Genomic DNA, 72,089 nt, shown 5'->3' on the forward strand with positions numbered 1-72,089 from the left:
CTTCTCTATGGTTCATACCCTCCGATACTACTCGTAGATTCATCAAAATAAGCAAACAACACAATGAAAACAGAATCTGTCAAAAACAGAACAGTCTGTTGTAATCTGTATCAAACGTATACTTCTGTAACCCCAAAAATTCTGAAATAAATTGCTGGGAGTGAGGAATTTGTCTATTAATCATCTGCAAAAGAATCAACCTAATCTCACTCTCCGGTAAAAAATGGCAGCAAAACTTGTGAGCGCTAAAGTTTCTGTTTTTTACAGCAAGATCGCAAAGACTTCACCCAAGTCTTCCCAAAGGTTCTACTTGGCACAAACACTAATTAAAACATAAAACCACATCTAAACAGAGGCTATATGAATTATTTATTAGTAAACATGAACAAAAATCAAGGAACAAAAATAAAAATTGGGTTGCCTCCCAACAAGCGCTATCGTTTAACGCCCCTAGCTAGGCATGATGATTTCAATGATGCTCACATAAAAGATAAGAATTGAAACATAATGGGAGCATCATAAAGCATATGCCAATCACATTTAAGTCTAACCCACTTCCTATTCATAGGGATTTTCCGAGAAAACAACGCATGGGAACAAGAATCAACTTGCATAGGAAGGTAAAGCAAGCATAACTTAAAGATTTTCAACACATAGAGAGGAAACTTGATATTATTGCAATATGTAAAAGCATATGTTCCTCTCTCATAGTAATTTTAAGTAGCATCATGAATGAATTAAACAATATAACCATCACATAAAGCATTCTTTTCATGATCTACAAGCATAGAAAATTTACTACTCACCACATAAGCAAAATTCTTCTCATTCATAATAGTGGGAGAAAACTCAATGAAATAACTATCATGTGAGGCATAATCTAATTGAAAACTAAAATCATGATGACAAGTTTCATGGTTATCATTATTATTTATAACATACATGTCATCACAATAATCATCATAGATAGCCACTTTATTTTCATAATCAATTGGAACCTCTTCCGAAATAGTGGATTCATCACTAAATAAAGTCATGACCTTTCCAAATCCAATTTCATCAATATAATCATCATAAATAGGAGGCATGCTTTCATCATAATAAATTTTCTCATCAAAACTTGGGGGACAAAAAATATCTTCTTCATCAAACATAGCTTCCCCAAGCTTGTGGCTTTGCATATCATTAGCATCATGGATATTCAAGGAATCCGTACTAACAACATTGCAATCATGCTCATCATTCAAATATTTAGTGCCAAACATTCTAATGCATTCTTCTTATAGTACTTGAGCACAATTATCGGAATCCTTATTTTCATGCAAGATATTGAAAATATGAAGCATATGAGGTATCCTTAATTCCATTTTTTTGTAGTTTTCTTTTATAGACTAAACTAGTGATAAAACAAGAAACTAAAAGATTTGATTGCAAGATCTAAAGATATACCTTCAAGTGTTAACCTCCCCGGCAACGGCGCCAGAAAAGTGCTTGATGTCTACTACACAACCTTCTTCTTGTAGACGTTGTTGGGCCTCCAAGTGCAGAGGTTTGTAGGACAGTAGCAAATTTCCCTCAAGTGGATGACCTAAGGTTTATCAATCTGTGGGAGGCGTAGGATGAAGATGGTCTCTATAAAGCAACCCTGCAACCAAATAACAAAGAGTCTCTTGTGTCCCCAACATACCCAATACAATGGTAAATTGTATAGGTGCACTAGTTCGGCGAAGAGATGGTGATACAAGTGCAATATGGATGGTAGATATAGGTTTTGTGTAATCTGAAAATATAAAAACAGCAAGGTAGCAAGTGGTAAAAGTGAGCACAAACGGTATTGCAATGCTAGGAAACAAGGCCTAGGGTTCATACTTTCACTAGTGCAAGTTCTCTCAACAATAATAACATAATTGGATCATATAACAATCCCTCAACATGCAACAAAGAGTCACTCCAAAGTCACTAATAGCGGAGAACAAACGAAGAGAATATGGTAGGGTACGAAACCACCTCAAAGTTATTCTTTCTGATTGATCTATTCAAGAGTTCGTACTAGAATAACACCTTAAGACACAAATCAACCAAAACCCTAATGTCACCTAGATACTCCAATGTCACCTCAAGTATCCGTGGGTATGATTATACGATATGCATCACACAATCTCAGATTCATCTATTCAACCAACACAAAGAACTTTAAAGAGTGCCCCAAAGTTTCTACCGGAGAGTGAAAGTGCAACTATCCCTGGGTGGTTTTGGTAATTCCTAACAACATATAATTCATTGAGCTAATGCTATTTCAAGATAAACATTTCAGGAAAGCTCAATGATTGGCATGGCATGGATGAGAAAAGGTGGATCCCTCAAAATGCTAATGACAAAGAATTGGCTCAAGCTCAAAGCTTAGGACTCTACATCTTTTCATTTTAAGTGATCCAAGATCACATTGAGTCCATAGGAAAAGCCAAGACTATTAAGAGGGGATGAGGTGTTGCCTAATGGCTTTATTGCTCAAAGTGCTTAGTGATATGCTCCAAAAGCCCTCTACTACTTTCTCACATCCACATATGTCCCAAACCAAAAGTCAAACTCGGCCCCACCGAAATTTTATATCTGGCGCCATCGAGTTCAGTTGACATAGCCACTGCCAGAAACCCTAGTCTTTTCGGTTTCATCGATAGGGATCTCGGTCTCACCGAGATGGGATTGTAATCTCTTTGTTTCCCTTCGTAATGTTTCGGTCAAACCGAGATTAGCGATCGCTCCCACCGAGATTGCAATGCAAACTCTCTGTTTCCCTTTCGTAATGTTTCGGTTCAACCGAGATGACCGAATCGGTCCCAGCAAGTTTGCCTGACCAACTCTTTGTTAGTCCATTACCAAAATCGGTCTCACCGAGTTTGTGTAATCGGTCTCACCGAGATTACGTTATGCCCTAACCCTAACAAAATCGGTCCCACCGAGTTGACATGTCGGTCCCACCGAGAATCCTAACATTCACATTTTAAACTAAATCGGTCTGACCGAGTTTCATGATTCGGTCCCACCGAGTTTAGTGATTTGTGTGTAACAGTTAGATTTTTTGTGGAGGCTATTTATACCCCTCCACCCACTCTTCATTCATGGAGAGAGCCATCAGAACATGCATACACTTCCAACATACATTTTCTGAGAGAGAACCACCTACACTTGTGTTGAGGTCATGATATTCCACTCCAACCACATAAATCTTGATCTCTAGCCTTCCCCAAGTTGCTTTCCACTCAAATCATCTTTCCACCAAATCCAAATCCTGTGAGAGAGATTTGAGTGTTTGGGAGACTATCATTTGAAGCACAAGAGCAAGGAGTTCATCATCAACACACCATTTGTTACCTCTTGGAGAGTGGCGTCTCCTAGATTGGTTAGGCGTCACTTGGGAGCCTCCGTCAAGATTGTGGAGTTGAACCAAGGAGTTTGTAAAGGCAAGGAGATCGCCTAATTCGTGAAGATCTACCCTAGTGAGGCAAGTCCTTCGTGGGCGACGGTCATGGTGGCATAGACAAGGTTGCTTCTTTGTGGACCCTTCGTGGGTGGATCCCTCCGTGGACTCACGCAACCGTTACCCTTTATGAGTTGAAGTCTCCATCAACGTGGATGTACGATAGCACCACCTATCGGAACCACGCCAAAAATCTCCGTGTCTCCAATTGCGTTTGCACCCTCCAAACTCCTCCATTTACCTTCATATGCAATTGCTTTACTTTCCGCTGCTATACTCTTAGAATTGCATGTGTAGGTTGATTGCTTGACTTGTGCTAAGTTGCTAAAATCTACGAAGAACTAAAATTGGGAAAAGGCTAGATTTTTATTTGGTCAAGTAGTCTAATCACCCCCCTCTAGACATACTTTCGATCCTACAAGTGGTATGAGAGCTTTGGTCTCCATTTGCTTTGATTTCCATAGCTTTTGGTGGTCATAGCCTTGGTTTCACAACCTAGGAGAGTATGGCATCTAGCAAGGGAAATTACCACCGTAGAGGTCCTTACTTTGATGGTACACATTTTGCTAGTTGGAAACATAAGATGAAAATGCATATTCTTGGACATAACCCCGCCGTTTGGGCTATTGTGTGTATTGGCTTGCAAGGTGAATTCTTCGATGGGAGAGAACCAAACCGTGGAGCTACCACAGAAGAGTTGAAGATGCTACAATACAATGCTCAAGCTTGTGATATTCTCTTCAATGGATTATGCCCCGAAGAATTCAACAAAATCAGACGTCTTGAGAATGCAAAGGAAATTTGGGATACTTTGATTGATATGCACGAAGTTACCGAATCTGTCAAGGAATCCAAATCGGATGTGCTTCAAAGTCAGCTTGAGAAGTTCAAAATGAAGTATGGTGAAGGCGTCGCTGAAATGTACTCTAGGCTTGCTCTCATCACAAATGAGATTGCTGGCTTAGGAAGTGAAGAGATGACTGATAGATTCATCATCAAGAAGATCCTAAGAGCCTTGGATGGAAAATATGATATCATGTGCACATTGATCCAATGATGCCCAACTACAAAGATCTCAAGCCAACAGAAGTTATTGGAAGAATTGTTGCTCATGAGATGTCACTCAAGGATAAGGAAGAGCTTCACAACAAGTCAAGTGGTGCTTACAAAGCCTCTTGTGATGCTCCCACATCATCAAGTGAGAAGCAAACCTTCAATGAAGAATCGAGTCTAATGGTGAAGAACTTCAACAAGTTCTACAAGAGTAGAAGCAAGGAAAGAAGTTCCAAGTCAAGGTCCTATAATGACAAAAGATCTTCTAGTCGTGAGCGCAATTGCTACAATTGTGGAAGACCCGGACACTATTCCAATGAGTGTACGGCTCCCTACAAAAGAAGAGAAGATTCTCCCTACAAAAGAAGAAGTAGAAGAGAAGAATCACCATCAAGAGAGAGAAGGAGTAGAGATTATCGTTATGAACGAAGACCCTCTCGGAGAAGCAAGGACTCAGAAAGGAAGGACAAGTCATCAAGGAGCTACACAAAAAGAAGACATCAAGCTCATGTTGGTGAATGGGTATCCGGTTCCGACTCCGACAATCACTCCAAAAGAAGTTATCACTCCGACTCCGAATATACTCAAGATGAAGGTGTTGTCGGACTAGCACTTGTGACAACCAACTCCTACGACATATTTGATTCACCAAATGAAGGAATTGGAAGATGCCTCATGGCTAAAGGTCCAAAGGTAACACACCCCGAGTATGTTGATTTCAATAGTGATGTAGATGATTTGCTAGGAGATGGTGATTTACTTGTTGACAACTCTAGTTATGAAAACTATGATGAGCTTGCTATTAATCATGATAATCAAGATAAAACGAATGACGATGATAAGAAGGAGATTGGGTGCCTAACTAAAGAACTAAACACTCTTAAGTTAGCTCATGAAACTACCTTGGAAGATCATCGAGAACTTTTAAAGACTCATAATAAGCTACGCTTTGAAAAGCTCAACCTTGAGCAAGAACATGAGTTTTTAAAGGCAATCAATGATGATCTTCGCAAGAAAAGTTCTTCTCATTGCCAAGCGTTTACTCTTGTCTACTTACATGCCACAAGTTAAATCTAGCAATAAGAATAAGAAAGATTCTTCATCTGGTAATAACAACAATCATGCTAAACCCAATGTTGTTGCTTCTAGTAGCTCTCTTGATTCCACTAATGATTCTCTTAGCCAAGTTACACTTGAGCAAGAAGATAGCTTATTGAAGGGAATTATAGAGAAGGGTGTTTACAAGAGCCTTGCCGGAAGTAAGCAATTTGAGGAAAATGTACGCAAGCAAGTAAGACACCAGAAGAATCAAGGTGTTGGTTTTGAATGAAAGTTCAATGCCAATGGAGTTGAGTGGGAAGAAGATCAATACCCCAAGACGAAGTTTGTTCCTCAACAAGAGAAGTATGATCCTACTTCTTTCAATGGAACACAATCTCAAGATGATCTTCCACCACAAGACCACAAGCTAAAAGGCAAGCACAAGCTTCAAGAGGAGATTGATGCATTCGAGGAAGCACCTAAGGCCTTGGTCAAGCGGGTTCCCAAGACTACATTACGTAAACGAGTAAAGAGACTTGCCGGTAACAAGATTGAACTAGGTATTGAGATACCGACGATCGAATCTCAGGCAAGTAACATACCGATGACAAAAGGAACACCGTATGTTGTTATGCGGTTTGACCGATAAAGATCTTCGTAGAATATGTAGGAGCCAATATGAACATCCAGGGCCGCTATTGGTTATTGACCAGAGACGTGTCTCAGTCATGTCTACATAGTTCTCGAACCCATAGGGTCCGCACGCTTAACGTTCGGTGACGATCGGTATTATGAGTTTATGTGATTTGATGTACTGAAGATAGTTCGGAGTCCCGGATGAGATTGGGAACATGACGAGGAGTCTCGAAATGGTCGAGACGTAAAGATCGATATATTGGACGATTGTATTCGGACATCGGAAAGGTTCCGAGTGATTCGGGTATTTTTCGAAGTACCCGGGAGTTACGGGAATATGGGGAAGAAGTATTGGGCCTCATGGGCCAAGTGGTGGAAGAGAGGAGGCCGGGTGTGCGCCCCCCTAGCCCAAACCGAATTGGACTAGGGGGGCGCCCCCCTTTCCTACTTTCCTCCCTCTCCTTCCTTCTCCCCTTCCCCCTTCCTTTCCTCCTCCTAGTAGGAGTAGGAAAGGGGAGTCCTACTCCTACTCGGAGGAGGACTCCTCCTCCTGGCACGCCCTAGGAGGGCCGGCCGTCCTCCCCCCTTGCTCCTTTATATACGAGGACAGGGGGCATCCTATAACACAACAATTGATCTGTTGATCTCTTAGCCGTGTGCGGTGCCCCCTCCACCATAATCCACCTCGGTTATATCGTAGCGGTGCTTAGGCGAAGCCCTGCGTCGGTAGCTTCATCAACATCGTCACCACGCCATCGTGCTGATGAAACTCTTCCCCGAGCTCTACTGGATCGTGAGTTCGCGGGACGTCACCAAGCTGAACGTGTGCTGAACGCGGTGGTGGCGTACGTTCGGTGTTGAGGATCAGTTGATCGTGAAGACGTACGACTACATCAACCGTGTTGTTATAACGTTTCCGCTTAATGGTCTACGAGGGTACGTGGACGACACTCTCCCCTCTCGTTGCTATGCATCACCATGATCTTGCGTGTGCGTAGGATTTTTTTGAAATTACTACGTTCCCCAACAGCTGTTGCCAAGTGTTGTCCTTCTGTCTTGGATTTCTTTAGCTACACTTCTATGATTGTCAATAGTGTTAATGATTCTTGCAAGCGACATGATCAATTAGCCCAAGCACACCATGATAATCTTGTGCAGAAATTGGAGAGTGGAGAAATTTTTACAGGGAGAGGGAAGAACCAACAAACTAACCTTACAAGACCCGGTGATACTAGGTGGGGCTCACATCATAAAACCTTGTGTCGTCTTCATCAGATGTGGTATGCAGTGCTAGAGGTATTGGAAAATATGTCTGATGATGCCACTAACACATCACAAAAAATCACATCACGAGGTTTGAGACGTCATATGGAGAGCTTTGAGTTTGTGTTTATACTGCATCTAATGATCAAATTGTTGGGAAAAACTAATGATCTATCACAATGCTTGCAAAAAAAGAACCAGAACGGTGTTCGTGCTATGGGCTTGATTCAGACCACATCATAGAAACTTAATGAGATGAGGCATCAGGATTGGGATGAGTTATTTGAAGAGGTAAAGGCATTTTGTCTCCAACATAACATCATTATTCCAAACATGATGGAAACATTAGCTATTGGGGGCCGTTCCAGAGGTCGCGGCGGCCAGCCAATTGGTAACTCACTTGCATTATTACAATCATGAAATATTTAATGTGGTGCTTGACCAGATTATTGTTGAGTTCAACAATCGCTTTGCTGAGAAATCTACTCAACTATTGAGATGCATTGCTTGTCTTGACCCAAGAAATTCTTTTGTCAACTTTGATATAAATAAGCTGGTTGAACTTGCTCAGATGTATGGTGCTGATTTCTCAGAATATGAGTGCAGAGTTCTTAGGGGCCAACTTGAGACATTTGTCACTGAAGCTAGAGCTGATACTGAATTTTTAAGATGCATTGATCTTGGCCAGCTTGCTATGAAGATGGTTCAAACAAATAGGCACACACATTTTCAATTAGTATATCGTCTCATTGAATTGGCCTTGATTCTGCCTGTCGCTACATCAACCGTAGAAAGAGCTTTCTCAGCTATGAGCATTGTCAAAACTGAGTTGCGGAACAAGATGAATGATGAATGGATGAATCATCATATGGTGTGCTGTATTGAGTGTGATGTATTTGCAAGCTTTGATGATATTGAGATTATACAATGCTATCAAGAAATGAGAAAACGCAAGGGGCTACTACCTCGTGCACTTCGTGACAATGGTATTTTTTTCTCAAAATATCATACGAACAATTGATTTTAGTATATGTCCACTGTCCTAATTTTAAATACTTGATTTTATATTTACAGCTCCAGGTCCTTCTACTATTGCTGGTGAAGAAACAATGGCCTAGAATTAAGCAAGTCTTCATTAATTTGGTACCACATAATGTTTGCAAAAATGCACTTTGTTAAATTATTTGTTTTATCGAATTTTCTCTTGTGGTAATAATGAATTTATATTTCATCTTTAATGTGAATTTGTGGCATACTTCTAGAACACGTTGGTGTGCATGCCATTTGACGTTATTTTTAGTGAGTTAGTTTTAGCCCTAGGCTTTGAGAAATCCTGGCTCCGCCTCTGGGTCGGGGTACGGACTTCAGGGTTTTAAAGGTTAGGGTTCCTTTTGCATCGGCCTCTACAACCTTAGCTTTGTTTTAGACTTCACTCGCGACTACTCCCTCCGTTCCAAAATAGATGACTCAACTTTGTACTAACTTTAGTACAAAGTTGGGTCATCTATTTTGGAACGGAGGGAGTAGATGGCATGGAGAAATGCGAGTGCGTCCAAGCTCCAGAGGCGACACGACAGGGGCGTCCATGCAAACAGAGAGACAGACTGATCTTGGGGCAACTGGGTGCACGTCAATAATGTGCCACCGTACCATGTTGTAGGCCGACCAGTTACGGCCAGGCCCAGCTACCGAGTCCAAGAGCCCAAGAGTGGCACTGCTACTATCATTGGAAGGAATTGAACCGATTCAAAAATACCGTATATTGAAGGCCATAAATGCTCCCCGATCATATCTCATCATCCCACGATCTTATCCCGATCCACCCAGATTTCCTTCCTACCATTCCCGGCCCGATTCGAACGTTGCGAAATTCAAACCTCCAACGAAAACCGAGAGGAAGCAGCAGACGGGCCAACAACAAACCCACCGTTAAAAAGGGAGATAATTGCATCTATAGTCCTCGTACTTGCTGGCTACGTCCACTTCAGTCCTGATACTTGCGTATTGCATCGATACGGTCCCGGTACATGAAAATACGTCGTCAATACGGTCCCTGAGCTTGAAACGCCAGTCCTGGCTCTACACGTGCACGACGTACACCGTACTCCGCTGTATGCCACGTCAGCCAGGGACCCACCAGTCAGCTCGGACCCACCAGTCAGCTCTAGCCCCACCTGTTATTTCGCAAATTGCCCCCTGTTCTCGTCCCGATCTCCCCTGTTCTCCCCCCCCCCCACGATAAACAGAGGAGTGCGAGCAGAGAGCAACCCTAGCGGCCATGGTGTGCGGCGGCGGATGATCGGCGTATCGTGCGCCCTCTGTTCGTATTGCGTGCGGCGGCTGAAGCAAGTTGGACGCACGGTGAAAGGAGTCGACGCAGTTTGGCGGCGATGCAGGTCCGGCGACGGCGGCCCGACGGCGAGGCGGCTCCGGCGTACGGTACGTCAGTACCCAGTGTTCTTGGGTCGATTTGATGTACAATTGGGGTGAAAAAATGTTTATTTGCTGTGATTAGGCCGTTTTGCCCATGCTAGTTCTATGAATATGTGGACTGTATGCAAATTTGCAGAAATTATTCTAGGGTTTGAGTTATTTATGTTCTTAATGTTCAGTTATCTGAAATAATTGATGTTCTTATTGTTTTTCAGATAGAGAAAGTGGATATTTCACTGTTGAGGTGATCCATGGAGGCTTTTTCTTTGGGAGTGGGCAGAATAGGTGCTATCTGGATGGCCATAAGGTTTGCTTTGATTACTGTCATAAGGACATCACCTATTTCAGCATGTTTGAAGAAATAGTCGAGGAATTGGGTTATGAAATGTCAGGTAGAATAGATATCTATTGGTTGCCCCCTGGTTGTCAGCTAAATGAAGGTGCTGCACGGCTTTTGGCTAATGATACTGATGTGGACTGTATGTATCTAAAGATAAATCTAGGGCACCACTTTCAAATGATATACCTGGATCATTTAGATAGCCACATTTCTGGAGGAGGAGCAGAATGGGATGATGTTGTGGCTAATCCAGCAGCACAAATCCCTCCTGTTTTCAGCCCAAGGAAGAAGGAAATGAATGCAACTGAGAACAAAGATCCCTGTGAGAGCAATGTTTCTTGTGGTGTTGTGGATGAAAGTGTTGAAATTGAGAGCACTCAACAGTTCTATGTGAAGTTGAGACCAAGGGGAAGAAAAACAGAAGAGGAGGAAGAACAATATGCAGACTCAGATTCCTCAGACAGTGATTATGTACCTGAGATTGTGGATAGTGACTATGACTTGGAGGATGGAGATGATGATCTGTTACAGGAGGAGTTGCAACCAATGCATGACAAGAAAGGGAAGAAGGTGGTTGAGGATTGCAACTCAGAAGATGAGGAATTAAATGCTCCAGATTCAGATGAGGATGAGATGAAATTCAATTTCAAGTCTTTCACAGCAGCAGACATGCAAGAACCTAAGTTCCATGCAGGGCAGTTGTTCTCTTCTGTGGAGCTGTTGAGGAAAGCTGTGAGAGAGTATAGTTGCAAAGAGAGAGTTAACATCACATTTCCAAAGAATGACAAAATCAGGCTTGCTGCAAAGTGTGAGAAGGGTTGCCCCTGGTATATGTATGCATCTTGGGATAATAGAACAAATTCTGTCATGGTGAAAACATTTAATGGGGAACATACTTGTGAGAAAAAGTGGCAAGTTACAGCCTTTACAGCTAGGTACATTGCTCACAAATATGTGGACAAAATCAGGGCATGTGAGAAATTATCATTGAAGGCTTTTGCAGCTTTTGTGCAAGATGATTGGAACATGACAATTAAAAGGGGCAAGCTGGGGAGAGCTAGGAAGATTGCATATGATATCATATATGGAGATGAGATTGCACAATACAACTTGCTATGGGACTATGCAAATGAGCTGAGGAGATCAAACCCTGGAAGTACTTTCCTTCTTGGACTGTCAGAAGAGGGACAATTTCAGAAGTGCTACTTCTCTTTTGATGCATGCAAGAGGGGGTTCTTATGTGCTTGTAGGCCAATCATTTTCCTAGATGGTTGCCACTTAAAGACACAGTATGGAGGTGTTCTGTTAAGTGCAGTAGGAATGGACCCCAATGATTGCATTATTCCTATTGCACATGCAGTGCTGCAGAGTGAGGACACCAAAGCTTGGAGGTGGTTTCTAACTGCATTGAAGCAAGATTTAGGAATTGTGAACACTGAGTTATGGACAATCATGTCAGACAAGCAAAAAGTATGTCTTTAATTCTGTCAAATACTTATTGTGTGCTATATTTCTGTCAAATAATTCTGTGCTATGCTTCTGTCAAATAAAGAGTTATGTTTATGTCAAATAATTCTGTGATATGTTTCATGCAGGGTTTAATAAAGGCAGTTAAAGAGTTGTTTCCTTTATCACCTCACAGATTTTGTGTGAGGCATTTGTGGCAGAATTTCAACAAGAACTTCAAAGGAGAAGCTTTGAAAAATCAACTATGGAAGTGTGCTAGGAGTACTACAGAGGGTAGATTTAGGGAAAATATGAACCAGATGTTAGTGCTCAGCCAAGAGGCTCATGATTGGCTTGCAGAGTTGGACCCAAAAACCTGGGTTAGGGCTTACCAGACTGATTTCCCCAAGTATGATGTGCTGTTAAATAACAACTGTGAGGTGTTCAACAGATATATTTTGGAGGCTAGGGAAATGCCTATCATAAGCATGATCCAAAGGATCAAAGGGCAGAATATGGAAAGGAATTTTGCAAAGCAGCAAGAGAGTTTGAACTGGCATGGTGCTATATGTCCAAAGATAAGAAAGAAACTGGAGAAGAGTGTGGAATTTTCTAGAACTTGTCAAGCTGCACCAGCTGGACAAGGACTGTTTGTAGTGAATGATAGAGGAGTTGATTTCAGTGTGGACACAAGAAGGGAAATGTGCAGTTGTAAAAGATGGGATTTGTCAGGTATACCTTGCTGTCATGGGGTTTCTGCTCTTAGGTATGACAAAATTCCACCCGAGTCTAGGGTTAACTCATGTTACTTTAGCTACACTGACACAAGAGGTATGTGAAACAGCAGGTGTGACAAACCAAACCAAACCAAGTACACATAATTTGCACACACTAACAACTACCTTAACACTAATGCAGAGAGAGTCTAGGCTGGTCCAAGAAGTTGTGCAAGGGCCACTGCCTCAGAGTGCTTTCATACAGGAGCAATTCCTCTCACAGCCTCCAGTTCAACACAGCACAACAACCAAAGGAGGAGATGTTCACGGGAAAAGAGAAGTGATAGCACTTGCCAAACTTAGGGCTGCAGCTGAGAGAAGGGAAATAGCATATCAGGCCAAGTATGATGCAGCAATGGCAAAATTAAAGGAGGAGGAAGAGAAAATTATTTTATCTGCTCAAAGGAGGAAAGATGAACTACTTGCCAAGAAAAATGCTGCTGAGGAGAGAAAGAAAGCTGTACTAGAACAGAAAAGACTTGCTGCTGAAATGAAGAAAAAAGCTAGTGAGGAGAAGAAAATGAAGGCCCTAGAGGAAAAACTAGCCATGGCAGACAAAAGAAGAGAAGTTATGGAGGAAAAGAAAAGAATAACAGAAGAGGCAAAAAGAAAAAGAGCAGAAGAGAAGAAAAGAATAGCTGAGGAGAAGAAGAGACTTTGTAGGACTACATATGATGCAGAGGAGGCAATGTTCCTTATAAATCAAGCTGAAGAGTTGGAAAGAAGGCAATTATTTCTCCAAACACAGGAGGCATCAAGGCAGGAAGCTTGGGAGCACAACAGAAACCAAGAGGAAGAAACAAGATTTGAGGCATGTGTGCAAGAGAGAAACAAGAAGGAAGCCCAACAAATCAGAGAAGCAATGGCAGAGGAACATAGGATGCTTGCATGTCAGTCCAAACCATCACAAATGAAGAGAAGTGGAACTTCAAGTGCACCAAGTTCAAGTAACAACATGAGAGGATTTAAAAAACCTAGAAAAGTTAGCATGTTCGATGAACTAAGGTAGGACAGGAGACATGCAGGTCAAGCTCGAGGAAAGTAGATGGTTTTTTTGTGTGTTCTGCTTATGATCATGCTCCAGATCATGTATTTTGTGTTGTTACCACCAGATCAGTAACTTTTAGTATGGAATGTACTCCACCTTATATATGCAGATTCTGTACTCCAGCTTATGTATGCAGATTGTGTTCATGATCATGCTCCAGATGAGTAACTTTTTGTATGTAATGTACTTGTAAGATACAACACATTTTGACAAAGCACATAATATTTCACACAGCACATAATGACACAACAGGTACAATATTAGAAGATCATCTCAACAATACATAGATAGTCTTACATAGTCTCACAATTACTGAATATTAGATACCAAGTTCACAAAAGACACACTTAAAATAGATAGTGGTTCACAGACTACATTCATACATAGTGGTTCAGACTCTTTTACACCTTAGAAATCACAGATACTGCCATCGATTTGTCCAAGCACAGTGCTGAATCGGTGCTTGCGAGTCAGGTCCTCCCCTTCATTCGGCAGCCATGCATCAGGCAGGCCTTCGACGAGCAGCGGACCACGATCAGTCACCTCCTTCATGTGACAGATCACAGGATACAACAGAGTCTTCTTCTTCCTCGCGACGAAGGACCGTAGGACGAGGCCATTTCACGGTCGACGAACTCTTCAAGCGACTGTGGAGGAGGATCTGTGCACAATGCCAGCATAGGCTCGGGTATCTCCACGTCCACCACTTTGCCAACTTTAGATGGGTCACGGAGCCACGCCATTACCTCCAGCTCGCGCCGATTCTTCGGCGGTATGATCTCTATCAGCTCTCCGCCCAAGTCCTTCAGCAGGCCTTTCACTGACTGCTTCGACCACGCCTGATCGGGAAGGCCTTCGAAACTAAGCTTGCACTTGTACTCCAGAGCAGCCGGAGTGCCGCGAATCTCTCTTACCCAGCGCTCAAACTTGATCCACCGACGGCAGCACCTCAACTTCATCGACGATTGGAGCACCACCGCGCACTTCTCCTCCGTTGAGAACAACAGCCACATGTCATGAGGGGGGCAGGCCACCTCGATGCTCAACTCCGACGGCAGCACGCCAAAGCGCTCCTGGATGGCGGCCAGCAGTGCGGCCGGCGTCAGAGCCTCCTCGCCGTCTCCTACACCAGTGGCCAGTAGGACGAGCCCGCGGTGGCGAGCCTCAAACGCATCCATGGATGGAGTGCGCGTTAGCATGACATGGCTCCTCTCCGGCCGGAGACAAGGCTCGCCCCGACGCCAAATCTCCTGCGGATAAGCCCGCGCCAGCAAGCTGCGACTCGATCCACCTCCGGGGACGAGCGCCGCAGAGAAGGTGTCGCCGTCTTCGCTCTCCGAACCGCCAGACAGGGTGGTGGAGGTGACGCTGCGCCGCCCATCGGAGGATTTGGGTGACGAGATGCTAGGGATTGCGGGAGCGGAATTGGGGATTTTTTGCCCCAGGACGAAACGGCTACAGCCTTATCCACTCCCACGGGTGGGTCCGAGCTGACTGGTGGGTCCCTGGCTGACGTGGCATACAGCGGAGTACGGTGTACGTCGTGCACGTGTAGAGCCAGGACTGGCGTTTCAAGCTCAGGGACCGTATTGACGACATATTTTCATGTACCGGGACCGTATCGATGCAATACGCAAGTACCAGGACTGAAGTGGACGTAGCCAGCGAGTACGAGGACTATAGATGCAATTATCTCTTAAAAAGGCCACCCACCGACGCCGCATCCTCCTCCACAAGAGAACAGCCTCCTTCCCCCCTTTCCGTGGCACGCGGCCGCGAGAGGACTGGCCTCCTCTCCCCTTTCTTGAAGCCACGGCAACCCCCCGAACAAACCCCCAATTACAACGACGCACCACCGCACCGCGCCCCATCCCCGTCCCCATCGCCACCGCTTTTAAATCCCCACCGCGAACGGACCGAACGGCCGGCCTACCCACCCCCTGCCGCTCCCTGCCTAGGGTTTTGAGTCCCGCCCCCCTCCGCCGCGCACCATGGGCCCCGACGAGCTCCCCAAGGCCGCCGCCGCCGGTGCCGAGGAGGCCGCCCCGTTCTCCTTCAGCATCTGGCCGCCGACGCAGCGGACGCGGGACGCCGTGGTGCGGCGCCTGGTGGACACGCTGGCCGGCGACACCCTCCTCTGCAAGCGCTACGGCGCCGTGCCGGCCGCCGACGCCGAGCCCGCCGCGCGGGCCATCGAGGCCGAGGCCTTCGACGCCGCCGCCGTCACCGGCGGGGCCGCCGCCTCCGTCGAGGAGGGCATCGAGGCGCTGCAGCTCTACTCCAAGGAGGTCAGCCGCCGCCTCCTCGACTTCGTCAAGTCCCGCTCCGCCGCCGCCAAGGCCGAGCCGCCGGCCGAGGAGGCGCTCGCCGTCAAGGAGGAGACCTCCCAGGCCTGAGCCCCGGACGAGAACCGTTCGTTTCGATTATGCTTCGAGATAAAATTCATTTGCATCTAGAGTTCGTGTGCGGCGTTGGCCTCTGCTTGGGATGAGTTGCCTGTAGGTTGTTCGCGTGCCTGTGCTGTTATTGTTCTTTCAGTAGCTGCTGGTTACCTTTTTTTTTAGTGTGTTCGTTTATTACTTCCGTTTGTATCTGTGAACAAGAATTATCTTCACCTTGTCGTGGCAATGATCCAAGATTTGACCGGAATATCTGTCACCAAGCTTCTCAGATCAATACATATTTTATAATTCTGTAGCATAATTTCAGACTGAAGGTGTGGAACAAGGCCCAAATTATGGGCAATCCACCCTTCGTTCTAATGGCAGTAGTGTGTTCTGAACCCCGATCATGCTTTTATTTGAATTTTCTGTGCTAGTAGGGACACATTTGATTAATGATGATTATGGTTTGAGCAATCATAGCATTGTGTCTCACTTTTAGTATGCTCTGTCTTTCGCCTTTTCTATCTCTTAAGCAAGGGATAATGATTCATATCTGACTGACCATCGAAATCTCAAGCATCTCAAGTAACCTACTGGTCGAATTCTGAGAGTCGAGAGTCAAGCCCTTCTGTTTCAAAACCTCTGAACTCTGATCAGTGATTTTAGTCCAGTCGGGTAATGTAATGCATATGAAGACATCTATCTAATTGCTGAATATGCAGTACGCCAATCAGAACATTGTGCCTCTCAGTCCTTCCATAAATTTATGGAAAGGAACATTGTGTCTCAGTCACTGCATTGAAGGAGTTTTACTAGTTGGTATTTTTGTACATTTTGAGTCAGTATTTGCTACTCTGGCGATTATCTTGTAGCAAGGAGTCTTCATATCTTGCCGTTGCTAGTGAAGGCCAAGTATTATTCTCCTTTCTGCTTTCAGTAAATCTCGAGTTCATCATCTTTTAAATGATGTGATATAGAATAGCAATATTTTGTAGCGAAAATAAACAGATTAAAGCATGCTTCTCTTTTCTTTTGCCCATCACTTGACTGAGAACGTTTCACTCGCGAGTTTGGTGATGCTATAGCTTTCTAATACCTGTCCTTAGGATCAGTTGGACCAAAATAATGGAGATCTTGTCATTCTTGGATGGCGATCGTCTTGTTCTCGACCAGTCTGGCTGACATGAAACGTTGTTGTTTAGCCAGTTTCTACATAATTAAATATGGTTTAACTAGTTTGAAGATGGAGACATAATGTCTTCCATGATTGGTATGCTCCATTCGCAAGAGGTCGCCCTGTGAACCAAAGTGGAACCTCTCTTGAAACTGCCGGTGCTTATATTCTTCCACGCTTAACCTGCATGAACTGATACAATTTTTTCTTTCTTCTTTTTGATAACTGTGTATTTTCTGGATCCATCCAGTTCAACAAACGTTTTGCAGAAATTGGTGCTTGCTGGTGAGCTGGTTGCTTGGTTACTTTGAGTTTGATCATTCATTCACAGAAGTGGGGTTTGTTGTACCATACCAAAGCTTTCTGGTGGCTGTAGTTTGCAGTTTGCTTGGACGCCTTCTCAACCGAAATGCAGCACGAGCACTAGCAGCAGTGCTGCACTCCACCACCCGAAGCTTGCAGTTTGTGTAGTCGTGTTGTCCAGCTGCCGAGCTTGGTAGGTACGTTCCCTGGAGCTTGGCTATATCCATATCTCGCTTGCTTTCAGTTCCAGACAATAAACATGGCATGCTTCGGGGACCTTCTGGGGTCCCGTCGCGTCGTTGTTTTTAACATTGTCATTAGCAAGCAGATAAGTTCCACGCCTCTGTGTGACGCTGATGTGATAATGCCACGACTGCCTAGTTCCATCTACTCGAATAGAAATGCAGTCCTGGTAAGCGTAAGGAGGATTGTGCAAGCAGACGCAGCTTATCAGACGTTAGCTCCAACTGGTTAACTCGTTCAGGTTTGTACCACTTGGGCTTTGCTTCTGAATCCCTTTTCACGTAAGTGTGTTTGGACAGGAGCTTAAGCATTGCGTTGCCAGGGGACTGGATCGTTCTAAAAATATACTCCCTTTGATCCATATTACTTGTCGTAGCTTTAGTATCGATTGACCAGCCTTAAGTCAAATATAAGTTTCTTTTTTGAAACAAAGCAAAAGACTTGCTATTGTTATTGATTAAGGAGTAAGAATTGCCCGGTTAGTTAACGGAAAACCGGGCTAAAACCGGTACATCCAGACCCACATGATATGGGCACCACTGGCCAACCTGGCCACCGACATGGAACACAGAGCTACAAGTAAGAAAGGCATCCACCGTGGAGTCTCAAGTGTCATCGTCATCACGTGTGGCCATCGGTTGCCCCCGAACGAGCGACTCCGACTTCACCATGGAGCTCATCATCGGAGCCAACCCGTAAAACAGCTGCATAAAAGCCATGACGGCACATGTTAACAGATGGCCACACGTGCAAGCAAACCGATAGCTCCGACTTTGATGATGAGCATCGCAAGGAAAATATGTAAGACTTGCACCCAAGTCCCGAGAGTCAAATATAAGATTAAGGTGCAACATTAACCGTTCTGGCACACAATCAACAATACCATCAGGAACACGCTTATGTTCATCAATCAATAGTTTAATGTCGAATCAATACCATGAGGTTCTAAAAAAACAGTAACGTGCACATGTTCTCAAGATTATAATACAAAATAGTTTAATGTTAAGTATTCTTTTTTTTTGCGGGGAAAAGAGAGCTTTATTAATCTGTCAAAGAGGCTGCGGCACAGTCAGCCATGAGGCTGGTTACCAGCAAACCGGGGGGGGGGGGGGGGGGGGGGGGGGGGGAGTTCATCCAAACCTCCGACACCTCTAGTGCACATGCATGCCTAGCACATAGATGGGTTGGGACATTGGCGTGTCTCTTTACATGACGAATAGAAAAACTAGAAAAATTTGAAGCTAAACCCTCAATATCAAGCAACACCGGCGCTAATAACGAGCGCGAAGTACGGCGCGAGTTTCAGAGCTGGACAACCTCCGAGCTGTCGGTTTCCAGCTCGACTCGCACATAACCTCGAAGTTGGGCAAAGATCACTCTCTCCCGGAGAGCTAGCGCCTCCGCCACCAATGGATCAGTAACACCCTGGAGTGGCTTGCACCAGGCACCGAGGAATGATTCAGATGTTCTGGCAACACCTCCCAGCCGGCATATATTGGCCTCCACAGACAGGCCCACATCTGTATTAATCTTGATACAATCATTCTCAGGTGGCCTCCATCCATGTCCTGGTAGGATCTTTGCATGCTGGTCCGGTAATTCTAGCAGTGTCAAAGCCTCCCTAGTCTTCTTCATTGAAATAATAGGATTCAAGCTCGCCCGATCATGAGTTATATTGTTTCTTGAGGTCCAGATCGCCCACATGACAGTGATGATTTTTGCTTGATCCCTCTCATCGAATCTGGGGTCACATAAAATGTCCCTAGACCATGTTGAGTATTCGAACGGGGCAACTTGCCGTATGCAAAGTCAAAACCCGAAAATGACACTGTGTATTTTGTGTTTATACCCCTCCCATCAAAATTGCTCTCAGATCACCTCACCCCCTCCCGGTTTCTTCTCTCTATATTGTTCTTCTATCCCAAGCCTTGCCTCCACCATGCACCCCCTCCCCCCTCCACCGTCCATCCAGTGGCGGATCTAGGATATTAGCATTGGGGGTGCCAGATAGTGTAATTTAATCTAAATATCATCATAATCCTAGCAAATACTCCTCAAAATAGCATTATATTGTCGGAAAAAATAGTGTCTAGGGTATAATATAAAGTAGACTGCAGATTTAGTGGGGGTGCCATGGCAGCCCCCAGATCCATCCAACTCTGAGCAGAAATGGAATGTGAATGATAAACAAGAATTGTAACTGATCGTAGAAGTCCATGTATGTCATCAAAGTTTAGGAATGTTCCTTTGTTTTTAATAGAATTCCATGTCCATTTCATGAGTTTGTCGTAGGCGGATTCATGATTGGCGCGGGAGAAAATTGTTTGGTGCTTTGTACCGATGGTGAAGTTTGGTCCATGAATTAGGGTTCGTGCTATTGATGCTTGGATTGCACGGACAACCAAATCACACGGGAGAACCCCTTTTTTGTGTCAATTTTAACATCTGCCTTTAATTGGTTGGTTTAAATATCCAAAAGAGGGTTCAATGTTGATGATGTTTTTGTAATTTCGAAAAGCACAACAAACATTCTTGTACAGAAGTATTATAATGTTGTTGATTGAAAATATTTTTATTATTAGAAAAGAAACAAAATGTAATGTTGTTGGTGCGTGTTCTATTTGGAAATTGCCACAACGAGCGCTTAAAGGATTTAAGGGCTTACAATGGTAGATAAGTCTGTATTTTCTTATTTACTCACATACTCCCTTCGTTTATAAATATAAGACCTTTTAGAGATCTCAATATGGGCGACATACTGATGTATATAAACATATTTTATAATATAGATTCACTCATTTTGCTTTATATGTAGTCAACATTGAAATCTCTAAAAAGCCTTATATCTAGAAACAAAGGGAGTAATTATTTTCTTATGCACCCCTCCGTTCCATGTTAGTTGTCACATCATTTTAAAAACCCAATAAAATACATTATTACATATCTAAAAATTAATCTTTTAGTGAACCAATTGGATGGTTAGGTGGATAGTGATATCTACGGCCCACCAAGGTTCAAATCCTGGTGCTCGTATTTATTTTAGAATTTCCGGCAATGCACGTTCAGTGGGAAGATGATACTCCCTTCATTTTTATATACAAGGCCACTATGAAATATACGTTTTGCATCTATACAAGGCCACCAACAGTAATCGTAACAAAATTAATGATATTTTCTTGTGGTAGCAACCTGTTTAATAGTTGCATGCATGTAGTCATAATGGCAGTCAACTATTTCCTCCACTCAGTTTTCTTGCATGCATGTGGGGTATTAATGATCCCAATAAACGAAAAGAAAAAACTGATTTTCAAAGCAGACATTAAATTTTACATGGATACCTGTAATTTGAGTTTGTGGCCTTGTATATAAAAATGGAGGGAGTATGCCGGCTTAGTCTCTCAGATGTGCTCATAGGGATGGGTGTATGTGTGTTTGCGTCCGTACTGTGTTTAACTTTTTTTACTCTTTGAGTGTTATCTCTACTCCTAATGTCTGAGTACGTACGTCGTTCGTTCGTTCGTTCGACCTCCCCTCCCTCTCATAAACTGCCCCTTCGATCCACCGGTTTTTCTGCTTAAACCGATGCCCCACCCCGCACGCGAATATAACAAAAAAGCCAGGGAAGAAAAACTGCTCATGGTCATGGAACACACGGGCCGCGCCCGTCCCCTCCTACCTCAAACCCTAGCCACCGCACGTCTCTCCTCTAGCCTCACGTTTGAGCCCCCGATCTAGATGGCGCACGATCGAGGGAGGAGGAGAGGAGGGACAAGAGGATGCACACTGCCGGCCTCTCTGCACTCCAAGTCTCTAACGCCGGCCTCACCAGTCACCACATGCCCACCGGCCATGGTGGGTCGCGTCCTTGGTGGCATACATCCAGGAAGTCCTAGCGCGGTGAAGGCCCACTCTCCAAAGTCTTGATCCGCTCCAAGCCGCGTAGCCCACCATGGCCGCAGTAGAGGAGGCATAGGACTTTCGCCCACTCGAGAAGGTGTCCCTGGTAGGCTACATCCATGCCATCTCCGCCCCGCATCGACGCACTCACCGTCAGCGAGGTCGGTGACGGCAATGACCTCCGATGTTGGGGCCGTCGTCGTCAAGATAGTTCATGCGCCAGTCCACCCATCGCTCTCACCACACGGAAGAAGAAATGCAAGCACATCTCCCGCCTACTCCCATCCTGACCTGGAACTAACGCGCTATGGTTAGTGTCGTCTCCATCCCCACCCTGCCCCTCGCTACATGGCCACCTTCACCCTCGCCCATGTCATTCATCGATCTCTCCAATCCCGTGGGTACGCTCGCCCCGCCCTAGCCAGCATGGTGGCAACCTACCTGTGAACCCTATCTCCGCCGCCAGTGGCGCTCAGCAAGTTTATGCCGGCTAACACTGCCTTGTAGAGATCCTATGTCACTGACGTGGAAAGAAGCATGGGAAATCAAGCTAATAAGCCAAGCCTATTAGTTAATTTGTAGCGCTACATACTACCAAGTTGTTACTTTGTTAACGTTTTCCTGCTGTTATTTGCATCTAGGTTTGTTCTATTATGTTCAATCGAATGTGTTTTCTCTGTACATCAATATAGGTTTCATAGATTGAAATTTCTCTCCTTTTCCTGCTATGTTATCTTGCTATGAGACGGACTTTGCCTTTCTTAATACTACAGCCACCAGATTTTGTTTCGAATGCCCTTGATGTCGTGGTGCAGGAATTGATTGCTACCGCAATGCATAGACAAGGCATGAGCCGTTCCAGCCTTTGAGAGTAATCACTGAAGCTGCATGTTCTAAAACATGATTTGGTTTCCATGTATTCAGTGACAGAGAATGAACTGACATGTGTGAAGAATCTTGAATCAAGGGTAATTCGAGCCCACGAACAAATATTCTTTCCTGTCAGTTATCACATATAGAACCCCATGTAAACTTTGCACTATAGGTAATTGTTGCAGAAGATATAGGGAAACATCTTTTGACTTACGGCTGCAGGTTACCCAATATCTTCAGTTTGAACCATATTTCACAAACCCGTCTTATACTAATTGATCCCCTCTCTTTATTGTTGGAATTACAACACCTATCTATTATTTCTTCTCGGTGTATGGATGAGTTGGCCCTAGATGATATTACAACATTTGCTAAGAAGTTGTTGTCTTCCCAACCCACAATGGTTAGCTGGGGAGATTGCATGCTCCTTGATTTCCCTTTAGGTTTCAACTGCTCTTGACGATATAATGTTCACTATTTCACCATTTTTCTTTGTATGGTGTATGGTTCAGATGTGCTAAGTCCTTGGTTTTACTATGTTAGGTTGAGATCTTGACACAGACGAGTCCAGTCGCCGCACAGGACGTTCGTCCTCATAGCGAACTTGACGAGTCCAGTCAAAGTAAGGAGCACCATGACAGGTTTCTCATGCCTGCCACTGCTTGTGTGAGCTAGAGCGCTTCGAGCCGATGAGAAAATTCACCACTTCCATATCCAGCCAGCGAAGGAACAATCACGGCAGGTAAGCCTTTAACTTAACATGCACGTCTTGCCGGATTATAACACTTAATTTGATTTGGTAACCCTTGCCGCTGTGATGGTCGGTGTGAGGTCCCTCTCCTTTTCTCCCGACCGAGGAAGAAGAGAAGAGAAACATAGGAGGAGGAATTCAGAACTGTATTTCATCAATTCAAAATTGCCTTTATTCACTTACAGGTTTCAGACCAAGTACCTCACCTAGCCGGCACACATGCCCCACTCACACATAATTAACTCACACACACCCTTGATGCACCACCGAACACCACATATGGAGGAGGTGGCACCAGCGTACAACTAAGGCACGGCGTCAGGCGTGACATGGTTTTGTATTCTGATCGTTTTTTGGATGCAACATTTCTTGGGTAAGTCTATACAGTGTGATACAAATAATTTAAACATGCTCTGAGTGTTGGAACGATTTATTTATTTTTGCGTTTTGTTTGTCCTCTATTTATTTTATTTTTATGCTGATATTGCAGGGTTTAAGGACTGCTTCAATATTGTAGGAAAAAGTGTGGAATTGGAAGCATCGGAAGAAACGGTAATGAAGGCAAGAACGACTTAAAAAATCTTTTGGTTGTTGTTTACTGTGGTCTTCTTACATAATTTAAGTTTTAGATCCAATGCATAAGCAAAAAATGCTAGCTTCTTAACACCTGTGAGATGATATGCAGGAGAGTATAATTATTTATTTACTGAGGGAAGGAGAGGATATAATTTAGGTATAAGATACGTGTTCATTTTACTTTTACTTCGGCATATGGTTATGCTCCTTTTTTGTAGCCAGATCAAACTCGGCACATATGCACATGCACCGTGCACCTCACTGATGTGAGGATCCATTCCCCTCAATCTCCTCTTAATCTCCAACATCCCCCCCCCCCCTTCTGATGTTCGTGTACTTGACCAAAAGTGAGTGCTCCGTGGAGCAAAGCTCAACCTAAGTCTTCATCAACGCAAGACGGGGCGGGAGGGAGCGGGGAGTTTTTCAGCCGCATGAATGTGGAAGGCGCTAGACAAATCAGAGATGTATTATGCTTCTGTCGAGGTAATTGATGGGAGAGGCTCTCATGTTTTGTTCTTGATCCTCAATCAAAGCGATTGGTCAGTGTGTTTCTGTACGATGCCCAAATGCCCTTACATGTTTCAACTTTCATTTTTTTTAGTCTTAATAGGTGGGTCTCATCTATTTTTGGTTGCAGGTGTTTGAGAGGGTCATCATACACATAAGAGGGGTTCAATATCTTTAACTCACAGACCAGGTTAGCACGCATGGCATGCAGATTCTACTACTTGATGTAGCCTTTCTTATAGATGTAGCCTTTCTTATAGATGGCATGAATTGAGCTGCGCAATGTCCTATTATTACTCTGTTACTCAAAGAGTTGGTATTCCCAAATAGTAAGAACATAGAAGATCTTTAGTGAGTTATTGCACATATTTTATTCTGAGCTCCTAGAAAATCTTTTGCGGTTTAAGCGCAATCCATATTATAGTTCTTTTATACCAATTAAGTTCACTATTCAACGGAATTCCTTTTCACTGAAATAAGAACCACGTAATGCTTACAATTGATCTAGTCAGCTGGATAACTAAATGAGTTAATACTATGCATAGTATCTTTTGACATATGTAATGTGGGGTAGAAGACCAGTGTCTCTTCCTAGGGATTTCTGGAGGCAACATGCCTCTGATTAACTATTTTGCTTTTGGCTTCCTGCTATTGTATTTTATGTTGTCTACTACTACTTTTAAGGCTTTTTCACACTGAATTTCAAATGCTAATACTTTTACAACAAGTTGTCTCGGATAATACAACAACCCAGACATCAATGAAGCAAATAACTTGATTAAAAGGTACATTCCTGATTACCCATGTCTAGCTATTTTTCGATCTTGACTAACACAAAGGGTGCAATATGTAGGTTCAAGGAGCTCCAACGCTTTCTATGGCCAAAGAAGTCATTCAAGCCAGATTTTCCTTCAAGATAACAATATTGCCTGTCCATTAAACAATACGAGAGAGATAGAGCGTTACTGTCTTACATTTTTCAATATCCCTAGCTTTATTTTCATTGTTATGATAATTGTGGTGTTTAAAAAACTAGAATGCCTTGTGCCATGATGTGTGGATTTTGCAACCCATATTATCTCCTATTAGACTGGATGTGATCATAATAATTATTTTTTATCATTGGTTGTCATGAAGTAGAGCTTATTTTGTGGATGGATTCATTTTTTAATGTTTCCAGGCTTTTAGTTTTCCTTTATAGTATTGAGTTGATTCCCGTGAAGGGCGGGGACCCATGTTGGACGTGTAAATGAGGGGAGTGTCATTGACGCGGTACCGGAGACGTCTCATGGAGAGAGGGGAGGGTGTAAAAGTGGTGGATTGCAAATGTTTGGATGTGCTTGATCTAGCGATTGGTATGCACAGTGGCGGAGCTTAGTGAGGGCCATCCTAGGCCATCGTCCCCCAGCCCATGAGATTTTCTTTGACTACCCAATAATAGATGACCCATATATTAGTGAAAATCGGCCCAAAATCTTGCTCTGGTCGCCCCCTCCCCCCCAGCCCATTGCCCCTCCTAGAATATGGCCCAAGCTCCGCCACTGGGCATGCATGCTTGAACAATAGTTCTTATGTTACCTGAGGACTAATGTAAGATGCAGTGAAACATGGTGGACCTGGCTTCGTGACAGAGCTGGCCGAGAGATATCCGGGGTGATGTTGGGGCCGCCGGCGGAACAAATGGCCAAATGGGGTTCCTAAGTACGAGTGAGAAGGCCGATCGGTTCCCATGGAGCAATGCAATGTTGCAGCAAAAACTGGATTGGGTTCCATTTTCAGGTGGAGAAGAAGTGATTAAGGCATGTGCACAGTTCATTTGTTCATTCATTTGATCCTTCCTTATTTCACTTAACTTAGATTCATTTACTTTTATACTTATCCATGGTTGATGGATCGGGAAATTTAGTGACACTAATTGCAATGAGGAATATCATATTACCTTAAAACTTAGATATTTTTTCAATAGAACATGATAATAATGAGCCAGTAAGATTTTTTTATTTTCTAAATGCCCGTGGCAACGCACAGGCATTTTACTAGTTTCTAATAATTAGCGAGTAAAATGCTCGGCTGCAGTGTTGGTTCATTTGGACTGGATAGCAAATTTTAATAGTTGCGAGGCGTTATCTACAAAATTTTCCGCACACGTTCCTATCCACCTGATGCACCGTAGATTCTCCATCGGACGGTTCAAACCACCGTAGTGCACGTGTACACAAGGGCCCGAGTCACACAAGTCATCCCCATCACAATTCGGTAATAAATCACATTCGTCCCGTTCTCTATCTCGGTATCTCCATTCCCGAACAGAAAAAAAAGGAACACACACACAGGCGGACGCGTAGAGCCCAATCCCCGCAGGGCCGAGATCCCCGCCCCACTCCTCCGGACAACCGCCGCCGACTCGCCGGCCCTCGCCGCCTTCCGCGTCGCCGGCACCGCCGCCGTAGTACGGTTCGTCCTCTGTTTCCCCCCTACCCGGTCGTCTCGGCGTCTGTGATGCGTCCCCTCGATTAGGTGCCATCTGTGGATGCGGGGCGGTGGCGATCTACGAGTCGGCACGCGGCGGGGTCATCTGGGGGGCTGTTCGTGTTTAGGTCTGGATTTGCCCGGCGAAATTTTGAGAGTTCGTCGGCTCGATTTGAATTGGGACGGGCGTTTCGCCTGAGACTAGTTCGTCTTAGTTTATTATCACATACTAGTACCTCTTAGAAGTGTTTTCTGGTGACATCCTCAGGCGCAAAATTCCGCGCTCCTCCGTGTATCGAGTTGGGCAATTCATGCTCCTCCTGTTGCTGATCTGCACTGAGCAACCGAGATGCCATGTCGTCTCTAGATTTGAAACTTATGGCGATCGCTGATCCTGTTGACTTAGGGTTCGGTGCTCTTCGGGAGCTCTGTTAAGTCTTATTACTGACGATCCTGTTTATTTTGCACAAAGTTTTGTCTAATATTTACATGTTTGCAGTTGCAGGGCTTCGTGTGCTGTTCCTCACCAGTGCCGTCTAAGATGGTGTCCTTTGAGATGAATGACCTTAAGAGTATGCACCTGGCACAATTCTTGTCAACTTGTCTTGTATGTTTCATTTATCTGGAACAATAATAACTTGCGCTAGGCACTAGAATTTGAACTGGTCTAGGTTTTCTTATCTGTTTTTACTCCATCTGTTACCATATTGCAGTTATGCCACCAAATGATACAAACACTGACAAATTACTTAGTCCCGGGCATTCTATTTCTTCTAAAGGCTAGCTTATTCGTCATGCTTGTGGTAGACAGTTATATTGCTTTTCTGATGATTTAATTTGTTTTATTATCAGACTGGAAGTGTCGAAACGTACCCTGTATGTCATATCTCCCAACAAATATTTATTAGTATCCCAATCGACTATGATACATCAGAGGTTTATTATGTTTGTTTCTACAACTGTGTAGATATGATATTAGATTGTGCATTACCCTGACCCTACGATATTAGATTGTGCATTACCCTGACCCTACCCTGGCAGTTTAGCACCATATAGCTAGTTGCTATTGAGCTGGACCATTATATGAAACTCTAGGACAAAATCATACCAGTTGGGTCTGCCTTGTAGGAAGAGTGAAATTATTAGATGCGGATTAGTGTAAATTTTGCCTTGGGGTATTCGTACTCGGATTATTTAGAAACGTTTTTTTACACCCAGCACTATACATGGTGCCAGCTCCATGGTCTGTTCCAGTCTCCAATTGGCTACTGGCTATGCCATTGTGCTTGTTCAGTACAGGCGAATGATCAGCTGTTAGATTTTTTAGCTGTGGGCAGCAAAACCCTTTAAATTCAGATGTTTCTGGTATTTTAGTCCACCGATGCTTTATGCTTGTTGCTTTAGTGACATTATGCAAGTAATGTTAGGTACAGTGTGGTATGTACTTTGGAGCTTAGACTACAATGTGTTCTTCTCACTCGATGATTAACAAGACATGCATTTTATCTTCATCAGAGATAGGGCTAGGCCTGACAGGCTTTGGAGTATTCTTCTCCTTCCTGGGAATCGTTTTCTTCTTTGACAAGGGGCTTATTGCTATGGGCAATGTAAATTTCCTTCTCTCAATCTTCGCCTCGACCTTTTCAATAGATGAATTGACTAGTATGCATATGGTTAACCTTTTCTCATGTATTCTTTCAGATACTCTTCCTGTCAGGTTTGGGTTTGACAATTGGTCTGAAATCAACTATGCAGTTCTTCACAAAGCCTAAGAATTACAAGGTTCGGCAACCACTAAATTGTTTTGGTTGTTCTCCATCAACATTTACATCATATAATTAACAGATGTAATGAACAGGGTACCATCTCATTTGGCGCAGGCTTTTTCCTGGTTCTCATTGGATGGCCTTTCTTTGGCATGCTCTTAGAGGCATATGGTTTTATCGTGCTCTTCAGGTTTGATTTTTTTTCATTGTTTCTCGCTTGATTAAAACCTGCCATTTCATGTTTGGACAAAACCTGAAAAGGTTATACAATGCTATGCTGATAGTTATCTGCAAAACCAATGCGTTCACTAGAAAATCCATTATTCTGATAACAAGTTTTGTTGTATGTTTAATGGACACTGATTTGCATTCCATTGCAGTGGATTCTGGCCAACACTCGCAGTTTTCCTGCAAAGGATTCCTATCCTTGGCTGGATTTTTCAACAACCATTTGTCACTTCGGTATGGATTTCACAGCACAGACATTTCCTTTTTGTTGCTGAGAGTTACGAAGCCTGATTTGTATTCTGACCAGTCTGATTTCCCTTGCTTTGCAGTTCCTTGACCGTTACAGAGGGAAACGAGTGCCGGTGTAGTATCACTTCGCGCTATGTTTCTTATGATGTAGCAGCTGAAGTTTTTTTCCTTCCCTGGGGATAACAGCAAGTAGTTGTGCCATCCTGGCCTTTCCCTTTGCCTGTTTACTTACTGGTGACTGTCCTTTGTAAATTACACCCCTGGATGGTTTTATCAAAGACCAAGATGCAAATTGTCCCATGGTATGGGCTGAAGAAACTTCATAAGCGAACCCGGACGATTCAAATATGTAGCTGTAGAGGGATGCTGTTGAAGTAGAAGCTACATCCTATCCGTCTCTTCTGTACTTATGTTCAGATATAGATATTCTGTTCTCTCCAGTCTTGAGCTTGTGTTTGCTTTATTTTTGTGCGCGCTTCATAGCTTGAAGAAAGTCAAATATGTGCTGGAACTGAAATTAATTCATGATTCATACAAACTTTGGAACTTTGTGGTTCTCTCTCCCTCTTTTTCCCCTCTTTTTGTGTTTGGCGCTTCCTACATGAGTTTAGGAATTTGTATTTGTGCTCTGATGAGAAGTCTTTGTTTGCTGGAATGTGGCTCTGTGCTCGTATGATTCAGCATTCAGTAGCGCCATTGTTTGCTTTGCAAGGTTGCCATTGGTAGATCACATCATAATTACCAGCAACCGATTGGCAGGCAAGGTAAAGACGAGCGGTAATAGAGGTAGATCATCAGACAATTTCTACTGAATTGAGCTTAACTGCAATCCGTCGAAACACACCACAATGCTACTGTTAGCAACACACTAGCAGTTTGCATGAGCTAACATCAAATGAGCATTGCTCTAACATCGTCACTAACAAAACCTAACCCTAGATTACAAATTAACCAATGTTTCCCCAGCTTTGCTCTGTCATATGCCAACGATTCACCAGATACCAACGCCACGCAGCTTCTTCCTACCATTTCTGTAGGTCAGATGAGCACATATAACTAGCTTCGCCTGCTGTTGTTAAGAAACCCTTCAGACGATGGCATGTGCTGGTCAGGCGCCTGTCCAGCCTGACCGGAATGCAGAAGCGAGTTAGCCCAGTTGGACGATCTGTGAACAATTCTCGACGGGATGCGGTCACTGTCTTCGCCTCCCGACGCTTCATACCCGTCGCTCGTCGATCTCGTGAACTCGATGTGGCTCTGAGCCGCATGCGGCGTAACTCCCAGCATTTCGTCGGCGGTGCATGAAGAAACTCGAAATGGGTGGAGATCAGGCGAATCGAAGCTGCTCTCAGGCGACGAGAGGGCGATTCTGGAGGATGCCGCGGTGCTTGGCTGGAAAGCGCTCCTCGCTTCGAGCTGCAATGGGGCTAGACTGGCAGAAGCTTCCATTGCCGCGTCACTGAAGTTGCTCTCGGTGCCGCTTGCAGATAGCCTTGTGAGGGGATCGAGAGAGAGTTCAGCGGGGAATCGCCCCCTCCTGTTGTCGTGGATGATCGGAGGATCTTGTCTTGCAATTGGCTTCAGAATCTTGGATTTCTTCTTTGCCTGTGCGGCTGCCTTTGACACTTCCTCGGCGTTGAGGCGTGCCAGTGTCCAGGGGCTGATTTTTACTGTTCCGTTTCTTCTTCTTGCTCCTTCCGGTACCTTCATCTTCTTGCTTCCAGGGTTCTGTGACATGCCAATCTCCGGAGGGATGACATCAAACTGTGCAAGAAAAAAGTGAATGATAAGCATTAGCACGTGTTTGAAAAAGTCTTCATATTTGTTAGCACTTCTTGTTCAATACTAGTTAAGCTTCCTGAGCTTTGGTGCAATACTAACTGTGGGTATTCAAAAAATTAATTTTGGTTCAGACCAATAAACTATTCTATTGTTACATTATTTCAAACCAAATTTAGTATAGTTGCTAATCTGACAACATGCTGGGGACTGAAAGGCTTTGTTTACTAATCTGACAACATGAGAGCAGGTGCAAATTCAAGTAGTTATTTCAAACTAAAAAGACAATCACATTATATATCTGGCAGTAGTTTGCTTCATACTGAGAGCAAATGACATAATTCATTTATGACGAAACAACAGCACATTATTCATAAGAAAATTGATGCGAACCAGACCCTGACAGATGGATGGAGTGCATCATATTTTGCTGCACTAACACATCCAGGATCTGTGTTCAAACTTGATTATCTATAGCTCTCGGTAGAAATGGATTATTGTGGTCCATACCTGATCTTCAAGGAATAACCGTGGTGGAGTGCACCATGAACCACGATGAAGAGGACCAAAAGAACTTGCTGTGCTAAATCCAGTAACAGAACTAATGATAGACATCTGCGGACTTTGGTGACCAGCAACCTCTTCTTGCTGATCTTCCTCTTGTTCTCTCAAAGCTATGATGTAATCATACGTACTAATTCCCTAAACCAATATGAGAAGGATAGTAATTAACCTCAAGTTATACAGGAAAAAGACATGTTAAAATGAACAAATGCAAACTTCTCTTGAATGGCATAACAGGTTTTGGAAATTGTGTGCATGCTATATTACTTTCTGGCAACATACAGATAATTTTCTGACTTCGTTGAATTCAGTTAAAGGAGATGGTCACCGTATGTTGTCTTATTAGCCACAAATATGCCGAAAAAATTGGCAATAAAAGAAAAATGGAATAAGAGTTGGCTCTGTCTCGGATTAGATGGAAGTAAGGACCAAGCAACAGCAAAATTATGGCCAAACATGTTTTGCACGGAACGCCGGAAGCTGTCTTTTGATTTCAAAAATTTAGGATGGGGACCCCTCCTCCCTCCCCCTCTCCATCTCAAAATGAAACAATGAAAAAAAATCCACAGCTTCAGTGACAGTCTCAAAGTGATTTACCTTCTTGATGAGAAGAATATGGAAGCACAGAAGTTGAGCAAGCGGTACAGTCGCGATCATTGCTAGTATGGTGCAAGTAGCCTGTAATAAGTCAAAGTATCACCATCAGAATAGTAATATGTAATTTAAACATTAAACGTTGTAAATAAATTTTCGCTTCATGCCTCAGTGCAGTAAACATGTACTTGATAGGAAAATTATATGAACTCACCACAACAATTACAAATGCTACAGTTGAGAAGCTGCTTCCTAACTTTGAGTCAATCTGTCTTGAGAACTCCCCTCGCTTCACAATGCAGAGAATTATCACAAGGGTTCCTGACAACCACTGCACCACAAGCTGCCCAAGGTGGACAAACCATGGAGACCTGTCAATGATCAACCAGAATAAAAGGGACACGGAAAAAAAATCTAACTACAAGCAATTGCTAGTTGGTTGCATAAGTTATGATGGCTATGAAGTTATGATTTCCCCATCTCAGTGCAACTGAAGGTGAATGCAGTTACAGGGTAGCTATCATTGTTCTTATTACACTCTTTTGACTTTTGAGATCCCATTGTGGTCAACTCATAGAGAGGCCCACACTTACCAGGAGAACAGCACAAGACATTAGAATGAAGAACCCTTTGTAGTTCCTTTTCCCGACGCAATTGTTGAGCCACTGTGAGAGAGCACGAACATCAGGGAAAATAGGAACGTTGCATTCTTGAAAGGAAGCAGGGATATGAATAACAGGGCAGAGAACATTGAAAATGTATCTTACTCTGCAATGGTGATCAAAGCCATCAACACACTTGTCGCACACCCTGCAATGCTTACTGTTCTTCAAAACCTACATAAACACATACGAAGGTTTGTAATGACATGTCGCAAAAAAGGTGAAGAAGTCATGCCATTCCCCGTAAGATAGAGCGACCTAGTGTAGCAATAACATTTGATTCAAACTAGTACTGCACACCATCTTGTATGTCCGACTACAACCTACTAAAATTACATCGAATATCCTGACATCTAGTCCAAATTCATTGGCACTTGGCACACTAAGCACAACTTGGTGGAAACATGTAAAGACAACATGTTGCGAAATTGCCCAATAATGTTGGATATGCCGGAGACATCGATTAGCCATACCTCGGCTTCACATAAGCTGCAGAAGAACATGCCCTCCTCGCTCATGTTCTCTTCAGAATGCTGGTCATCAGGATGGAGGCATCTCTTGAACAAGCATGAAAAGGGCAAACAGACTAAGCAGAGCAGTTGAGAGCATCTGGGCCAAGAAGGCGAGTCCTTCCTCTCGAGCATGCTGCTCAGCTTCTCGCTGTTGTCAGCAGCATGAAGGCCGTGGTCCGAGTCCATGTGGGAGTGGGAGTGGGACTGCCGCCCGTCCTTGTCCAGCCTCGAGTGCAGCCTGGTCGGCTTGCAGATGCCGGGGTCGCCGGGGTTGGTGGCGGCGCACCAAATGTAGAGCGTGACGACGCACGTAATCTGCAGGTGATTTGGTGCAGCAGTCAGTGAGTGAGTCCGTCAGTTAGGAGGCACCGGACCGGATCTGTTGAAAGCTGGGGAGGGGCGGGGGTTGGGGAAGGTGGGTCGGCTCACCAGCGGGGTGTAGAGGCCCATGGCGACGTACTGGGAGGTCTGGCTCCCGACGAAGGGCAGGAAGAAGACGTAGAAGGCGAAGCCCAGCGCGGCGAAGACGGCTATCGCCACCACCTGCAGCGGGTGGTACGGCAGCTGCCACCCGTGCTTCCTCATTGCCCCCAGCGGCTTCTGCTTCTTGTCCGGGGAGGAGGAAGAGGGAGGCGGCAATGTCCGCCCGGGGCTACCGAGGGGCGGCGAGCAGGTCCATCTGGTACGGTGTGCTCTCTCTCAGTCCCACTTTCCCCCTTCCGGAAGGCAGGCGAGCGCTCCGCTCCAGCGCGCAGGACCAGAGCGGCGGGGGAGCGACGAAAAAGGCTTGGTTTTTGTTACTTGTCTGGTTGTTTTTGGCCGGCGAAGGGGATGGAAATGGGGGTTTCGCCGACCTCCGATAATGGAGAGGCGGGGAGGGGAGGAGCGGGGGAGAGATTAGAATGGCATCCAATGCGTGCGCCGTCTCGTCTCGGGGAGAATGACGACGGAGGCGGACTGCGCAGTCGTCCGTCCGGAGCTTGTAATTAATTGTGGGGGAGGGTGTCAGTGTTTGCCTGGCTTTGCGCCTTCGGTTCCTGTGCTCGCTTCACTGCGCCCATGCTTTTATTACTCGCCCTCCTGACCTTTGTCTGCACCGTGGTCCGTGGACGGTGTTTTTCGCCACGCCACGGCCATGCTCGGAGCAATTGCTTCCCGCAGAGAAGATGGCCAGAAAGCTCTCGCCGGAGAGGAACCTTGAGTCGTGATCCATGATCAAATTGTACTACGTAAAATGTGCTCCGTCGGAGTGGACAGAGAAACAAAGCATGGCAGACAAAAATAGGGTGCGCCGATCGATCGAATGAGGAGGAAAATCGCAGCGATCTCACATGACCTGCTACTACGAGCCTATTCCTCGCGCGCAATGCGCTAGACCCAAGTAAACAAACATGCAGGCTTGGGTGGGTGCGAGTGTGTCCAAAAAAAAACGTCGCGGGAGCACGCACGGAATCTCTTTTCGCACGCTGAGCCGAGCGAGCAGACAGTCAGACACCACCAGCTTTTGGCTGCCTCAAAAGGAGAAACGAATTCCTTATTTAACATTATCTTAAATTTCGTTTTCTTATTTAACATTGAAAAACTTTTTCTTCCTTATCTAGCAATGAGTCTAAATTTTATGCCTATTATGACACTTTTGTGCATTTTAAGCCTAAATAACACCGGAAAAGACTCTTTTAGCCTTCATGTGTTATGTGTGTGCATAGGGCAATAACACACACGTAGCATCAGCGCGAGGACAGTAGCACACACGTAGCAACAAGCTAGTGATTTATTCCCTGCTTACTCACGGCCCCGCGGTCTCCTTAACTATCTATTTTCTCCCGCGGAACTCCCAACTGCGTGCATAATTTATTTTCGGATCTGCCCGGTGATTGCATGCGTGAAAATTGGAGAAGAGATGAAATCACCATGCTGCATTGGTAGGGCCTTTTGTTAGGCAATCCATTCATGGGCCTTTTTTATCTTTACCGTAGACCGACCAGGGCAAAAATTAAGGAGTCAGATAGGTAGAACAAATACACCTAATACCTTTTGGTAATGCATAAACACACATGCACGCAATAGCACGCGTGCCCACACACACATGCACCTACACACCCACTAGCAAACACACACGTACACATGAAGTAGCAGACACACACCTACACACCCACTAGCAAACACATACGTACACATGAAGTAGCAGACACACACGCACACACCGACACGCACAGACACTCAGCAGTAGCACACACATACACGTACACGCACACGCACGTAACAACACACACGCACACAAACATATCATTTGAGGGCAAAAGAGTCTTTTCAGGTGTCATTTTGATTTAAAATAAACAAAAATATTATAAAAGGTATAAAATTTAGACTCGTTGTTAGATAAGGAAGAAATTATTTATGAATGTCAAGTAGGGCATAAAATTTAGACACGATGTTAAATAAGGAATTCTATCCAAAAGGAGCTATGTGTGTGTGTCCTCGTCGCTTTTCCCTTCCCGTGGGGATGGTGGTCAAACGGAATGGAATGCCAAACTGGCGCGCCGCTGCTTCGTTTCGTCTCGTCTCGTCTCGTCTCGCTCTCGCATGTGACCCCGTCCGGGCGGGGCGGCCATGGGCGTTCCTGCCTGGTCCATCACGTGCACATGCTACGTTGGCTGCTAGCACCGGTGATACTGTGTCTGGATGGACATGGTCACGCACGTGCTGTGTCAAAAATGGTGGCGGCCCGTTTTGGGTTACATGCCGACGCCGTCACGAGTGGCTGGCTGCAACACGCACCACGTACTACTTGTGTCGCATTCGCGCACGCGCCTCATTATTATTAGAAGGCCAAAACCAGCATGTATACATACTTATATAAAAAGAAGCCAAAAGTTAGGACTGGAATTCGAGCCGAGTCGAGCCAGCTCGGCTCGACTCGCTAGAGCTCGTTTAGTTACCGAGCTAGCTTGACTCGACTCGTTACTATAACGAGCTTAAACCCAAGATTGGCTCGACTCGTATAACTCGCGAGCTGGCTCGTTTAGCTTGTTAAGCTTGTTAAAGATATGAACATAAAACCCTCAAAATAGTAAAATTGATTATGTATATATTAAACATATATATCACTAAACAATTGTAATTTCCTTGTAACGCATGAGTCTTCTAGGTGGATGGGCCTCCAACGGTTGGGCCTTGTGTTGTGCGCCTGGAACGTAGGGTGCTGAGTGGCTTATCTTTTTTTGTATTGGGAGTGGCTGATTTTTTATACCGAGCCTAACGAGTTACACGAGTACTCGTGAGATTGGCTCGTTTAACTTGGTCTATAAACGATCTTAAACTAAAGCTTGGCTCGACTCGTTATTCTTCGAGTTCGAGTTGATTCAAGCCGAGTCACGAACTACTCGTTTAGCTCGCGAGCTTCGAGCTTTTTTTCCAGCCTACCAAAAGTCTAGAATACAAAAGGCCAAAGATCACCATTAATATAACTCTAACACCTTCCTCAAACTCATGGTGGATCCACAACTCGAAGTTTAAAAGGATGAAATTCATGTTGCGCTCTAGTCTGGACCTTCGTGAAGAAGTCTGCTAACTGTAACTCGGAAGGCACGTAGTGAAGAGTAATAATATGATCTTGCACAACAGCGCGCACAAAAAAGGCATCAACACTAATATGCTTGGTAAGTTCATGCTTCATGGGGTCCCGCGCAGCAGCTGTACTGTCTAACAAGAGGATGGTAGATGCAGTAACAGAAACACCAAAATCCTCCAGCAACCATTGTAATCAAGTCACCTTTGCCGTCATAAGAATCATAGCTCGCAACTCGGTCTGTACACTCGAACGAGAAACTGCAGTATGTTTCTTCGTCTTCCAGACAATGAGAGAACCATCAAGAAAAATACAGTAAGCAGAAAGTGAGCGGCGATATGAAGGATCACTAGCCCACGTATCATCCGAATAGGCCTGGAGTTGTAACGAGTGAAAAAAAGACGATGAAAGATCGTGACATGAATATATTGTGAAACACGAAGAAGGTGACTATAGCAAACTGAAGTGGGAGCAGAAACAGACTGACTAAGAATGTGGACATGATAGAGGATATTCGGACGAGTGACAGCAAGATACACAAGTCTCCCAACAAGATGACGATAACGCGTCGAATCAGACAAGGGCTCACCATCAAAAGCGTGAAAGTGAACATTGAGCTCCATAGGAGTCTCAACAATGTGCTCATCACTAAGAGACGCACGAGCAAGTAGTTCCTGGATATACTTTTCTTGGAAAATAAAAAAGCCATCAGAGGTGGACGAAACCTCGATCCCAAGAAAGTAACGAAGAGGACCAAGATCAGACATAAGAAACTGCTCACTGAAACGGGCCTTGACAAATGCAATGCACTTAGAATCATCGCTAGTGATGATCATGACATCAACATACAGAAAAAGAAGAGTGCGACCACGAGCAGAAAGATGTACAAACAATGTTGGATCCTAAGCACGGGGCGAAAAACTAGCTGAAGTGACCACATAGGAAAAATGCTCAAACCAAGCGTGGGGGGCTTGCTTAAGGCCATAGAGAGAGCGACAAAGACGACAAACCATGCCATCAGGAACTGAATACCCAGGTGACGGTTGCATATAAACCTCCTCACACATCTCGTCATCAAGAAAGACATTCTTATCATCAAGCTGAGACACAGACCAGTGGCGAACAGAGGCCACAGCGAGAAGTGTGCGGATAGTGGTCATATGGGCCACAAGAGCAAAAGTCTCATCATAATCTTGACCATGCTCCTGCTGAAAACCACGAGCCACAAGATGAGCTTTATAACGCTCAAGAGAACCATCAGAGCGAGTCTTAATCTTATAGACCCACTTGCAAGTGATAGGACGAACACAGGGAGGAAGAGAAACTAGATCCCACGTGCCGGTGCACTCAAGGGCAGCAATCTCCTCTGCCATCGCAAAATGCCATTCATGCTGAACAACAACATCTCAATAAGAAGTCGGCTCAAGCACAATCGAAAGACCATAGCGAGAAGGAGAATATCGGTGGGGCGGACAAGGCTAAGAACAAAAAAGATTGCATGGAAAACAAACAAAAATCTACCCGTGCATATCATCTACGCATAGACCTGGCTCTGATACCACTGTTGGGAAGCGTTGCATGGAAAAACAAATCTATGCACACGCAAGATCTATCCATGGAGATGCATAGCTACGAGAGGGGGAGATCATCTTCATACCCTTGAAGATCGCTAAGCAGAAGCGTTTATGAACGCGGTTGATGTAGTCATACACCTTCACGATCCGTCTCAATCAAGTACCGAACGTACGACACCTCCGCCTTCAGCACATGTTTAGCTCGATGGCATCCTCGCCTTCTTGATCCAGCAAGAGGGGCAAAGTAGTAGATGAGTTCCGACAGCACGACGGCGTGATGATGGTGTCGGTGAAGAACAATCTTCGCAGGGCTTCGCTAAGCACAACGAAAACTATGACAGAGGATAAACTAGAGGGACGGGGTTGTCGACACACGGCTTAGTGTATCTTCATGTGTCTTGGGTGCTAGCCCTGCCCCTCTATTTATATGTTGAGCCCTGGAGTCGAAACTTGGAGTAAAAGCCTCCTCAAAGTCGGTTTTGCCCGCTAGGAAGAGTCCTTCTCAGACTTCCAGGACCACACGCCATAGTCCTTGGCATCTGGCCCAAACGCCATGGGCCTTAGCGTCTGGCCCAGGGGTAGACGCCAAGGTCTCTGGCGTTTAGCCCCTGGCCTCCGCAAAACTCCTTTTGCACTGACCTAAAGCCCCGTGGGCTTTACCCCTTGGCCTAACCATATCATCCTATATATCAATCTTTACCTCCGGACCATTCCGGAGCTCCTCATCATGTCCGTGATCTCATCCGGGACTCCAAACAACATTCATTCACCAACATACATAACTCATATAAAACTATATCATCAACGAGTTAAGCGTGCGGACCCTACGGGTTCATGAACTATGTAGACATGACCGAGGCACCTCTCTGGTTAATAACCAATAGCGGAACCTGGATGCCCATATTGGCTCCTACATATACGAAGAAGATCTTTATCGGTCGAACCTTTATGGCAACATACGTAATTCCCTTTGTCCATCGGTATGTTACTTGCCCAAGATTCGATCGTCGGTATCTTCATACCTAGTTCAATCTCATTACCGGCAAGTCTCTTTACTCATTCCATAATACATCACCTCGTGACTAACTCCTTAGTCATTTGCTTGCAAGCTTATGATGTGTATTACTGAGAGGGCCTAGAGATACCTTTCCGATACTCGGAGTGACAAATCCTAATCTCGATCTATGCCAACTCAACAAACACCTTCGGAGATACCTGTAGAGCATCTTTATAATCACCTAATTATGTTGTGACGTTTGATAGCACACAAGGCATTTCCCTGGCATCTGGGAGTTGCATAATCTCATAGTCGAAGGAATATGTATTTTACATGAAGAAAGCAATAGCAATAAAACTAAACGATCATTATGCTAAGCTAACGGATGGGTCTTGTCCATCACATCATTCTCCTAATGATGTGATCCCGTTATCAAATGACAGCTCATGTCCATGGTTAGGAAACCTTAACCATCTTTGATCAACGAGCTAGTCTAGTAGAGGCTCACTAGGGACAGGCGTTTGTTTATGTATTCACACATGTATTAAGGTTTTCGATCAATACAATTCTAGCATGAATAATAAACCTTTATCATGAATAAGGAAATATAAAATAACAACTTTATTATTGCCTCTAGGGCATATTTCCTTCAGTCTCCTACTTGCACTAGAGTCAATAATCTAGTTCACATCGCCATGTGATTAACACCCATAGTTCACAGCGCCATGTGACCAACACCCAAAGAGTTTACTAGGGTCAATAATCTAGTTCACATCACCATGTGATTAACAACCAAAGAGTACTAAGGTGTGATCATGTTTTGCTTGTGAGAGAGGTTTAGTCAACGGGTCTATCATATTCAGATCCGTATGCACTTTGCAAATTTCTATGTCTACAATGCTTTGCATGGTGCTACTCTAGCTAATTGCTCCGACTTTCAATATGTATCCAAATTGAGACTTAGAGTCATCTGGATCGGTGTAAAAGCTTGCATCGACTTAACCCTTTACGATGAACTCTTTGTTACCTCCATAACCGAGAAACATTTCCTTAGTCCTCTTTAAGGTACCTAAGGATAATTTTGATCGTTGTCTAGTGATCTACTCCCGGATCACCATTGTACCCCCTTTCCAAACTCATGACTAGGCACACAGTAGGTCTGGTACACAGCATGGCATACTTTATGGAACCTATGGCTGAGGCATAGGGAATGACTTTCATTATCTCTCTATCTTCTGTCGTGGTCGGGCTTTGAGTCTTACTCAACTTCAGACCTTGCAACACATGCAAGAACCCTTTCTTTGACTGATCCATTTTGAACTTCTTCAAAATCTTGTCAAGGTATGTGCTTTGTGAAAGTCATCAAGTGTCTCGATCTATCCCTATAGATCTTGATGCCCAATATATAAGTAGCTTCACCGAGGTCTTTCATTGAAAAACTCTTATTCAAGTATCCTTTTATGCTATCCAGAAATTTTGTATCATTTCCAATCAATAATATGTCATCCACTTATAATATCTGAAATGTTACATAGCTCCCACTCACTTTCTTGTAAATACAGGCTTCACCGAAAGTCTGTATAAAATCATATGCTTTGATCACCTCATCAAAGCGTAAATTACAACTCTGAGATGCTTGCACCAGTCCATAGATGGATCGTTGGAGCTTGCACACTTTGTTAGCAACTTTAGGATCGACAAAACCTTCTGGTTGCACCATATACAACTCTTCTTTAAGAAATCCATTAAGGAATGCAGTTTTGACGTCCATTTGGGAGATTTCATAATCATAAAACGTGGCAATTGCTAACATGATTCAGACGGACTTAAGCATCGCTACGGGTGAGAAAGTTTCATTGTAGTCAACCCCTTGAACTTCTCAAAAACCTTTTGCGACAAGTCAAGCTATGTAGACAATAATATTACCATCAGTGTCAGTCTTCTTCTTGAAGATCCATTTATTCTCTATGGCTTGCCGATCATCGGGTAAGTCCACCAAAGTCCGCACTTTGTTCTCATACATGGATCCTATCTCAGATTTCATGGCCTCAAGCTTCCTGTCAGAATCTGGGCTCATCATAGCTTCTTCATAGTTTGTAGATTCGCCTTGGTCTAATAACATGACTTCCAGAACAGGATTACCATACCACTCTGGTGCAGATCGTGCTCTACTTGACCTACGAGGTTCAGTAGCAACTTGATCTGAAGTTTCATGATCATTATCATTTGCTTCCTCTCTAGTTGGTGTTAGACATCATGGTAACAAATTTCTCTAATGTGCTACTTTCCAATTCGAGAGAAGGTATGATTACCTAATCAAGTTCTACTTTCCTCCCACTCACTTCTTTCGAGAGAAACTCCTTCTCTAGAAATGTTCCATTCTTGGCAACAAAAATCTTGCCTTCGGATCTTTGGTAGAAGGTGTGCCCAATTGTTTCCTTAGGGTATCCTATGAAGACGCACTTCTCCGATTTGGGTTCAAGCTTATCAGGTTGAAGCCTTTTGACATAAGTATCGCTACCCCAAACTTTAAGAAACGATGGCTTATGTTTCTTGCCAAACCATAGTTCATACGATGTCATCTCAACAGATTTAGATGGTGCCCTATTTAACGTGAATGCGGTTGTCTCTAATGCATAACCCCAAAATGATAGTGGTAAATCGGTAAGAGACATCATAGAGCGCACCATATCCAATAAATTACGGTTACAACGTTCAGACACACCATTACGCTATGGTGTTCTAGGTGGCGTGAGTTGTGAAACAATTCCACACTGTTTAAAATGAAGGCCAAACTCGTAAATATTCACCTCCGCGATCAGATCATAGAAACTTTATTTTCTTGTTACGATGATTCTCCACTTCACTCTGAAATTCTTTGAACTTTTCAAATGTTTTCGGACTTGTGTTCCATTAAGTAAATATGTGTTGGAAATATGAGCAATTTACCAAATGATTTTATTAATAGAAATATTAGATAAAGCATGACTAATATAACATGGATAAAAGTAATCATGCGATCTGACAGAGAGAAGGTAAATAACATCTTCATATATGAACTGCAACCAAACATGTCTAAAGCAGATAGTAGGATAGGTTGCATAGATAGCGTAGAACCTAACATATGTAGGACAAAACTAGAGCAAAGAATTGCGAGAGAACTTCTAACAAAAAGAGCAAGAACACGTACGGGACAACAACAATAGTAGCACTGGACTTGGGGTCGGTGTCGTCGCCAGCCATGTCATCGAGAAGGTCGTCAACGTCGGGGAAGAAGTCGTCGGAGTCCGGGGTGTCCGTGATGAAGAAGTCAGTAGTCGCGCTGAGCGCTCCCCAAAAACCTTATCACCCTTCTCCCGTACATGACTCAAAAGGTGCGGTTTCGGAGGCCTACTGTCCCGACCCGCGGTGCATGCCGCAAGCAGGGATGGGGAAGAACGTAGCAGCAGCGCAGTGCTTAGGAACTTGTGGCGAGAGGAAGAAGAGGTTTTGGTGCATCTCTCTGGGAGGAGCGACCTCCCTTTTATAGGCGCAAGAGAAGGAGATGAGAGGGCAGCTACGGGAGGTGAAACGAAGAGACAGAGATGAAGCGAACAGCCAGCAGCCGAAGGGCTGCACCATTCGCATTTGAACTCCACTTTCGCAAAAATCTTTTCAGCTTCCGTGTGACCTTTTGTATACCCGTAGTGCGTGGCAAAAATTTAGACATCGGCTCGGCTCATTCCCGCAACCCGCGGTGCGTCGTGACGAGGTGAGGCGTGGTGTGGCGAGGCGGGCAGCGGAGGAGGAGCGCGCGTGGATGTCCCTCTTGTTCTCATGCTCATACTAGTGGGAAAGAACCTTCCTTATAAAGAGGTCCAACTCTCTCTAAACTAGCAATGTGGGACTAAACTTTAGTTCCACCTCTTGCCTTGCACGAATGGGCTGCGTGGGCCTCTAGGATTTATTAAGAATTTCTGAAACTGCTATTGGGCTAGGCCCAAAGTAGACAAAATTCCAGCAATCCCCCACCGGATCCTAGAGGCACACAAAAATTGCCTTTGGTTCCAAAACACTGTTTTATATAACGGTACTGCAGTGGAGACTATTAAGTTGAACTTCCACCTAGAACTCTATGCTACACTAGTAAGCAACTTGAACAGTGGACTGGGCCTTGAACTGCAAGTTTTCTGCGAATCTAGCTTCACATAAAGCCTTGATCGATACGTGGCTACCGTGGGTCTTCCCCGCGGGTGGATCTTATGCGTCATACTCCGTGACCTTTCATGAGTTTACTAGAGAGAACCATACTCTCATAGATTGCGACGTTTGACAATCAGACTCATATAGGTGTGTTCTTCAAAAGATGTTCTGGAGGACAACATCTCTGCTTAAATGAGCCACTTAGAACACATTAAGATATACATCAACCTGCCATGCAGATTAGGAGAGTATTGTGGAGTGGTATTGTGAATAGTAAGGATACTCTCCTCTCAGTTGACCAACAGCTTGTCTTCCACATCTAATTCACGGGATCTCCGATCACAAAGAATAGGTTACCACTGTGAACAACTCATATTGTGGGTCTCATACCCATCTCCCTCGATGCATTATCACATTGTGTAAAAGACCCTTAGTAAAAGGATCTGCCAGATTTTTAGACGTTTGGACATAATCCAATGCAATAACTCCGGAGTTTTTCATTTTTCTGACAGACTTTAACCTTCTCTGAACGTGTCTTGATGACTTCATGTTATCCTTTGAGCTGCTCACATTCGTGATCACAGTTTGATTGTCGCGGTTCATAAGGATACCCGGTACAGGTTTCTCAACAACCGGCAAGTCATTCAAGAGCCGACGAAGCCAATCTGCTTCGACCGTAGCTGTATCTAGTGCTGTGAGTTCTGCTTCCATTGTTGACCTCGTTAAGATGGTCTGCTTGCAAGACTTCCAAGAAACAGCGCCACCTCCATGAGTGAATACATATCCGCTCGTGGCCTTTATCTCATCAGCATCTGAGATCCAGTTTGAGTCACTATACCCTTCAAGCACCTTTGGGTGCCCAGTGTAGTGAATTCCATAATTTGCAGTGCCTTTCAAATAACGCAAAACTCTCTCTAGAGCTTTCCAATGCACATCTCCTGGTTTTGAGACAAACCGACTCAGTTTGCTAACAGCAAAAGAGATGTCAGGTCTTGTAGCACTGGCTAAGTACATAAGCGAGCCAATAATCTGAGAATATTTCAATTGATCTCTAGCAATTCTTCGATTCTTTCGAAGTAACACACTTGCATCATAAGGTGTTGGAGAGGGCTTGCAGTCACTATAGCCAAAGCGACTCAAGATCTTTTCCACATAGTGAGATTGAAGCAATGTAATCCCACCATCATCGTCTCTCAACAACTTGATGTTCAGAATGACATCAGCCACTCCTAAATCCTTCATCTCAAAACAGCGAGATAGGAAATTCTTGACCTCCTTAATAACATTCAGATTTGTTCCGAAAATCAGTATGTCATCAACATACAAGCAAAGGATAACTCCCTCGCCCCCACCATGGCGATAGTACACACATTTGTCAGCTTCGTTCACAACAAAGCCTGCAGCTGTTAAAGTTCTTTCAAACTTCTCATGCCACTGTTTGGGTGCTTGCTTGAGTCCATACAAAGACTTCAGCAACTTGCACACTTTTCCTTCCTGACCATCTAGTACAAACCCATCTGGTTGTTCCATATAAATTTCCTCGTCCAACTCTCCATTTAGGAAAGCAGTCTTAACATCCATTTGATGAACGAGAAGACCATGCGAGGCAGCTAGTGAAAGTAGAACTCGAATAGTGGTCAGTCGAGCCACAGGTGAGTAAGTATCAAAGAAGTCTTCACCTTCCTTTTGGGTATAACCCTTAGCCACGAGCCGAGCCTTGTACTTTTCAATAGTACCATCAGGCCTAAGCTTCTTCTTGAATACCCATTTGCATCCTATAGGTTTGCACCCATAAGGACGATCAGTTATCTCCCAAGTTTCATTCGCCAAGATGGAATCCATCTCGCTACGAACTGCTTCCTTCCAATAGTCAGCATCTTCAGATGCATAGGCCTCTGAAATAGAACTGGGAGTGTCATCTATGAGATACACAAGAAAATCATCACCAAAGGACTTTGCAGTCCTCTGTCTCTTGCTCCTAGTAGGAACTTCATTGTTCTCCTCCACAGGACTTTCAAAGTGTTCCATCGAAATGGCAGGTTTGGTAATTGTAACTGGTTCCTGATTCGATGAACTAGGCATCTCCTGATTAGATGAGGTAGCCATATCCTTCATGGGAAAGATATCTTCAAAGAAAGTCGCATCATTCGACTCCATGATCGTACCGACATGCATGTCAGGTACCTCAGATTTTACAACCAAGAATCTATACCAATGCTATGAAAAGCATATCCCAGGAAAACACAATCCACAGTCTTTGGTCCAAGCTTCCGCTTCTTTGGAATTGGAACATTGACTTTCGCCAAACAACCCCATGTTCGCAGATAAGAGAGTTTTAACCTTTTCTTCTCCCATTCCTCGAATGGAGTTATCTCTTTGTTCTTTGTGGGAACTCGGTTTAGGACATGACATGCCGTCAATATCGCCTCCCCCCACCATGCCTTGGAGAGACCCGATGTGTCTAACATGGCGTTAACCAAATCAGTTAGAGTACGGTTCTTTCTTTCGGCCACCCCATTTGACTGAGGTGAGTAGGGAGGCGTCCTCTCATGGATTATACCATGTTCCGCACAAAAAGCATCAAATTCATTGGAAAAATACTCTCCACCACGGTCGGACCTAAGCCTCTTGATTTTCGATCAAGTTGGTTTTCCACTTCAGCTTTATAGATCTTGAAAAAGTTCAAAGCCTCATCCTTAGATTTCAGAAGATACACACGGCAGTATCTAGTGGAGTCGTCAATTAACGTCATGAAATATTTCTTTCCACCTTTTGTCAAAACACCATTTGTTTCACATAGATCTGAATGTATGAGCTCTAGTGGTGCAAGATTTCTCGTTTCCGCAGTCGTGTGTGACTTACGAGGTTGCTTAGCTTGCACACAAACTTGACACTTAGATCCCTTGACAGTGGTGAAACTAGGGATTAAGTTCAACTTCGCTAGTCGCGACATGCAACCAAAGTTAACATGACAAGACGTGAATGCCATACATTTGATTCACTATTGTTGCAAACATGATTAACAACTTTATTGCAAACGTCTGATAAGGATAAACGAAACATGCCTCCTGACTCATAGCCTTTACCAACAAAGGTTCCAAACTTGGATATTACAAATTTATTCGACTCAAAGACAAGCTTGTAGCCATCTCTACACAGAAGAGATCCGCTAACAAGATTTTTATTGACGGAGGGGACATAATGCACGTTCTTCAGCCGCACGATCTTCCCCGAAGTAAACTTCAGATCGACCGTGCAACACCACAAACAGAAGCACTTGAACCATTGCCCATCAGCACGGTTGAAGTCCCTGCGGTCTGATAAGACGAAAACATGGAAATATCACCGCATACATGCACATTAGCACCCGTGTCAATCAACCAATCAGGAGAATGACAACTGAAAGAATAGTGGGAAATATACCATACCCAACATCCTTCATGTCAATGTCTCCAATGACAACATTAGCGGTCTTGCCGCCTTTCCCAGGATGACGCTTGTCATAGCGATTAGGGCAACTAGGAGCCCAATGATCAGGATCTCCACACACATGACAAACACCTTTCTTCTTGAAGTTCTTGTGCTGGACAGCCTTGTTCTTCCCATCAAACTTTGCTTTACCATCAAACTTGCCCTTGTTCTTGAACTTGTGGGGCTGGAAGTTCTGCTTCTGTACCACATTGGCACTAGATCCTCCCTCAATACCTCGAGCATGTGTGTCCTTTGCTCTCGCCTTTTCTTCCACATCAAGAGTGCCAATGAGACCCGGAACGAAAAAGTCCTGCCTCTTATACTTCAGTAAGGTAGCAAAGTTCCTCCACGAAGGAGGAAGCTTAGTGATGATACCTCCGGCAACAAACTTGTCCGGTAGCATACAATTGAAGTGCTCAAGTTCTCTAGCAAATGACTGTATCTCATGAGCTTGCTCAACCACGGAGCGCTCTTCAGTCATCCTATAATCATAGAATTGCTCCATGATGTACAGCTCAGTGCCTACATCTGAGACCCCAAACTTGGCCTCGAGTGCGTCCCACATACCTTTTCCATTATCAATTGACGCATAAGCATCAACTATGTTCTCACCAAGAACACCCAAGAGAGCAGCCTTAAACAGAGTATCCATTTTCTAAAACGCTTGTTCCTATTGGGCATCAAGCTCCCCTTCAGGCTTGCCAAGCATGGCATCATAGCAACTCATGGTTTGAAACCACAAGACTGCTCTCACGCACCACCTCTTATAGCGGATATCCTCAAACATAGGAGGTCTCATGGAAGCAGCAAAACCACTTGGGGTAAATTGCCTATAATAAGGTTTTTGGATTGTTGGAAATATGAGCAATTTACCAAATGATTTTATTAATAGAAATATTAGATAAAGCATGACTAATATAACATGGATAAAAGTAGTCATGCGATCTGATAGAGAGAAGGTAAATAACATCTTCATATATGAACTGCAACCAAACATGTATAAAGCAGATAGTAGGACATGTTGCATAGATAGCGTCGAGCCTAACATATGTAGGACAGACACTAGAGCAAAGAACTGCGAGAGAACTTCTAACAGAAAGAGCAATAACACGTATGGGACAATAGCAGCAGTAGCACTGGACTTGGGGTCGGTGTCGTCGCCAGCCATGTTGTCGAGAAGGTCGTCAATGTCGGGGAAGAAGTCGTCGTCGGGGAAGTAGTCGTCGGAGTCTGGGGCGTCCGTGACGAAGAAGTCAGTAGTCACGCTGAGCACTCCCCAAAAACCTTATCACCCTTCTCCCATACATGACTCAAAAGGTGCGGTTTCGGAGGCCTACTGTCCCGACCCACGGTGCATGCCGCAAGCAGGGATGGGGAAGAACGTAGCAGCAGCGCAGTGCTCAGGAACTTGTGGCGAGAGGAAGAAGAGGTTCTGGTGCATCTCTCTGGGAGGAGTGACCTCCCTTTTTAGGCGCAAGAGAAGGAGGCGAGAGGGCAGCGATGGGAGGTGAAATGAAGAGACGAAGATGAAGCGAACAGCCAGCAGCCGAAGGGCCGCACAGTTCACATTCGAACTCCACTTTCGCAAAAATCTTTTCAGCTTTCGTGTGACCTTTCGTATACCCGTAGTGCGTGGCAAAAATTTAGACATCGGCTCGGCTCATTCCCGCAACCCGCGGCGCATCATGACGAGGCGTGGCATGGCGAGGCGGGCGGCGGAGGAGGAGCGCGCATGGATGTCCCTCTTGTTCTCATGCTCATACCAGTGGGAAAGAACCTCCCTTATAAAGAGGTCCAACTCCCTCTAAACTAGCAATGTGGGACTAAACTTTAGTTCCACCTCTTGCCTTGCACGAATGGGCTGCGTGGGCCTCTAGGATTTATTAAGAATTTCTGAAACTGCTATCGGTCTAGGCCCAAAGTAGACAAAATTCCAGCAATATACCCATATCTACTTAAATCATCTGTGAAGGTCAGAAAATAACAATACCCGCCACGTGCTTCAACACTCATCGGACCGCATACACCGGTATGTATTATTTCCAATAACTCATTAGCTCTCTCCATTGTTCCGGAGAACGGAGTTTTAGTCATCTTGCCCATGAGGCATGGTTCACAAGTATCAAATGATTCATAATCAAGTGATTCCAAAAGTCCATCCAAGTTTCTTCATGTGCTTTACACCAATATGACCTAAACAGCAGTGCCACAAGTATGTTGCACTATCATTATCAACTTTGCATCTTTTGGCATCAATATTATGAATATGTGTATCACTATGATCGAGATTCAATAAACCATTCACATTGGGTGTATGACCATAGAAGGTTTTATTCATATAAACAGAACAACAATTATTCTCTGACTTAAATGAATAACCGTATTGCATTAAACACGATCTAGTCATATTCATGCTCAATGCAAACACTAAATAACATTTATTTAGGTTCATCACTAATATTGAAGGTAGAGGGAGTGTGCGATGCTGATCGTATCAACCTTGGAATTACTTCCAACACACATCGTCAACTCGTCCTTAACTAGTCTGTGTTTATTTTGCAACTCCTGTTTTGATTTACTAGTCTTAGCAACTGAACCAATATCAAATATCGAGGGGTCAACTGAACCAATATCAAATATCGAGGGGTTGCTATAAACACTAGTAAAGTACACATCAATAACATGTATATCAAATATACCTTTGTTCACTTTGCCATCCTTCTTATCCGCCAACTATCTGGGGTAGTTCTGCTTCAAGTGACCATTCCCTTTGTAGTAAAATCACTCAGTTTCAGGCTTGGGTCCATCTTTGGGCTTCTTCCTGGGAGTAACAACTTGCCTGCCATTCTTCTTGAAGTTCCATTTCTTTTCTTTGCCCTTTTTCTTGAAACTTAGTGGTCTTTTTAACCATCAACACTTGATGCTTTTTCTTGATCTCTACCTTCACCGATTTCAGCATCGGAAGAGCTCGGGAATCGTTCTCGTCATCCCTTGCATATTATAGTTATCACGAAGTACTAGTAGCTTGGTGATAGTGACTAGAGAACTCTGGCAATCACTATATTATCTGGAAGACTAACTCCCACTTGATTCAAGTGATTGTAGTACCGAGACATTCTAAGCACATGCTCACTAGCTGAGCTATTCTCCTCCATCTTGTAGGAAAAGTACTTGTCAGAGGTCTCATACCTCTCGACATGGGCATGAGTCTGAAATACCAATTTCAACTCTTGGAACATATCATATGTTCCATGGCATTCAAAATGTCTTTGGAGCCTCGATTCTAAGCCGTAAAGCATGGCGCACTAAACTATCAAGTAGTCATCATATCGAGCTTGTCAAACGTTTATAACGTCTGCATTAGCTCCTGCAACAGGTCGGTCACCTAGCGGTGCATCAAGGAAAATAATTCTTCTGTGCAACAATGAGGATAATCCTCAGATCACGGACCTAGTCCGCATCATTGCTACTATCATCTTTCAACTTATTTTTCTCTAGAACATATCAAAAAAATAAGGGAGCTATATCGCGAGCTATTGATCTACAACATAGATTTGCAAATACTATCAGGACTACGTTCATGATAAATTAAGTTTAATTAATCAAATTACTAATGAACTCCCACTTAAATCAACATCCCTCAAGTTGTCTAAGTGATACATGATCCATATCAACTAACCCATGTCCGATCATCACGTGAGATGGGGTAGTCATCGATGGTGAACATCTCTATGTTGATCATATCTACTATATGACTCATGTTCGACCTTTCGGTCTCCAGTGTTCCGAGGCCATGTCTGTACATGCTAGGCTCGTCAAGTTTAACCCAAGTATTCTACGTGTGTAAATCTATCTTACACCCGTTGTATGTGAACGTAGAGTCTATCACACCCGATCATCACGTGGTGTCTTCAAACGACGAACTTTCGCAACGTTGCATACTCGGGGAGAACACTTTTACCTTGAAATTAAGTGAAGTGATCATCTTATAATGCTACTGTCCTTCTAATCTAAATAAGATGCATAAAAGATAAACATCACATGCAATCAAAATATGTGACATGATATGGCCATCATCATCTTGTGCTTTTGATCTCCATTTCCAAAGCATCGTCATGATCTCCATCGTCACTGGCTCGACACCTTGATCTCCATTGTAGCGTCGTGGTCGTCTCGCCAACTATTGCTTCTACAACTATTGCTAACTCATAGCGATAAAGTAAAGCAATTACATGGCATTTGCATTTCATACAATAAAAAGACAACCATAAGGCTCTTGCTGGTTGCCTGATATCTTACAAAACATGATCATCTCATACAATAACGTATATCACATCATGTCTTGACCATATCACATCACAACATACCCGGCAAAAACAAGTTAGACGTCCTCTACTTTGTTGTTGCAAGTTTTACATGGCTGCTACGGGCTTCTAGCAAGAACCGTTCTTACCTACACATAAAACCACAACGGTGTTTCATCAAGTTTGTTGTTTTAACCTTCTTCAAGGACCGGCCGCAGTCAAATTCGATTCAACTAAACTAGGAGAAACAGACCCCCGCTAGCCACCTTTATACAAAACTAGTTGCATGTCAGTCGGTGGAACCGGTCTCATGTACGTTGACATGTAAGGTTGGTCCGGGCCGCTTCATCCCACAATACAGCCGAATCAAAATAAGACGTTGGTGGTAAGCAGTATGACTATCACCGCCCATAACTCTTTGTGTTCTACTCGTGCATATCATCTACGCATAGACCTGGCTCTGTTACCACTGTTGGGAAACATTGCAGGGAAAACCAAAAAAATTCTACGCATAACTACAAGAGGGGGATAGCATCTTCATACCCTTGAAGATCGCTAAGCGGAAATGTTTATCAACGCGGTTGATGTAGTCGTACACCTTCACGATCCGTCCCGATCAAGTACCGAACATACGGAACCTCCGCGTTCAGCACACGTTCAGCTCGATGACGTCCTCGCCTTCTTGATCCAGCAAGAGGGGCGAAGTAGTAGATGAGTTCCGGCAGCACAACGGTGTGGTGACGATGTTGGTGAAGAACCATCTCCGCAGGGCTTCGCTAAGCACAACGGAAACTATGACAGATGATAAACTAGAGGGACGTGGTTACCGGCACACGGCTTGGTGTATCTTCATGTGTCTTGGGTGCTAGCACTGCCCCTCTATTTATATGTTGAGCCCTGGGGTTGAAACTTGGAGTAAAAGCCAGTTTTGCCTGCTAGGAAGAGTCCTTCTCAGACTTCCAGGACCAGATGCCATAGTCCTTGGCGTATGGCCCAAACGCCATGGGCCTCGGCGTCTGGCCCAGGGCTAGACACCAAGGTCTCCGGCGTTTAGCCCCTGGCCTCCGCACAACTCCTTTTGCACCGACCTAAAGCCCCATGGGCTTTACCCCTTGGCCTAACCATATCATCCTATATATCAATGTTTACCTCTGGACCATTCCGGAGCTCCTTGTCATGTCTGTGATCTCATCTGGGACTTCGAACAACATTCGGTCACCAACATACATAACTCATATAAAACTATATCGTCAATGAACGTTAAGCGTGCGGACCCTATGGGTTCGAGAACTATGTAGACATGACCAAGATACCTCTCTAGTCAATAACCAATAGTGGAACCTGGATGCCCATATTGGTCCCTACATATTCTACGAAGATTTTTATCAGTCGAACCTTTATGACAACATACGTAATTCCCTTTATCCATCGGTATGTTCCTTGCCCAAGATTCGATCGTCGGTATCTTCATACCTAGTTCAATCTCGTTACCGTCAAGTCTCTTTACTCGTTCCGTAATGCATCACCTTGTGACTAACTCCTTAGTCGTTTGCTTGCAAACTTATGATGTGTATTACCGAGAGGGCCCAGAGATACATCTACGATACTTGGAGTGACAAATCCTAATCTCGATCTATGCCAACTCAACAAACACCTTCAGAGACACCTGTATAGCATCTTTTATAATCACCAGTTACGTTGTGATGTTTGATAGCACACTAGGTATTCCTCCGGTATCTGGTAGTTGCATAATCTCATTGTTGAAGGAATATGTATTTGACATAAGAAAGCAATAGCAATAAAACTGAGCGAACATTATGCTAAGCTAACAGATGGGTCTTGTCCATCACATCATTCTCCTAATGATGTTATCCCTTTATCAAATGACAACTAGCATGTCCATGTTTAGGAAACCTTAACCATCTTTGATCAATGAGCTAGTCTAGTAGAGGCTCGGTAGGGACACGGTGTTTTTTTATGTATTCGCACATGTTTTAAGGTTTCCGATCAATACAATTATAGCATGAATAATAAACCTTTATCATGAATAAGGAAATATAAAATAACAACTTTATTATTGCCTCTAGGGAATATTTCCTTCAGAGGGCACATCAGTAGACTCATCCACAACATGTGGACCACGAGTGTAATGGAAAGAAAAGGAGGGAAGAGGTGAAATCACTGGATGTGGAGACAGGGAATGTATCGGTGATGAAGGTGGATAAGGGGAAGGTATTAATGATGAAGGTGGAGAAGGGGAAGGTATCGATGATGAAGGTGGAGAGTCATGCGATGAGGGACGAGAAGAAACCGTAGGAGAGGATGGCGTCGGATCTACAATAGTGGGACGAGGCATAGGAATACCCGGCACAAAGGGAGGTGTATCCAGAAAGGTAAGAAAAGAGATGTCCTCCGTGAAAAGGGCCGAGGAGGATGGACGTGGGTAGAAGGGATGAGACTCATCAAAGGACACATCATGAGAAATACGCATCCGGCGACCGACATGATCCCAACACCGATAGCCCTTATGCTCATCACTATATCTGAGAAAGACACACTCACATACTGAGTGGTCAGTTTGGTGCGTTTGTGAGGGGAAAGCAAAACATAGCAAACACAACCAAACAATTGAACCACCGAATAATCAGGAGAATGACCAAAAAGACGCTCGGGAGGAATACCACCCTTTAGAGCAGCAGATGGTTGAATGTTGAGGAGATAGGTGGAGGTGGTAACAACCTCAACCTAGAAGTGAGGTGGAAGAGAGGCGGCGATCATCATCGCACGCATTGTCTCGAGAAGGTGATGATTCTTGCGCTCAGCCACCCCATTTTGAGCATGAGCACCATAATGCATGGGTGAAAGAACATGGGGTGCCCCCATGTGTGGTTTTGGTAATTGATGATATTCTCTATGGACTAATAGTTGCATTGAGTTATATTTGAAGGATTTGTCCATAGGCATTTCTTCAAGTCCATGTGTTTCAGTGAGTTTATTAGTTGACCAAGGTGCTATTCAAGGAATTATCCAAAGATTGGTCATGTCAGAGTTGAGCTTATTGCAAGCATGTCTTGAAGAAGAAGATTGTGTGATCATTCATGGTTACCTTCAAGACATCATCCAAATGAAGAGGTTGGAAAGATTCAAGGTTGATCAAGACTAAGAACAGAGAGTGATTCAAGTTGATCAACACACAAAGCATATAAGATGTGCCGAGTGGGATCATGTGATCCAATGGTATGGTAAGTATTGTCCATTACGCTTTGTGACTAACCCATGGTCTACATGTGAGTTCTATGTGGGGTTAGGTTTTTTTCCATGGGTTTTCATCAAGAGGAATATATATCTCATACAACCTGTGGAGGATGACATCAAGTGGTGATCGTCATCAAGATTGCGGTGTGAAAGTTCAAGTGGATCCTCACGAAGAGATCATCCTTGAAGCTTGCCATCCATTTGGTGTCAATGGACTTGTGAAGATGTGCCAAAGAGTGGCTCGCCCATAGTGGAGTATGGGGGAGCACTCAACTAGTCTTCATCGAGCCAACCCAATCAAGAAAGGTGGTCCAACTTGAGAGAGTCAAGATCGTCATCATCTAGCTCAAGTGGACTATGTGCAAGACAAAGGTTTTCCCTTGATAGCTTTTCTATTTTACAGGTCTCATGGTGGTATTTTGGAGACCGGGTTATAGGATCGATTGTCGTACTATCAAGGGGGCTCTCGATGAGTAGCTTGATCATATCGTTCGTAGAGAGCTCAAACCATTGCATCCTTGCATCATCTTTATTAGTTCTTGTTTGGTTCTTCTCCTTGTGAGATTTGGAGATCATGGTCATCTTCATGACAAGCTCGAGTTCATCGAAAATGGAGTTAACATGCATCTTCTATGATGCTTTCGATGTTGGGGTTTTTGTCGGTTCTTCGTTCTTAGAGGTTTCACATCTCTATACCTTTGGAATTTTTTCTACTACCTCTTCTTACTATAACCAACAAGCTTGAGTTTGCTCATTTTGGAGCTCATTTGCAGAAGTTGTGGCAGTTCTGGTTTTCCTGGAGCATCAGTTTTGCTTGGATGTGGCATTGGATGGAGCCACTAGTAGTACCATGGCTTGGAGCGACAGTACAACCAAGGGCCACAGACGGTAGTATCGTTGTAGTAGAGGTAGTACCGTCGAGAGCCTCAAGCGGCAGTGCCGCTCCTGTGCTTCTCTAGTACCGCCACGACTCAGAACATGCAGCTCTCATGCCGGGTTCAGCGGCAGTAGGAGCGGTAGTACCGCGCCTACCTCCGCTACTAGTGCAGCTCGAGGGTTCTCTCCAATATCTCTCCCAGTGCTCGTGTTAGTTGCTGAGCGCGGTCCCAGCGGTAGTACAGCTGGGTGATACGTCTCCAACATATCTATAATATTTGATTGTTCCATGCTATTATATTATCCATCTAGGATGTTTTATATGCATTTATATGCTATTTTATATGATTTTTGGGACTAACCTATTAACCTAGAGCCCAGTGCCAGTTTCTGTTTTTCCTTGTTTTTGAGTTTTACAGAAAAGGAATACCAAACGGAGTCCAATTGATGTGCCAATTTTTGATATTTTTTTGGACCAAAAGAAGACCCCGGAGTAAAAGAGTTGGGCTAGAAGAGTCCCGGGCCGTCCACGAGCGTGGGGGGGCCCCCTACCCCCCCGGGCATGCCGCCCTATCTCGTGGACGACTTGGGGACCCCCTGACTTGTTCCTGACGCCAAAAATTCCTATAAATAAAGAAACCTCTAGAAAATAACCTAGATGGGGAGTTACGTCGCCGCAAACCTCCGTAGCCACCGAAAACAAATCTAGACCCATTCCGGCACCCTGCTGGAAGGGGAATCCCTCACCGGTGGCCATCTTCATCATCCCGACGCTCTCCATGATGAGGAGGGAGTAGTTCACCCTCGAGGCTGAGGGTATGTACCAGTAGCTACGTGTTTGATCTCTCTCTCACGCGCGTTCTTGATTTGGCACGATCTTGATGTATCGTGAGCTTTGCTATTATAGTTGGATCTTATGATGTTTCTCCCCCTCTATCTCCTTGTGATGAATTGAGTTTTACCTTTGAAGTTATCTTATTGGATTGAGTCTTTAAGGATCCGAGAACACTTGATGTATGTCTTGCATGTGCTTATCTATGGTAACAACGGGATATTCACGTGATCCACTTGATGTATGTTTTGGTGATCAACTTGCGAGTTTTGTGACCTTGTGAACTTATGCATAAGGGTTGGCACACGTTTTCGTCTTAACTCTCCGGTAGAAACTTTGGGGCACTCTTTGAAGTTCTTTATGTTGGTTGAATAGATGAATCTGAGATTGTGTGATGCATATCGTATAATCATACTCGCGGATACTTGAGGTGACATTGGAATATCTAGGTGACATTAGGGTTTTGGTTGATTTGTGTCTTAAGGTGTTATTTTACTACGAACTCTAGGGCTGTTTGTGACACTTATAGGAATAGCCCAATGGATTGATCGGAAAGAATAACTTTGAGGTGGTTTCGTACCCTACAATAATATCTTCGTTTGTTCTCCGCTATTAGTGACTTTGGAGTGACTCTTTGTTGCATGTTGAGGGATAGTTATATGATCCAATTATGTTATTATTGTTGAGAGAACTTGCACTAGTGAAAGTATGAACCCTAGGCCTTGTTTCAATGCATTGCAATACTGTTTTTCGCTCACTTTTATCATTAGTTACCTTACTGTTGTTATATTTTTAGATTACAAAAACCTATATCTACCATCCATATTGCACTTGTATCACCATCTCTTCGCCGAACTAGTGCACCTATACAATTTACCATTGTATTGGGCGTGTTGGGGACACAAGAGACTCTTTGTTATTTGGTTGCAGGGTTGTTTGAGAGAGACCATCTTCATCCTACGCCTCCCACGGATTGATAAACCTTAGGTCATCCACTTGAGGGAAGGTTTCTACTGTCCTAGAAACCTCTACACTTGGAGTCCCAACAACGTCTACAAGAAGAAGGTTGTGTAGTAGACATCACTGGGCCAAGCGGTAGTACCGCTCCCTTGAGCAGTAGTACCGCCCGCTGTGGGCTGAGAATGGGGATAATGGTTGGACTTTTCCCCACCAGTAAAAGGGGGTCTTCTTCCCCATTGAGCTTAATATCTTGATCTCATGTTCTTCCCCCATTGTTGAACTTCTTTGAGCTTGCTATCTCTCAATCCCTCCATGGATTCTTGCTAGTTTTTTGGGGGGGGGGGGAAGAGAGAGGGGATCTAGATCCACATTTCCACCAATCACTTTCTCCTCTATGTGAGGGGAACCCCTTGGATCTAGATCTTGTAGTTCTTGGTGTTCTCCTTCTTGTTCTTCCTCTCATTTCCACCCTAGCATTAGTTGCTTTAGTGGGATTTGGAATAGAAGGACTTGGGCACTCTGTGTGCCCTTGCCATTGCATTTGGTGCATCGGTTTGAGTTCTTGGAAGTTACAAGTTGAGAAGCTTTTTACTCTTGGGTGCTTGGTACCCTTGAGCTTGTTCCTCTTCGGTGCTTGGACGCCCTAGACGGTTGGTGGTGTTCGGAGCTCAATCATTGTGGTGTAAAGCTCCGGGCAACAGTCGGGGTTTCCAGTTAGGTTGTGGAGATCACCCCGAGCAATTTGACGGGTACCAGTGACCGCCCCCAAGGGTTGCCAAAGTGTATGGGTTCGGTGACCGCCCCAAGGGTTTCCATTTGTATGGGTTCGGTGACCGCCCTCAAAGGTTCCTTAGTGGAATCAAGACATCTTGCATTGTGCGAGGGCGTGAGAAGATTACGGTGGCCCTAGTGGCTTATTGGGGAGCATTGTGCCACCACACTGCTCCAAATGGAGTTTAGCATCCACAAGGGTGTGAACTTGGGATACATCATCGTATCCGCATGCCTCGGTTATCTCTTACCCGAGCCCTTTACTTATGCACTTTACTTTGTGATAGCCATAGTGTTTCATGTTATATATCTTGCTATCACATAGTTGTTTATCTTGCTTAGCATACATTGTTGGTGCACATAGGCGAGCCTAGTTGTTGTAGGTTTTGTGCTTGACAAATTAACCGCTAGGTTTATTCCGCATTTGTTCAAGCCTAAACTGTAATTATTTTAAAGCGCCTATTCACCCCCCTTTAGGATACATCCTCGATCTTTAAATGGGAGATATACTCACATGCTAAATCAACACGAAAAAACATGAATAGGAGTGGAATACTGGGTATGAACAATGGCAGCAAATGTTTTGTATATAGATAAGACCTCACTATGAGAAGACATAAAATAGATCCAAGTATACCAAGAAAAGTCCTCTATAAAGATAATATAGTAGCGATGACCCCCTTTCAAAGCGAAAGAGACGGACCCCAAACATTAGAGTGGACGACATCAAAAAGGCGCTTGGACACTGGCTCGTTGTGAGGATAGGGTAGCTGAATCTTCTTACCAAGCCTACAACCAAAAAATACAACGAAGCGTTACTAGAGATAGACTCCAAAACATCGCAATGGACCAAGGATGAGAGAAGAGAACCACATAAATGACCAAGACGATGATGCATTGCTGAAAAGAGCTAGTAGACGCAACAATAGGGGCTGCAAGACTAGCGGCGGTGGCAGCGGAGGGAAGACGAAGTCATTCAAGCTCCTAGAGACCAATAGAGCGTCGAGGGCTAGCACCAAGCCCAGTTCCCATGCGATGATCCTGAACAGAACATGAATCAAAATTGAGAATGACCCTACAACTAGAGTCAACAATCTGACCACCAGATATGAGCTGCATGGTAAGTCGAGGAACATGAGCGACAAAGGGGACATGAAATGAAGAAGTGTTAAGAGTTCCTCGACTAGCTATGATACATCTCCATCGTATCTTCTTTTGCAAACACTTTTGCTCTTGTTTTGGACCATAATTTGCATGATTTGTATGAAACTAATCCATACTGACGTTGTTTTCAACAGAACTACCATGGCGTTGTCTTTTGTGCAGAAATAAAAGTTCTCAGAATCGGATGAAACTTTTTGGAGTTTTTTTATGGAATAAATAAAAACACTGGAATGAAGATCCATCGGAGGGGGCCACCTATTGCTCACAATGAAACAGAGTTCACCTACCCCCCATGGCACACCCTGTTACCTTGTGGGTCCCACAGGCGACCATCTGACCTAATTCCAGCGCTATAAATTCCGTTTCCCCGAGAAAAAAATAAGAGAAGAACTTTCACCATGTTTTTCGATATGGAGCCGCCGCCACCTCCAGTTCTTCATCGGGAGGGCTATTCTAGAGTCCGTCCGGGACTCCAGCGAGGAGGATTCGTGGCCATCGTCATCATCAACCATCCTCCATCAAGAGTTTCATGATGCTCACCGCCGGGAGCGAGTAATTCCTTCATAGGTTTGCTAGACGGTGATGGAGTTGGATGAGATTTGTCATGTAATCGAGTCAATTTGGTAGGGCTTGATCCCTAGTATCCACTATGTTCTAAGGTTGATGATGCTATGACTTTGCTATGCTTAATGCTTGTCACCAGGGCCCGAGTCCCATGATTTCAGATCTGAACCTACTATGTTTTCATGAATATACGTGTGATTTAGATCCTCCATGGACGAACTCGTGGAAAACTTTGGGGAAGAGAAAAAATCGAGAAAAAATGCGGGAGTTTCATGGATGGAAGTAGGGATGCTAGGTCCACTCGAAACACATCAAATCCATGAATCAAAGTCAACAAAACATCATCCAACCAACAGATCACAAAAAGTTTGGTAGGGCTATTTTTGTGGGGATTTTAGAAATTGGGGAAAAACAAAACAAAATTGGGGCTATAAAACGGCAGGGGAGACTGCAAATTCATGATCAAAGTGGCTCATGATACCAAGACGATGTAGGGTGGAACCCTAAGGGTCGATCTTTCACGATTGGAGGGGGTCCCGCGAAGAAAATGAAGAACACGAGAGAGAAAACGCTCAATCAACAAGATCCAAATCACACATGTGCTAAATCCACATACACATAAGAGGTACAAAGATCCAAATCCAGCACAAGAGGGTACAAAGGGTAGTAGTTCATCCCAATCCTTGAAGGATAGAGGTCACGAATCCTAGAAGAATCATCCCATGATGGGGTCTTGAATCCACTTGGGGGATCTTCTCACATGGAGGCCTTGATCTCCATGGGAGTAGGGATAAGTGGATGAGCAAAGCTCTATCTCAAATGAGATCTAACATGTGCTAGCCCTAGATGGAGGAGGGAGCAGTCTATTGATGTCTACTAGACAACTTCTTCTTGTAGACTCGTGTTGGGCCTCCAAGCGCATAGTTTTGTAGGACAATAGCAAATTTCCCTCAAAGTGGATGGCCTAAGGTTTATCATTCCGTGGGAGGTGTAGGATGAATATGGTCTCTCGCAAACAACCCTGCAATCGAATAATAAAATGTCTCTTCTGTCCCCAACACACCGAATACAATGGTAATTTGTATAGGTGCACTAGTTCGATAAAGAGATGGTGATACAAGTGTAGTAATGATAGTAGATATTGATTTTTGTAATAGGAACAATAAAAAACAGCAATGTATCAAGTAACAAAGTGAGCACAAACGGTATTGCAATGCTTGAAAATGAGGCCTAGGGTTCATACTTTCACTAGTGCAATCTCTCAACAATGCTAATATAATTGGATCATACAACCATCCCTCAACGTGCGATGAAGAATCACTCCAAAGTTCTTATCTAGTGGAGAACATAAGACGAAATTGTTTATAGGGTACGAAACCACCTCAAAGTTATCCTTTCCGATTGATCTATAGAGCTATCCCTAGAAGTGTCACAATTAGCCCAAGAGTTCGTACTAAACTAACACCATATGATACACATCAACCAACTCTAATGTCACCTAGATACTCCAATGTCGCCACGAGTATCCGTGAGTCAATTATACGATATGTATCAACCAATTTTAGATTCATAATACTCAATGCAACACAAAGAACTTCAAAGAGTGCCCCAAGATTTCTACTGGAGAAACAAGGACGAAAACATGCATCAACCCCTATGCATAGATTACCCCAATGTCACCTTGGAATCCACAAGTTGAGTGCCAAGACATACATCAAGTTATCTCAAATCCAACAAAGTATTTAATCCAATAAAAGTGAAATCTCAAAGGTAGAACTCAATTCATGACAACTAGATAGAGAGGGGAAAACACCATATGATCCAACAATATTAACAAACCTCGCGATACATCAAGATTGTGCCAAGTCAAGAACACAAGAGAGAGAGAGAGATCAAACACATAGCTACTAGTACAAACCCTCAACCCCGAGGGTGGACTACTACCTGACATGTCTCCAACGTATCTATAATTTTTAATTGTTCCATGCTATTATATTATCTGTTTTGGATGTTTTATATGCATTAATATGCTATTTTATATTATTTTTGGGACTAACCTATTAACCTAGAGCCCAGTGCTAGTTTCTGTTTTTTTCCTTGTTTTTAGCTTCGCGGAAAAGGAATATCAAACGGAGTCCAAACGGAATAAAACTTTTGCGATGATTTTTCTTGGACCAAAAGACACCCAGGAGACTTGGAGTTCAAGTCAGAAGAGCCACGAGGCGGCGACAAGGGTGGAGGGTGCACCCCCCTACCTTGTGGGTCCCCCGTGACTCCCCTGACCTAGTTCTTCCTCCTATATATTCACATATATTATCGAACCTCCAGAAGCATCTACGAAAACACTTCTCCACCGCCGCAACCTTCTATTCCCATGAGATCCCATCTTGGGGCCTTTTCCGGCATCCTGCCGGAGGAGGATTCGCTCTTGGAGGGCATCTACATCAACTCTATTGCCCTTTCGATTAAGCGCGAGTAGTTTACCTCAGACCTACGGGTCCATAGCTAGTAGCTAGATGGCTTCTTCTCTCTCTTTGATTCTCAATACCATGTTCTCCTTGATGTTCTTGGAGATCTATCCGATGTAATCTTCTTTTGTGGTGTGTTTGTCGAGATCCGATGAATTGTGGATTTATGATCACATTATCTATGAATATTATTTGAATCTTCTCTGAATTCTTATGTGCATGATTTTATATCTTTGTAATTCTCTTTGAACTATTGGTTTAGTTTGGCCAACTAGATTGGTTTTTCTTGCGGTGTCCTCACCCAGTGACAAAGTAGGGGTAGCGAGGCACGTATTGTACTGTTGCCATCGAGGATAAAAAGATGGGGTTTACATCATATTGCTTGAGTTTATTCCTCTACATCATGTCATCTTACTTAAAGCGTTACTCTGTTCTTCATGAACTTAATACTCTAGATGCAGGCAGGAGCCGGTCGATGTGTGGAGTAATAGTAGTAGATGCAGGCAGGAGTCGGTCTACTTGACACGGACATGATGCCTATATTACATAATCATTGCCTTGGATATCGTCATAACTTTGCGCTTTTCTATCAATTGCTCGACAGTAATTTGTTCACCCACCGTATTATTTGCCTTCAAGAGAGAAGCCTCTAGTGAAACCTATGCCCCCCGGGTCTATTTTCCATCAGATTAGTTTCCTATCTACAATTTTGTAATCTTTTATTTTCAGATCTATAAACCAAAAAAACCCAAAATAATTTATCTTTCGTTTAGTTTTATTTATCTATCTCTATCAGATCTCACCTTTGCAAGTGACCGTGAAGGGATTGATAACCCCTTCATCACGTTGGGTGCAAGTGTTTGATTGTTTGTGCGTTCTTCTCCTACTGGATTGATATCTTGGTTCTTAACTGAGGGAAATACTTATCTCTACTGTGCTGCATCACCCTTTCCTCTTCAAGGGAAAAACTGATACGTCCATTTTGCATCATGTTTACCTACTGTTATTTATAATATTTTATGCATAATAATGCTTTTTGGACTAATTCTAATGCCTTTTCTCTCATAATATGCAAGGTTCACACAAAGAGGGAGAATTCCGACAGCTGGAAATCTGGACCTGAAAAAGCTATGTCAGGCTACCTATTCTGCACAACTCCAAATGAGCTGAAACTTCACGAGGAATTTTTATGGAATATATGAAAAATACTGGAGCAAATAACTATCGGATGGGGGCCACCTCGTGAGCACAAGACACCAGGGCGCACTAGGCCCCCCAGGTGCGCCCTGGTGGGTTGTGCTTAGCCCAGCCCACCTATGGTGTCCATCCTCTGGTATATAAGTCATTTTGACCTAGAAAAAATAAGGAGAGGACTTCCGGGACGGAGCGCCGCCGTCTCGAGGCGGAACCTGGGCAGGAGCACTTTTGCCATCCGGCGAAGCGATTCTGCCGGGGGAACTTCCCTCCCGGAGGGGCAAATCATCTTCATCATCATCACCAACAACTCTCCCATCTTCGGGAGGGCAATCTCCATCAACATCTTCAACATCACCATCTCCTCTCAAACCCTAGTTCATCTCTTGTGTTCAATCTTTGTACCGGAACTATAGATTGGTGCTTGTGGGTGACTAGTAGTGTTGATTACATCTTGTAGTTTATTAGTATATGGTTTATTTAGTGGAAGATTATATGTTCAGATCCATTATGATATTTAATACCCCTCTGATCATGAACATGTTTATCACTTGTGAGTAGTTACTTTTGTTCTTGAGGTCACGGGAGAAATCTTGTTGCAAGTAATCATGTGAACTTGATATGTGTTCGATATTTTGATGGTACGTATGTTGTGATTCCCTTAGTGGTGTCATGTGAACGTCGACTACATGACACTTCACCATATTTGGGCCTAAAGGAATGCATTGTGGAGTAATTATTAGATGATGGGTTGCGAGAGTGACAGAAGCTTAAACCCTAGTTTATGCGTTATTCTGTAAGGGACCGATTGGATCCAAAAGTTTAATGCTATGGTTAGAATTTATTCTTAATACTTTTCTCGTAATTGCGGATGCTTGCGAGGGGGTTAATCATAAGTTGGAGGTTTGTTCAAGTAAGAACAACACCTAAGCACCGATCCACCCACATATCAAATTATCAAAGTAGCGAACACAAATCAAACCAACATGATAAAAGTGACTAGATGAAATTCCGTTGTACCCTCAAGAACGCTTTGCTTATTATAAGAGACCGTTTTGGCCTGTCCTTTGCCTCAATAGGATCTGTCTAGTATGGGGCTCATGAGGGATCTGCTGTCTTGGAGAATATTAATAGTTCTTTTATTACTCTGGTGCCCAAAAAGCTATCACCTGAGGAAGTGGGGGATTATAGGTCTATCTCTCTCACTAGTATGGGGCTCAAATTTCTGTCCAAAATGGCCGCAAATAGATTCCAGGAGCTGATTATGCAGTGCATTCACAAAAATCAATATGGTTTCATTAAGAGCAGAACAATCCAGGATTGTCTTGGTTGGACCTTTGAATATTTGCACCAATGTCATCAGTCCAAGAGACCTATAGTAATTCTCAAACTGGACTTTGAGAAGGCCTTTGATTCAGTTGAGCATGAAGCTATTTTTCAAATTGTTAGGCATAAGGGCTTCAATGATAAGTGGATCCTCTGGATGAAGCAGCTTCTAGCCGCTGGTACTTCTTCTGTTCTTCTTAATGGTGTCCCTGGAAGGAAGTTTGTTTGCAAAAAAGGAGTTAGACAGGGTGACCCAATATCTCCTCTTCTTTTTGTCATAGCTGCTGATCTATTGCAAACAGTGATTAATGATATGTTCAGGAAGGGAGTTCTTCACCTCCCTATACCCTGCCATGATAGAGACTACCCTGTGATCCAGTATGCTGATGATACACTGATCATCCTACCTGTTAACAGGGTTCATCTTCTGGCCCTGAAGGATATGTTGAAGGTGTTCTCTCAGTCCACAAGTCTGGATGTCAACTACCATAAATCCTTTATTATTCCAATCAATGTTGACCCTGCTGTGATGGAGGATCTTGCTGCTGCTTTTGGTTGCAAAATTGGTAAAATGCCTTTCACATATCTTGGCTTACCTGTTGGGACCACAAGGCCAAAAATGGTGGACTTCATGCCTTTGGTTGACTGTATGGAAAGAAGAATGACTGCTAGCTTATCATTTCTTAACCAAGGTGAAAGGCTGCAGTTCCTCAACTCCGCTCTGTCTTCAATGCCAATCTTCTTTCTGTGTAGCCTAGCTGTTCCTGCTGGTATACTCAAACAGTTAGAAAGAATCCAAAGGCAGTGCCTGTGGAGAAAGCATAGAGATGAGCCAGCCCCATCTCTTACTGCTTGGGAGCTCATCTGTAGGCCAAAAAACAAAGCGGGTCTTGGTATACTTAACCTGGGGGTTCAGAATGTGGCCCTTCTACTCAAGCATGCCAGTAATCTCCTCAACAAAAGAGATATTCCTTGGGTGTCCCTAGTTTGGGATTCATATTACTATGAAGGAATGCCCCAGGGAACAAATGATTGTGGCTCCTTCTGGTGGAGGGATATTTGCAGAGTAATGCACAATTTTAGAGATTGCTCCTGGGTGCAAATTAATGAAGGGGACACTGCTCTTTTTTGGGTCTGATAATTGGAACCTTGGCAGTGAAGTTTCTAGTTTGCAGACAAGATTTCCAAGGCTATTTTCTTTTGCCAAGGATCCCTGGGCTTCAGTTAAGGAAATTTTCAATACTCAGGATATGCACCAACTTTTCCACCTTCCTTTATCTGCTCAAGCCTTTGATGAGTTGAACTTGATTAAGGGTTTGATGGACTCCCACAGTAGAGCACCCAATTCTAAGGACTTATGGTTCTGGCAGGGCTCATCCAAGGTCTTCAAGCCTAAGATGTTCTACTCTCACACTTTTGTGTCTGAGTCCTTCAACCCTTTGCTTTGTTGGATTTGGAAATCCTCCTGTACCCTCAAGATCAAGGTTTTTGCTTGGATGCTTATTATGGACAGGTTGAACACCAAGGATATGGTTGCAAGAAGACATTGGCACATGGAAGATGGAGTTCATTGTAGGCTCTGTCCCTTACTGACTAGAGAAACCAGGGATCATTTATTCTTCAACTGCAATTTCAGTATTAGGACCTGGAATTATCTGCAGATTGATTGGACGGCTGGCACCTCCATGCTAGATTTGGTTACTCAGGCAAGGAGAAGTTTTCATAAGCCTTTCTTCACTGGAGTGGTGTTCATTGCCTGCTGGAATATCTGGATCATCAGAAATGCCAAAGTGTTCAGAAGTGAGAGGCCAAGTTTCAATAAATGGAGATGTGCTTTCAGGCATGATATTAGCCTAATGCAGCACAGAATCAAATCTGCTTACAAGGATGACTTGTTGAAATGGATCTCTTTCCTCCCCCCTTAAGCTAGTTTTTGTAAGCTTTCCTTCTTCTCTTTTGTTTTCTGGTTACTCCTTGTAATCACCCTGTTGTAATTGTTCTTTATTTTAATAAAGTTTTGATCTGCTGTGGGGGTTTTGCCCCACAGTTCCCAGTCAAAAAAATAGGATCGGTCTACCTTGCTGCACTTTTCTTACTATTATCGTTACTTGCTCGTTACAAATTATCTTGCTATCAAACTACTCGTTACTTATAATTTCAGTGCTTGCAAAGAATACCTTGCTGAAAACCACTTGTCATTTCCTTCTGCTCCTCGTTGGGTTTGACACTCTTACTTATCGAAAGGACTATGATTGATCCCTATACTTGTGGGTCATCAAAGCTCTTTTCTAGCACCATTTCCGGGGAGTGAAGCGCTCTTGGTATGTGGAAATTGGTAAGGAAAAATTATTACTATGTGCTGAAATTTATTGTCACTTGTTACTATGGAAAACAATCCTTTGAGGGGTTTGTTCGGGGTATCTTCACCTCGATTGGAACCACAATTAGTTTCCCCTCAACCCACTGCACCTACTGAAAATATTGAATATGAAATTCCTTCGGGTATGATAGAACAACTGCTAGCATGCAGGAGATGGAACCGAACATCCTGATATGCACTTAATATATGTGGAAGAAATTTGTGGATTTTTTAAACTTGCATGTTTACCCGGAGATGAAGCTAAGAAGAAGGTTTCCCCTTTATCTTTGAAGGTAAAAGCATTGGCATGGTATAGGCTATGCGATGATATCGGATCTTGGAATTGGAATCGATTGAAATTGGAGTTTCACCAAAAAAATTATCCTATGCATCTAGTTCATCATTATCGAAATTATATATATAATTTTTGGCCTCGTGAAGGAGAAAGTATCTCTCTAGCTTGGGGGACGCTTAAGTCAATGTTATATTCATGCCCCAACCATGAGCTCTCAAGAGAAATTATTATTCAGAATTTTTATGCCCGACTTTCTCATAATGATCGATCCATGCTCGATACTTCTTATACTGGTTCCTTTATGAAGAAGACCATTGAATTCCGTGGGATCTTTTAGAAAGAATTAATGTAACGACCAAACCTCGAAGGATTTGAGTCTCTATGCTTACCATGCTAGTCCCTGGATCAAACTCGCTAGCACACACAGTATAGATGAATACCAGAATAGCAAGTGCATCGTTTATTACAACGTATGATCCAGAATGTATAAAATAAAACAATCTTCATAGCACTTGGTTAGCTTTATTCAATAAAACAGCGGAAAGTAGCAGAAAATAACGATGAGTCCCATCATAGCCCACTGGCGATGCTGAGTGCAGACTCGCGACCCTAACGGTACCTTACTCTTCGTCTGAATATCCCGCAACATGAGACGTTGCAACCATATAGGTCAATACTTGGAATGTATTGGCAAGTTACACAGGAGTAATAATAAAGCAGACCTACATGTATATGCATAGTACAACAAAGGAAGGCTTGAGGGTTTATTTTTGCAGAAAGCTAATTTTGTCCTCATAACTACCTAATAGTCAAATTTTCATTTAGTTCTTTTATTACTACAATTATATACACAAGGTTGAGTTGGCCAAATCAACTCCAACCTACCCTTTATTAAGTTGCCCACAAATATTATTAAGTGTTACATCTGTCAAGATCATCCAACAACTGTAATTGCTTAGTGGCTCAAAGTTGCCCATAACTGGGGGCACGACTAATCATGATTAGTTTTGATACTCCGCAGAGTTTAGTACACTTTACCCACTGGACCCAATCTGAAAATTGAGACGAAGTCTTTCAGAAGAGGTTACCTTAACCACCTGACGGCCACATCCCACCTACATATGCTACATCTGTCAACACTATCTAGGCCAGGGTTCCAACAACTGATCAACTAAGCCAGAGCCCATATAGCCAGTGGCCGCACATGGAAGATACTAGTCACTAAGTCTGTCTGATCTTTTAAACCTGGGCGGCATTCCACTTAGGGTGCACTCTCATGGGCGCATGGGCATGGCCTTAGAAAAGGTGCAAGACCCCATGATGCCTTCCCTCAACACCAAGCAATACCACTTCCACCCAGAGGTGAGTTAAATCCCGAGTTACTACTCAATTTGTTAAATATATAATCGTCAGATAAGCTCAAAGAATACTCGAACCACCCCCGTCTACAAAGCATAACAACTAAAACTACCACGATCTTCAGTGAGGGGAGATAGCTCAACAATATAGCTAAATAATATAGTAATCCTATACATGCATATATTCATAGTGTGATATAACTACATGCATAGAAAACAATATGTAAAGGATGATCAACATGTAACTTGCCTTGGTTCTGGTTCAAAAGGCCACACTCCCGACAATAACTCGCGTCGCACTCCGGACAATCTACATGTTTCACACAATACAACAAATCAATCACTGGAACACGAAAAGAACCAAAACAAAACCAACAGAAAGAAAACCATTTTTAAAACTCAACAACAGTAGCATAACAGCACCTAAATTGCACTACGATCACAATGCAAAAAGAATCACTCGAATTCGATAAGCAGTTTGAAAGATATGGCCTCCGGAAGGTTTAATTTGAATTCAAACTAATTCAAATTTGAATTGTGCAAACATGTGCAAAGTTGGTACTGTGATAATGTGCCGATTTTCGTGAGTGCATAGGAAAAAGAATTACCTAAATTGGACTTATAGAATAAAAGATATAGCTAAAAGAATTTTGGATGAAAATCTATGAAAAACAAAAAGAAACAGAAAACTCCTGGACACTGTAGCAACTCCTGTGCGTGTCCTGTAGCGAACTGCCATGTGGCAGCACGGGATTTGTGGAAAAACTCCTGCACGTGCGTGCTCACCGGAAATAGAGGAACGACAGCGGCGGTCTCGGGCGTCGGTGGTGGAGCTTCTCTGGCGGGTCTCCGGCGAAGTTGAGGGGGTGGATGGGTGCGGCATTGAGTGGCGGTGGCAGTGGTGGTATTCGACGACGACGAGGACCTCCTCTGGGGCTGCGGTGGTGGGGTGAACCAGAAGAGCTCTGGCAGCGGCAGACATCGGTGGCGGCGGTGTCCTAGTGCTCTGCAGGGTTTCCCAGGGTGTCAAAAGAGTTCGGCGTCGAGTGGGGAATTGAAGGGTGCAAGCGGCTGAGCTCTGCGAGTTCTTACGGCTATGGCAACGACCGGCGAACCGCGGCGGTTTCGGAGCTCCAAGACAAGATGCGTTCTGACCTAACCAGAGTGTGCGGCGACGGAGAAGGTCGAGGAGGGGATGCGGGATCTCCCCTAGGGGTTTTGCTCACGCACGGAAACTCGGGCGCGTTTGGGGTGGACCAGGGCGCGGCGTCGAGTCTGGCTCGGCTTCGGCGTGCGCGCGACATGCGGTCAAGCGGTGTCCGGCTCGGGAAAGCAGAGGAACAGGGTGCGTGGGGCCCACGGGTCAGCGGCTGAAGTGATGCGGGTCGGGCGAGAGGCGTACCGCTTCGCTGTGGCTTAGGTGGGCTGCGGCTGTGCGGGGTTAGGTGGGCCATGGTGGCTGCAGTGGTGTGGGCGGCGCTGCTGTGCCGGCTGGCTGGCTGGGCCGCTGGCTGGCCGGCTCGCAGCCTCTCTTTTTTTTAACACAGCAGCAGAAAACCAAAATAAATAAAATAACATACACAATATAAAATCTAAATAAAAATACCTAGACACACAGTAAAAATAGCCCTATAGATATAAACTACAGGAACACTAGTTCCAACACTAATGCAATTTTGTAAAATCCTTTTGATGCAATAGGCCACACAAACAGTAAAATAACACACAATTTAAAACATTTTGGGGAATAAGAAAAATACTGGGACATAACTGATAAACTCTAAATAATATTCTCCACATTATGAACATTTTTAAAACAAGGGAGAAGTCATGTTATCTCTGCTCCAATAAATTTCCTTTAGTTGCATAATGATTCGAATATTGCAGAAAGACAAATAATGCATGGAAAATATGATATGCATATGAATGATCTCGTAACATCCTAATTTAGGAAAATTGGGATGTTACAATTAAATGCAACTCTGAAGATTGGGAACTCGACAAAGGTAAAGAGTCAGGTATTAAGCTTAAGTTTGATTGTGTTAAATCTTTTATGAATACCGATGCTTTTCAAAAGTTTAGCACTAAATATGGACTAGACTCTGAGATAGTAGCCTCCTTTTGTGAATCTTTTGCTACTCATGTTGATCTCCCTAAGGAGAAGTGGTTAAATATCACCCACCTATTAAAGAAGAAATTAAAGAACCGATAATAGCTAAAGATGAAACTATTATTTATAATGTTGATCCAGTTGTTACTATGGTTTATATTAAAAAATCACCTTTCCCTATTAAGATGAAGGAACGTGCTAAAGTTTCCATTGTGGTCAATAAAAGTTATATTAGGACACCTAAACCAGCTGAACAAATCAAGGTAGAACCTAGTGTTGCTGTGGTTAAGGATATCCTAGTTGAAAATATAGATGGGCATGTTATTTACTTCTGTGATGAAGCTGCTAGAATTGCCAAACCCGATGGAAAAGATAAACATAGACATGTTGTTGGCATGCCCGTTGTCTCAGTTAAAATAGGGGATCACTGTTATCATGGTTTATGTGATATAGGTGCTAGCATGAGTGCTATTCCTTTTACCTTATATCAAGAAATTATGAATGACATAGCACCCGCTGAAATAGAAGACATAGATGTTACTATTAAACTTGCTAATAGAGACACCATCACACCTCTTGGGATTGTTAGAGATGTTGAAGTCTTATGTGGGAAAATAAAATACCCTATTGATTTTCTTGTTCTTGGTTCCCCACAAGATGACTTTTGTCCCATTATCTTTGGTAGACCTTTCTTGAACACCGTTAATGCTAAAATAGATTGTGAGAAACAAACTGTCGATGTTAGTTTTGGTGATGAGTCTCATGAGTTCAATTTTTCCAAGTTTAGTAGAAAGCATCATAAGAAAGAATTGCCTAGTAAGGATGAAATTATTGGTCTTGCTTCTATTAATGTACCTCCTATCGATCCTTTAGAACAGTATCTACTAGACCATGAAAATGATTTGCATATGCATGAAAGAAATGAAATATATAGAATCTTGTTCAAACAACGTCCTCTGCTTAAGCACAATTTTGTAGGATCGAAAGTATGTCTAGAGGGGGGGGGGTGATTAGACTACTTGACCCAATAAAAATCTAGCCTCTTCCCAATTTTAAGTCTTGGCAGATTTTAGCAACTTAGCACTAGTCAAGTAAACAACCTACACATGCAAGGTCTAAGAGTATAGCAGCGGAATGTAAAACATTGCACATGAAGGTAAAGGGAGGAGTTTGGAGGGAGCAAATGCAATGTAGACATGGAGATTTTTGGCATGGTTCCGATAGGTGGTGCTATCGTACATCCACGTTGATGGAGACTTCAACCCACGAAGGGTAATGGTTGCGCCAGTCCATGAAGGGTTCCACCCACGAAGGGTCCACGAAGAAGCAACCTTGTCTATCCCACCATGGCCATCGCCCACGAAGGACTTGCCTCACTAGGGTAGATCTTCACGAATTAGGCGATCTCCTTGCCCG

The 72,089-nt window shown here is 43.8% G+C and overlaps 3 protein-coding genes across 4 annotated transcripts; 2 read left to right on the forward strand and 1 right to left on the reverse strand.

Annotated features, from left to right (window-relative positions):
* The first annotated feature begins 15,314 nt into the window (after nt 1-15,314).
* On the forward strand, nt 15,315-16,163 carry LOC542840 (MFP1 attachment factor 1). Its single transcript, XM_044506585.1, has one exon. It carries the CDS (start codon nt 15,506-15,508, stop codon nt 15,908-15,910), a length of 405 nt encoding a protein of 134 aa, XP_044362520.1. The 5' UTR covers nt 15,315-15,505; the 3' UTR covers nt 15,911-16,163.
* Nucleotides 16,164-26,459: 10,296 nt separating this feature from the next.
* LOC123085030 (vesicle transport protein GOT1) lies at nt 26,460-29,491 on the forward strand. Of its 2 annotated transcripts, none has more exons than XM_044506587.1 (7): nt 26,460-26,676; nt 27,191-27,263; nt 28,207-28,298; nt 28,393-28,473; nt 28,550-28,647; nt 28,838-28,919; nt 29,015-29,491. In XM_044506587.1, the coding sequence occupies exons 2-7, from the start codon at nt 27,233-27,235 to the stop codon at nt 29,051-29,053; spliced, it is 423 nt and encodes a 140-aa protein (XP_044362522.1). In that variant the 5' UTR covers nt 26,460-26,676; nt 27,191-27,232; the 3' UTR covers nt 29,054-29,491. The 2 variants fall into 2 exon arrangements, with proteins under 2 accessions (XP_044362522.1, XP_044362523.1); XM_044506588.1 differs by having other exon boundaries at nt 26,497-26,676; nt 27,197-27,263.
* Nucleotides 29,492-29,728: 237 nt separating this feature from the next.
* LOC123085029 (probable protein S-acyltransferase 22) lies at nt 29,729-34,047 on the reverse strand. Its single transcript, XM_044506586.1, has 8 exons — nt 33,475-34,047; nt 33,007-33,360; nt 32,639-32,707; nt 32,465-32,536; nt 32,086-32,214; nt 31,875-31,955; nt 31,224-31,415; nt 29,729-30,698 (listed from the first exon to the last, which is right to left on the reverse strand). The coding sequence occupies exons 1-8, from the start codon at nt 33,628-33,630 to the stop codon at nt 29,991-29,993; spliced, it is 1,761 nt and encodes a 586-aa protein (XP_044362521.1). The 5' UTR covers nt 33,631-34,047; the 3' UTR covers nt 29,729-29,990.
* Between the last annotated feature and the right edge of the window lie 38,042 nt (nt 34,048-72,089).

This window comes from Triticum aestivum, chromosome 4A (genome assembly GCF_018294505.1).
Source record: "Triticum aestivum cultivar Chinese Spring chromosome 4A, IWGSC CS RefSeq v2.1, whole genome shotgun sequence".
NCBI lineage: Eukaryota > Viridiplantae > Streptophyta > Magnoliopsida > Poales > Poaceae > Triticum > Triticum aestivum.

Coding starts and splice junctions, on each gene's coding strand:
- LOC542840 (XM_044506585.1), top strand. CDS start 15,506: ATGGGCCCCGACGAGCTCCCCAAGGCCGCCGCCGCCGGTGCCGAGGAG.
- LOC123085030 (XM_044506587.1), top strand. CDS start 27,233: ATGGTGTCCTTTGAGATGAATGACCTTAAGA. Junction 28,299..28,392: donor GGCTTATTGCTATGGGCAAT/GTAAATTTCCTT, acceptor GTATTCTTTCAG/ATACTCTTCCTGTCAGGTTT. Junction 28,474..28,549: donor CAAAGCCTAAGAATTACAAG/GTTCGGCAACCA, acceptor TGTAATGAACAG/GGTACCATCTCATTTGGCGC.
- LOC123085029 (XM_044506586.1), bottom strand. CDS start 33,630: ATGAGGAAGCACGGGTGGCAGCTGCCGTACCACCCGCTGCAGGTGGTG. Junction 32,708..33,006: donor GCAGCTTATGTGAAGCCGAG/GTATGGCTAATC, acceptor GTGTTTATGTAG/GTTTTGAAGAACAGTAAGCA. Junction 30,699..31,223: donor GGTTATTCCTTGAAGATCAG/GTATGGACCACA, acceptor TTTCTTGCACAG/TTTGATGTCATCCCTCCGGA.